This window comes from Myripristis murdjan, chromosome 1 (assembly GCF_902150065.1).
Source record: "Myripristis murdjan chromosome 1, fMyrMur1.1, whole genome shotgun sequence".
Classification (NCBI taxonomy): domain Eukaryota; kingdom Metazoa; phylum Chordata; class Actinopteri; order Holocentriformes; family Holocentridae; genus Myripristis; species Myripristis murdjan.
Window position 1 is genome coordinate 30,293,908 of NC_043980.1, and position 67,715 is coordinate 30,361,622.

Here is a 67,715-nt window from a genome sequence, read left to right on the forward strand (position 1 = left end):
GGCCCAAAAAAAAAAAAAAAAAAAAAAAAAAAAAAAAAAGCAGCTTTGTGACACGGTGAAATTTTGTGACACTTACTTTCTGAGAGGCAGGACATGATTCAGGACCATACCACTGTTTTTGCATTTTTTTTTTTCAGCTCATTTACTGCACCCTAAGCAAGCAACCATGCTCTTTGAATCCTCTGCTGTCCCAGTGCCATTTAAATGATGGATGCTTGAATTTTGCCTGTAAAAAAATCTCCTCTTCTGGGACTATTATATTCTATTATTAACACTGATAAATAAAGTTGCTGTTTGGCACCAGACTAACCTACCTTACCCATGTCCTCCGTGTTTCACTGTCTGATTAAATAGTGTGTGAATGTGATGCTGCTGTGATCTCCCCACCAGGAGGGTGGGGTTAGAGTTGTGAACCCACCAGAAATGGGTGCAAACTTTTCAAATCAATCATTAAACTAAATTTCCAGGCTAACACTAAATGAAATTTGACAAAATAAACCAGGACTGGATGCTGACTGTGATGGAGTACTGGTCTCAAATAAAGTATATTAAAGTAGTAAGGTAATAAGGCATGGTGATTTTTGTGCCATACTTAAACGAACAGAAAATATTGACTGTGTTTAAGGTAGGAAAATGCATTATACAGCTATGGTTTGGGAAAGAACTGGTAGTAATATAAATGAGGCTATTAAAGAACTGTAAAAAACACACACAAAACAACACTCTCTAAGTTACAGGAGTCCTTTATTTTAAGGGGCATACACACAGCTGAATATCTGTGCAGTAGTTTAACACAACGCTATTTGTATGTAGTGTTGACCAGGCAGGCTTACAGCTGAACCTTGGGGAACTCAATCCAGGAGTGGGACGGAAGAGCAGGAAACGTCTCCTACAACCACAGAGGAAGCTCTGCTTGCAAGATAAGCACATAATTTAGAGCAGAGTCCTTGATGGCAAACCAGTTTTCCAGGTGATTTAGAAATACGTCATGGTCGACTGCATCAAGCGCTGTGCTGAGAGGAGTAAGAAAAGTGGTGCTGAGCCGTCACCTGCATCAAGGAGAAAGCTGCCACTTTGCCAGGAGCCATCCCTGCTTTATGCAGAGCTCTGAAACCTGGCTGGTGTTTCTCACAGATATTGTTTCAAGTGATGGCAGAGATCAGATGGAAGGAAGGCTCTTTTTTGGAAGAAAAAGGACTTTTGGAGATTGCCCTGTAACTGATCTACACATTTTTAATTTACATATTTTATTAGTAGTGTTTCTAAGTTTGAAATATTGCAGAGCAGTAACCCAGCAGCAGTCAGGAAGCTGTAATGAGATAAGCAGGAGACAATAGGAGACTGTGAAGATTCTCAGTCATCCAGGTCATGGTTATTCAAAGAGAGGTGAATTGAGGGCAGCTGCGCTTGTTTGTAGATTCGTGCAGATGTCTTGCTTCAACACAACAGGGAGGAGCAGCAATCAGCCAGTGGTATCGGAGACCTGCATAACAGCCTCACACAGGTTAAATACCTGGGGCTCTCCACCAGTCAGTCAGAGCTGCTGAAGCCTCTTGGATGAGAAGTGCTGTCAAGGATTTACAGACAACCTCATTTCAACTCTCCTTGGAAAGAACCGATAAATAATGTCCCATGGGCATTATGTCAAAAAGTGCTGTCACTTTAGAGATTAGGCAACCAATAAAATTTTAGTTGTGACAGTTGTTGCGGATGAAATCTCAGAAATAAGTGCTTCATGATGGCACCTACTTTCCGGGACTCTGCCAAGACTTTTTTTTTTTTTTTTTTTTAATATCAAGACTAGAAGATTTTTACATTGTTGATCCTCCATTTACATTCAGCCTGATGTGTACTTGCTTAGCCATGGGAGGATTTTAAGAAGGGTCTTTTTTGTTTGTCACAGTGTCAAGAGGGTCTGGCCAGATTTTGTGAAATCCACTTCTCAAATCCTTAGTGTGAGTTTGAAAAACTGTGTTGCTAAGGTTTGATACAGAGACATGTTGAAGTCATTTCGAATCAAATCAGATGAACTAATGTTAAGTGACTGACATTCAGAGGGACTAAAAGGTTAAATAAATTCAGAAAATCATGGAGCAAGAGTCAGACAACAAAGATGGATATTTATATACTTAAGAATATGTATCATGTCATATACAAGAGAAGAGTTCAGAGAATTCTTTTTTAATTTTAGATTTCACTTTGCAAACTCCAGGAAGCTGGATCGTGACAGTAACCAAGAAGTTGAGATATTCAAACAATTTGAGGTTGGGAAGATCTGTTTCTGTTACCGACAGAACCAGGACAGCATTTCAGATCACAGCCTATTTACGATCGCTTAAACCACCACCACATCCAGATAACCAAGACCAGTGGAAGTGGGCGCAGTAAGGAGGGGTGGCACCAGTTAGTGGTGTGCCTCGCCCTGTCTGAAACATAGCTGTGTGATCATCAAAACCACATCTCATCAGACAATTAAGTTCTGACAGATGACAAATTAATTAGATGGGAGGATATCTTAATACATCTATTCAAGATAATGATTTACTAAATAAGCCAATTGTGATAATGACGACCATGTTATTATTTCTTGCATGTGCAGGTATTGGTAGCTTAGGGCCTTATAGTCATACTTATTGGAATATGGGAAGAAGTATGGCCTGTAATCTCTGTATTTTGTCCATTTTGTACCATTCTGCCATCCGAGGCAGGCCTGACACTTGCAGACGTCGGGAGATTAGCAAGTTGTTTGACAGGAGAAGAGGCAAAGTAGATGTTACTCGCTCGGCGTCATGAAGTAGCTGACATGCTCGAGTTCAAGGTCGGTGACATGCTCATAGCAGGAAGCTGCGAACCGGCTCTGTTTGACTGAATTCTGTCAACAGTATGCGACTGAAACTCACAGAGCCAAAGCAGAGGGGACGGCAGAGTGCCAGAGATTATTTGTTAAGTTTCTGTGAGAGTGCTAATGGGGGGGAGATTAAAATCATCCTTGGGACTTTCTAATTGTTGGAGTTTAATGTAACATTCCCTCAACAGCTACCACTGTGGTAAGTTTTTGTAAGGTACTGAACCCCCAGGAGTTTTTGTGGAGCTGCCGGATGGTTAACATCGTAACACTGGGGCAGCAGTGGACATTTTCCAAGAATGTGGGTAACTTTTCCTCCCCCTGCAACTACCTCCCTCAGCCACCGCTGTGAGTAAGAATGCACTCTTTGTCAACTTGCCCAGTGCAATTGGGTTTAAAATTACTTTACTCAGAAAATAGCATTGTACATGAAGTGTTACACTGCTTAAAAGGTCTGGACTCATGAATGAGTGCATGAAAGTGTGATCAGGGGGAATTTTTCAAAAATCAAACTAAGCTTTCATATCACTGAGATGTTTAGTTAAGTATTAGTCATGCAGGGTGGGAGTTAAAGTGGAGGCTGATGTGCGTATCTCTCTCTGGAACAGAGTGTGTGCAAGAATGTTGCTGTGTCGAGTCAAAAGGCACGTAAAGGGGCTGGGAGAGAGGGAACATTCTTCACTCTGTTGACGGTCTCTATTCTGGAGCCGTGTTAAGTTTGACACAGAGGCTGAGAGGAATGCCTAACCAATTTGCTAAAGGTCCCAGACGGGGAACGACATCAGACCTTACTGTGAAAGTTTTGCTCTCTGCTTGGGCTGCTGCAGCGCTTAGAGGCTGTTGAGGAGTCAGCAAGCGGAACAACACCAAGCATCGTGGCTTTCAGACCCAGCCAATCATTAAGAGAATGTGATTTTTCAACCATTTGCACAGCTGTGAGTTGGGTCTCCTGCACAGCTACAGCACAAATGACCCCTTACACAGTTTAAGCCATCCTGCCATCAAAATGCAAAGTTACTGGCATTAAGCGGAGACCTTACTCTGAGTCAGGCCATCCTAAAGCATTATCAAAATTTTTTCAATAAGGGTGCAGCTAAGGCTGGGCAAAACAATGGAGAGTTCATACAGGATGGCTAAAAAGTGGGAGTGTAACAGGTTGGGCGGCAACCTCACCCTATTCTTATCTTTCCACCTACACACAAATGCAGAGGCTTTGAAAGTCCAGATTGAGCCAATTGACTGATTTAAAGTGCTTACAGCAGCTTAGCAGTGTTTACCTAGTGAGGTTACAGAATGTGGTTTCTGGTGAGAGATTGTGCCTGTAAGTGCAGAAAGGGTTTGAGCCAGTGGCATTTTTATTACACCAAAGTTCATCAGTAACGATAATGATAAAATTTTAGTGCATGTAAAATATATTTTCAACTATGTCTTTCTTTGAAAGTGTTCCAGCTTTCATAACCTCAAAAGCCTGGAGTGTATTCAAAACCCAGACCTACTGCCTATTTGAAGAAGTGAATCATTCTGTTGAAATTTACATAAGCATATCCAAAACCCAGTGGGTACTGAGCTGGCCCATGAAGGAACTACTGAACAATGCAGCACAGAGGCAGAAGGCAGTGAGGCACATTTTCCCTACAAAACTGGTACCTATTGCATGACTCTGTTTTTCCAAATTATAAGTTTGTGTTCAAGCCTTGCAATGAATATGCCAACAAATGCAGACTGATTGCATCAGCTGTAAAAGAAATACATTAATAACTAATCTTGATAAATTGCACTCTGAAAACCAGTGTTGCATACTGTAGTTCATAAGGATAACACAGCATTAGAGAAAGTATAAAGTCACAAGTGAACAAATGCAATCAAAAAGGCTAGAATTTCAAAGCAGAAAACAAAATAGAAGATATATTTAAAAATTTAAGTCATGCTTACAGAGAGCTTGTATGCGTTAGGCTGATGATTTTGGTCACAAATTTTACAGGGCAACTCCCCTTTCATTTTGTGTGTTGAAGTGCAATGCTGCCATCAAGTGTTGGATTTCAACCCGTTGTAGATGCTGATTTTATCAATGACTGATTTTTACCCCTTTTCAAACTTAACTTACAATAAAATCATCTGCTGGATCCAGTGATGATTAAAACCACACAGCAGTTTGTTATTCCCCAAATTTGTTCAATACATATACAGTAGGAGCTGGCCAAAATTAATCAAACACTTGACTAAATGAGTTTTCCTCACAAGGCAGGTGGTGTGGACACTGTGTTATCATGATCCATGATTTTGTGAACCACACCTTGCTGAAATCTTTACAAGGGCTAAATATTTTCCCACACTTGTTGAAGTGAAGAGGAACATTCAACTCATCAAGACTTTTGACGTCAGTGTGACATTTGAGTGAGCTGTTCCGAGTCCTTCAAGAATTTCTAAGAGAGGGAAACTGTGGTTTGAATTGCAGTGGATGAAAAAATACACCCTTTTTTGCAAGTGAAGTGGTGCAGTTCTCACCAGTCATCATTCAAAGCGTCCTCAACACTGAGTGTGGCAGAGTGCTGAAGATGTGGGGATGCATATTTCTGACAAGCTTAAGCCAAGGTTTTTTTCTTTTGGATAAATAAAAAGCCACTCTGTATGGTAGTGTTCAGTCTATGGTGAAGCAGTTCTCTACTAGTGGGGTTTTCTAGCATGACAATATCACCACCCACAGGACAGAGGCAGTCACTACAACTGATACCTGTGAATTCTCGGCCCAATCCCCAGATGTCAAGAAGATGCACGTTTGACCTCCATCCAATTGTTAAAAAGTATTTTCTTGAGACTACTTTTCTTCATTTTTGAAAGGTGTACATCACATATTAATAATTATCTTCAGGAGAGCAAAAAGGCCAGCTTCAACATTTCACTGAACCCATTAGACAGTCTTTAATTCTCACTAAAGAGTGCCTACACTTCAGAACTGATAGGTCCATTATCACATTTTAACTATGTGATACAATTATCCATTACAATACATTTTAAGATATTTAAGGTTGTTTAAGGTTGAGTTATATAAGGAGGAAAATTATTAAAAGTATCTCGTCAAAAGCAGTTGAATCTACTTCCATTTCCTGTGTTCAGTCACGGCTGGTTTCAGTTAACATGAAGGTTCACATGTTCACCAGTAATGTGACCAAAGTAACTGTGAGCCCTCTGGGTTGAGGACTTTGAACAGCATGACCGCAAATTTCAATTCCTTCTGTTAGGCTCCACTTCTGGACTGGGACTTTCAAAATCACAATTCCACACCTCGGTTTAAAGAAAGACATCAAACCAAATAATGGAATTATCACTTTTATTTTATAGGGCAACCACAAGTACTTTAAAAGAAGGTTATACAGCACTGTACATCTGGGAGCAGTACTGACAGACATAATAGCCATGTCTTCTCCCTTTAAATACTATTCTTTTAAATTTTCTATAATCTCATAATGATACAATGATACAATAAAAGCTTGTGTAACTGGTCCTGCAGCTTTTGATATGTTGTTGAAGTTGTCGTTTTTGTTGGGACTTTGTTTACTTATGTTTGTTTTTTTCCAAAAAAGGAAAATAAAAGTTATGATCAAAAACCATATGACAGGCAGAAACTGCCAGGCTGTAATCCTGTATGACTCCCAATTCACTCACACAATAGAGAGAAAGAGAGACAGAGAGAGGGAGAGAAAGAAAGAGAAACAATTTTCATGTTCTGAAGGGTCAGCAATGCTGCAAACGGGCATCAGTTCATAGCGAGGTGAAGAGATGCACAAAATTTGTTTTGCACCCCTTGCAGCCCCTACTCTTTTACTCTGCCCGATCAATGACCCCCTGAAAGGCTCACTTCCATAGCTGCGTGCTGAGAGTCTGGCCAGATGCCGTGGCAGCCCAACCTCCCATAGCCGAGGGAGGCTGCCCAAAGGCCATCTGCCCCCCAGGACCGTTCAGAGTGATCCCTGACATCTGCTGGTTCATCTGAGGATGTGAGAGAAATAAACACGTGAGACCATGGACTACAAGAACCAATTAAAACACTGACATATCATCCCTCTAACAGCCTGCGTACCTGACTCATGTTCCACTGGGTTTGCTGTGCAGGTGGGATGGCGTACATGCCCTGAGCAGGAACCATGCCTGCAGGCATCGTGCCACCCTGTGGTCCCATCATCCTGGGGGCCATGCCCATCACGCCAGTGGCGGGGGCATTCCCCATAAAGCCGTTGGGCATAGTCATCCCAACCATCATGCCTGCATTGGGTGCCATCATAGCTGCCCCACTCTGAGCCATCATGGCACCCATGACGGTGGTGGGAGGCATGGTCGTTCCCATGCCAGGGAAGGCCTGATAGCCGGCGGTTGCTTGGACAGGGAACTGCATCTGGGAGGGGCCCATGAATATGCCAGCTGGCGGGAAGAGAAAAGCAGAACTGAGAGCGAAGCAGCTTGCATGAAACTGTGACTTTCAGTTTTTTTTTTAATGCAAAACATGGCGTGATTTTCACTGTGAATAAAAATACTTGTGTAGCATGTAATATACAGGCCTGTGTTAATGTGTGGGCACCCATTTTAGGTGATATGCATAGATGACATCAGATCAATTTTCCTTAATTAGAAAGAAATTTAAGTAGGCGGCAAATTTCTGGAACAGAACTTTGGACAGTACTGTGGAGCTGGACATGCAGAAATGGACAAACACTGATTGGCAGGGCTGATCAATACTCAAATTATTATCAATGCCACAATATGTCCAAGTACAACAAGTATTGCAGTGCCACAGAGACACCCTGACCTACAAATTGCATTTGCCAGTTGTAATAAAAAATGTTTGTTTGGTTCAGAGCCCACATCGTCATCAACATTTTAATGCAAATATTAATATTAATTGCCTCAGGTGAAAAGCTCACAGTGCTGCTGGAGGATCTTACACACAGAAGGAAGACGCCTGAATCCACAAAGTCATCAGCTGAGGCAGGTTGTGGCCTGCCCTGTAGGAGCTAGAGGGATTTATGAGGCAATCTACCATGACACTCGCTAAAAACATGCACAACCTACATCTGGGAAAAGCAAATAGCGGCACTGGCTACAAAAGAAATATCTACTGATAAAGTTATGGTGTGCTGTTCATAAGTGAGGTGTTACAAAGAGGTTGGTCACAGCTGATGTTTACAAAACATATAAGCGATATGTGAAATTATTAGTTGTATGCACTATTGTGTGTTTGTTTGACAACTATAAAGGAGGATGGTTTTAGGACACAGGCTGTATGTGCTGCTGATGCTTCTTAAGGGTGTTGTGGGTCTAGCTTGAAAAAGGCATCTGAGATTGAGGGTGTCCACACTGCGATGCCAACAATATTCCTGCACCCACACCCCTTTTTTCCAATAAAAATCGCAGTAATGTTTCACAATACATGGGAATATAATTACATGATTTGATAGCCCAAACCATATTTTACATCAGATTTTTGTTTATAGACATCTATTCATCTTATCCTGTTTCTAATTTGAAGCTTTGAAGCCTTGTGAGCATCAATTCCACAAAATTTTTATATGTAAACAACAAACAGTTGCGAAACTTGTTTGGAGTTTTAAGCATGCAGGTGCTCACCAGCGGGGGCCTGCTGGGACATACTGCTAGTTCCATAGAGGGACAGGATGGAGTCCTTGGACAGGGGCTTCTTGGCCATGTCATCGCCTTTAGTGCTGCTGCTACTGTCACTGAACAGGTCCAGCTCTGCCTGGCATGACCCTGAGGCGGCACCCCCTCCTGCTGGAGCTTGTGTTGGGGTGCTGGCAGCGTTACTGGAGCTCACCTAGACATGGGGAAAAGGGTGACAGGGAAAGGAATCTGTGTTTTCAAGATTTACTGACGGAAGAGAGGAATCAAAGCTTATCTAATACAGGTTTTAATACATCACATTCAGTACAAGCTGAAACCCGAGCAAAAGCACATGCACCAACTCATTTATTTGCAATAAACAGGAAATGTACAGTTGAAATGGCACCATGTGGCATTTTAACTGGCATGTGGTATCATTTATTTGTAAGCAAAGAAAAGAGAAACTACTGTTACATTTGTTTGTAGTTACATGTAGCACTAACCGTGTCAGCTACCTGTGTCTGTTACCTGTCCCGACTTGATAGGTCATAAATCAGCAAAGTTTCCAAGCTAAGCATTATTCCAAATCCAAGCTGGGGAACGGTTGCTGGGATTTACCTGAGAAAACTGAGCTGCAGATGTGGGGAGGGGGTTGGATACCATGGGACCGAATATATCCAGGTCATTGTTGTTCTGAGTTGTGCTAGTGCTACCATTGTTAGTTGATGCAGCTGCCGGTGCGTCTGTGAGAGAAAAGTGAAAAAACTGGTTTTGCAGGTGGCAAATAAGCTTATGCACTATGCAACCGCAGTGAGAGCATGAGTCTGAACAGAGCTCAGCAGTTCACATTGACCATTTCCTGTTTTTGCCATCATAATACTATTTGCAGCTCACTGAGAGGTTGTGCAAAATTATAAACAAAATCCCCAAACAGATAAATGTTGTTTGGTAAAGTAATATACCCATTTGTTGATGTGAGCCTGTGCACCTATTCGTGTTTACCTTTTATTCATGTAACTAAAATGTCTCCCCCGCAGCTGGTGAATTGACCACACAGCATGAAAAACTGTAAATACAATGAAAATTCGTCACCTGAACTGACTGCTCACTGAACAAAAAAACAACAACAAGGCAACAGTAAACATTTCATTCCCCTGATGACGCAATCCCCCTCTGTGGCAATCACAAACAAATAATATGCCACCATCTTCTGAACTGTGACTACTGTGTTGTCCCTCAGCCTAATAAGTGTTTAAAAATGCTGGAAATGAGATGAAATGTTTCATACTCAAGATCAATCACAGTCACCAACAAGCAATGTCAAAGGTACTACATTAGAAGACGAATGGGCACTAATCCACAGCCCCACCCCATCTATTAGCTGTGTGCTGCAAGACCTTTTACAATGGATCCTGGAACAGATTCAGGACCCAAACTAGGTCTAAAACCCAAACCCCTGCCAGTCCTTTTTTTCTTACACAGGTCACAATGGCATATTAATTACATATCAAAATAACTGCCTACTACAGTTTCTTAGTGGCATGCACATCAAATCTCAGTGTAGGTGTGATAAACCCAATGCAGCTTTACACAGCACCTCAACAGTATACAGACTCCACAGACATAATTTGGTCATTCTACAGATTATAAACATAAATGATCAGAAGTGACAACAGGCAGAAAACTACTCGCTGAAACGCTGAAACTTCACTTAGCACAATGGCAGTTTGAACAGTTTCAACTTCAGGGCTCCAACACATGATGTAAATCAAATTCAATGATTTAATCATGACAGATTACACAACTTCCAGAACCAATATTTAGAGTATTAGGGACCAGTGATATCTGCTCAAGTCTGATTTGAATGTTCCATGTCTTGAGAGCACTTTATCAGGAATTTGTAATTCAGCTTATCAAGTCATCAACAGTAACTCTGTCTGCCAGCAATGAAATTTGAGACCAACCATGACAAGGTGAAAAACAAAAACAGATCATGAGCACAGTTCGATGGCAATTCCATAGCTTCACCAAGAGAGAAAGAGGAGAGACACTCACCGAGGCCTAGGAGGTTGACAGAGGGTTCTGAAGTATTTGCAGGGCTAATTTTGGGGACAGGCCTGCTCTCTTCGCTCTTGAAAAGCAATAAGGATAGTAATAATTAACCAATAAACACTGTTTAGATTCAGAAAAGAGCTTTGGTAAACTCTGTCAGGTTCAAAAGTCCATTCTGAAGAGCACTTCTTGACAAACTTACATTCATATGCCGTCATAGCAACTCATGAAAGTATCCATGCATCTTTGTGGGTCGAAGCAACACTTACCGTGGTATAGGATGACAGCTGGCTCCCTCTGTCCGACTCCTTCTCTCTCTTACTCTCCTTTTCTTTCGGCTAGCAAAACAAGAGAAACTGAAAGTGAAAACCACGTCGGGGGTAACGTTACAGAGCAATTCACCACTGTTGTCACTTCTCTTTTTCATGTAACAGCACAATATAGAGCATTATTGTTCAGTAATCACATTACAATTACTGATTAACATGCAAGTCATTATGTAAGTTACATTCTTTAGCCTCTTAACTAGTGTATTAACAATCAAATGATTCCCCTCATCTAACCTCACCTTCAAGTCATCTAGGAAATATTAGAATTACAGCACTCATAAACAAGCCAAAAAAAGGGTCAATTTAATTCAGAAAGTAAGAATTTAGTGTTGTAGTCTTTATCTTTATTAACAAGTACATCAGTGCTTTATGTGCTCAGGCACTATGGAGCTTAAAGCTGTGAGGTGCTGAAATCTATCACCTTAAAAGAAAGTGCCTTATTTTTTGTGTGCATCTTCTAAAACTTCTTGTTCTGGTAATATGAGTTTATAGGCCTACAATATATATTTGATGGCTCAATTGATACTGCTGTTTAGGGGTGTAATGCAAACATAATGTAACAACAGGTGTAACTTCTACCTTATCTTAATGAACAAATAATGTGTAATTCATTACTTCTAGCCTTAATTATAAGGTAAGGCTAGAGCTCATACGATTTTTCCAAGTATTAACTATTTATTCTTTTATCATGTGATTAAATTCCTTTCCCTCTCTCATTTTGAAATGAAGCCATGAAGCCGACAATGCCGTGCAACAGAGGAAATGCAGGTGTTTGTGTTGGAAATGTGTAAAGCAGAGATAAAAGCTCTGTCTGACAGGATGTGTGACAAATTGGCATGCAAGTGATGCATACACTGCCTCCGTTGGTCACATTCTTGCTGTAGTATTTCTTCTTCTCGTATTTGTCCCTGATGAAGAATTCCACTGCTCTGGGATCAAAGTTAAGAGAAAACAAGCCCACAAACCGTGGCACAAATGAACGAACACACAGGCTGCTTTGTATTTGAGTGACTGCTAACAGTGAAGGATACTGGTCTGTCTGAGGCCTTCTGAAGCTTTCTGGAAGGTTGGCCTCGTAAAGCTGCCTGGCCTTGGTGTTACCCATATCCTGTATACTCTGAAACAGCAAAGAAAGACAGACAAAAGAGGTCAGATGTTCACATCTATCTCCTTACTCTCACAAAAAAACACAGCTTGTAGGGAATGATTCTGGATTTGTGAAAAAGAGGAGAGGATGTGTAAAAAAAAAAAAAAAAAGTGGACTAGCACGCCTTACCTGAATTTGTTCTGAGGTCCATTGGTCCAGGTTGACTGATTTGACACGGGATATGTGTACACCCAGATTCCTGTGGATGCCAGCACACCGGATGCAGATGAAGACTCCTAGATTCCAAGATGCCCATCTTGGACCTGAGGGAGAGAAGACAGGAAGGGGATGAAAGACAAAGAGAGAGAGAGAGAGAGAGAGAGAGAGAGAGAGAGAGAGAGAGAGATGAAGAAAGCAAGGGACCAACATGCATTAGCTTGTAGTGACTACAGTGCCTCAGTTGCCAAGAACAGCCTACATTCTTTACCAGTGAGCTTTAAAACCTGAGGGAAGTTTCCACAAGAGGGCCTGACACACACTTTGTTTAATGCCTTCACAATATGGCCCTGCCACTGAGCTCCAGATGACGGAGGGGAGGAGAGCCTGGGGAGCTTATGTAGATTTAGACAAGTTAGCCGGGTTGCTAGCTACTTAGTTTAGCTGAAGGGGAAGGAAGATGTCAGCTGACTTGCCCAGTGAGCCAGCTACCTAGCGAGTTAGCCTGTTAGCTTAGCTAGCCGACTGAGTCCACACCGGCAGCTGACGCTGGGTCACAACTGTCGGTGTTGATAGTTTCTAATGTTAAAAAGGAGCCGGGATACATGTGAATATAAGGCCCACGGCGTGTATGTCGTACCTTTCGCCTCGCAGTCGGCGCAGTATTTGTTGTCGTCCTCTCTCAGCATTTTGGACAGGATGGCCTGATGCTGCTCGTTGAGTTTTTGGGCCTTCTCTCTCTCTGAGCGGGTCGTCATGTTCGCGGCGTCGACGGGCTCTCCTAGATTAATGTACTTTTCTGTGATTAGTCGTCAATCGCACCAACTTTCTGATATAAGAGCATAATCAGAGGAACAAAACGCCTCCGAACGAAATATGACAACACCCGGAACCGGAATCCCGTCTCCGCCCACAAGAATTCTGGAGCTGACGCGACGGCTTTACCGGATTGGACGACGCGGCCGACGCGCCGGGCTGACGCACGGCCCCGCTCCGGACTCAACTTTCACCGTTTCCACTTAAAATTTGATTAACCGCATCAACTGTTTACCTCCCATTCACAATATGAGCACAATATCATCAAACCAGGCCGTCCCATGCATGGCTCTCAAGTTTAATGCAAGTCAGCAAAATATACAGGCTTATATCTGAATATCTGCAGGTTTCTAAAAGCTACATTTAACCCGTTTAAATGGCGCTATTCATGGATTTCGGATCTGAACTCACAACCAATTCAAACATCAAAATAAAGAATCATACCTGTTAAAGCCTGTGTATTAGTCATCTGAAGCTCTTGATTTATATAAGCAGCATAAAAAGGGATAAAATATACTGAGGGACCTGAAGTCCAACTTTTAAGCAAATACAATGCATGGTGTGCTTCTAACACTGTTCTGTATCACTGTATGTGGACATGGCAAAGGAACCTGTCACTGCATGGTGAATATAAATAAGACCTCTATAATCAATAATAAAGATATCTGAATACGTTTAGACTTTAAAGTCCTATTTTATTATAAAACTTTTTCAAATTTGTTACAGAGTCTTTGTTAAGGTGCCCTGTTCATACAAAATACACAACAGTCATGTTTGATACATGTTTATGTGGTCGCAAAGGGGAGAAATTTACAAAAAAAGTGAACACTACAACAATAAATGAAAGAATACATACAATAAATCACAGGACAGTGAGTCGTACACAAATATACATGGTAGGACTGGATGTTAGAAACACTGTAGTCGACTGCTGCCCTAACAAAAGGTTTCCAGGCGGATCCTGAAGTTATTCTCCGGGTGCCTCACTGCGATGTTGTAGCGGAGCAGCATCTCTATGTATGGTGGCCAAAATGTGTCGTCTATCGTCACGTAGGGGTCGTGTGGCGTCTCCAGGACCTTGTTCATCATCAGCTGGGAGAGCACAGGCGACAGGAAGAGTGTTACTAACAATATGGCATGCAGGCTTTTTATTACACAGCTCAATGATCAGAGGATACATTGTATGTATTTTATGATTTATTTTGTGACGTGACACATTGTCTCTTCACCAGATATCTGCTCCTGTTGTGAAGTTTTGACTGTCACTTACTGCTGCCTGTAATTCAATGGGCAGACACACAGCCAGATTTGTGTTGGAGATATGTTTTATGGATGTTGTTTCCATTCCTTCTTGTCCTTGATCGAGGCTAATACAGGCAATAGATTACTCAGTAGTTTAGGTTTCCATGTGGTTTGGGGTGCTGTTTGCCATTTATTGTTTTATAATGTGTGCCCTTTGATACAGAAACTGTGATAAACAGTGATAAACTTGATTTGACATAAAGGTCTTTGAAAGATACCATATTAGAATAATTCAAACTTTACTCCACATTATCCAATATGTTTAATGAAGGCACTGCTTAAATCATTTAGATTGGTTAAAAAATTTTTTCTTTTCAAAAGTCTGCAGCATCTGAACTCAGCAGGTTTGCCTCACTGCACTGGGACTGGTCCACCTCAAATTCATTCAGGACATACCTGTTAAACATTTATTTACAAAATATCACAAAGAAACTTATTCTGACCCCTTTTCTGATAACAAAAATTAATAGTAAAATCATGAGAGCTGCACAGTATGGGATCTTTACATTTTTTCTGAGCTATCAAATGAACAATGAAATTTTCCTGGTGACAAATGCAATTTCATGACTGCAGAGCTGTCTGACTGCGACTGAAAGTTTACACTTGTTTGTGAGACCTGACTGCCTGGCAGCTTGCAGTGCCACTTGGTTTAACATGTTACATTAAATAATTACCCCTACAACTTATTACGTGCTCAGTCACGAGTGTGCGGTGAAACAAAACTCACCTCAAGAATTTCGTTGAGTGAAATCAGGTCTTCATTTATGTTTTGTGGAATGCCCTGGAAGTTAAAAAAAAAAAAAAAAAAAAAGTGCTGTTAAGCCACACTAAAAGATGCCTCTGATGAATAGACTGGTCATTAAATACATGACAGGTTCTTGTACCTTCTTCTTCTTGCTGGCAGCAGCGTCTTCCCGAGGAAGTGGGAAATGACTCTCCAGTACATCTCCCAGTGACTCCATCAACCTTTCCTGGTAGTGCTTCATCTTCTGGATCTTGACTTTGGTGTCCTGCAATACACTGGACAAACACCAACAAACAAAGAAACAAACAAACAAACAAACACATTTACACTTAGAGAATTAAGTATAAAAGGCCTCCTGTAAGAATTATTATTGTACAGTCTTGTCTACAATAAGTTTCACTCATTCAGTGTTTTCTTATTTTGAAATGAAATGCATGTCTTGGGCACTTCTCCCCAACTTTTAGAAATAAGGAGAGGTGTGTTTTGCATGTAGTCTCTCCCAGTGGGCATACAAAAAGGTAATATTTCCCTTATGGCAGTACAACTTTTGCATTATGATTATTTGTGAGTATCTAGCCCTGCTTTACTGATTCATAGCAGAATGATGCTATTTGGAGAGAAAAAATGCCCTGACTTCTGCAGCTTCTCTATCTAAAGTGTCAGGCAGTCTGTCGATCTTCAGTGTCTGCAATCTACAGCACTGTTTGGACAGTGTTTCTTTTGACTTGTGTCTAAAGCAAACAAAAAAGATCCAAAAGGTCATGTATTACATAGCTTGATTTTTTACATCTTGAGTCCTTGATAACCACACACCCCTAACCTCCAGCAGCCCACTCCCTATTTCTGAAGCAACTGTTCCATTCAGATAAAAATGCAGCACAGAAATAAGAAACTCTGGTAAGAAACTCTGTGCAGCCGTGCGTATTAGCTGACCTGGGAAAACAAACCTTCCAGCAAAAATGTTAGTAAGACAGAGGGCAGATCAGAATCCTTTCAGAGTAAAAGTATGTTTTGACAAAGTTGCCTGCATTGTTCATGTAACACATAGCCTAATTACTCCACCGCCTTTGTATGCATTTTCTCTTTGCCACTGTAAGCTTGGATAGATAGTAATCCTTTTGAATTAGAAGTAGTTACGCTACCAATATTTATTTTTTTAAAATTAAACATTAAATATTATGTAAATTGCCGCTGTTATATGTCGATAAACTCAAACATCTTCTGAGAGCTGTAAACGATTTGCAGTCATTATTCTTGAGAAAAATAACCACATAGCTTCAATTTTCATCGAGCATCACTGGTTTACACCTGACTGCTCACTGTTTGTTCATTCTGAGTGTATTTTTACAAGCTCAGAGTTTCTGCAGGTTTCAACAAGTTGAATTTAAGATTTTTAAAGACCTTTTTAAGACCATTCTGAAAGCAAATAGGACCTATTTCATGTCCATACTGGCAAAAAACTACAACTTGAACATAACTGTACACTGAACTCTGTGTACACAACAGTAATATGTGTGTGTGTGTGTGTGTGTGTGTGTGTGTGTGTGTGTGTGTGTGTGTGTGTGTGTGTGTGTGTGTGTGAGCGCTGTCTCTGCTGTCTGAGAGGAGGCGCCATGTCAATCTTCACACCACACTAACTGGATGTTAATAAATTCTGCCCGGGCTGCACAGTTTGCATTAGCTGTTACTGGTTCCATGTGCGTTTTGTTTTGTAGTTTTGTTACAGTGTAACAAACACACATTTCCAAATATGATAGATCAATATAAAATTTCCCCCAAAACAGACTGTACTGGTTAACTTTTATTGCTTGTGCTGCTGACTTTTACTGGGTGTAATTAATTGTGTGTCATATTAAACTGCTAGATGCCTAAATTTCCTTCGGGCTCAAGAAAGTATCTATCTGAAGATAATGCAACTTTATAAAAGAAATGCTAACAACATAATCCAATTAATTTTTAAGTTGTTTTAAGGCCTAAAACCCACTTTTTAAATGAACAGCCATTTTTTCTATAAATAAAATTTTTTTATAAATAATTTTCAGAGAAAATATGAGCATATTTATCAATCTTTTAATCTTTGTACAACTGTAATTTTTCTTTTTTTTTTTTTAAATTTTGCCCCACTGGTGCTCTCCAGTGGAAACACAGCATCGCCACTTGAAATTCTCTGCTTTAGCACAACAGTGCCACCACGCTCACCTGTGCCCTGATAACTTCTCTTTCTCCATTTTGAGCCGTTCAACATGATCAGTGGCTGCGGTCAGCACCTGTTGCCTCTCCTCCAGCCACTTCTGTTCACTGCGAAACATAAAAAAAAAACATGCCACGTGCATCAGCACACCCCAACAGAGCAAAAAAAAAGGAACCAGACAACTATCTAAAACGTCACTTCAGTTCACTTTTATGATTCATTTATGATTCATGATTCATTTCATGATTCATTCATGTGTCACTGGACAAACAGTGAAATTAGGAAGTCTATGTAGAATGAAAGGTCACCATTTTTGAGTTTCTCTCAGTTTGTCCCTCTTGGCCTCGTAGCAGGAAACAATCATTTCAAGTTCCGTGCAGAGCTTGAGCATCTGTGGAGAACAAGGTGGGAGAGAAAATACCACAACTTGAACACATGAATTCAACTGTTTTAAAGACGGTGGTTTAAAAGGCAAATCCTCTTATCTTGTAATTTATACAGAGATATACCTCCTCTTTTCCAGCGTGAAGTAAAACCTCTGGATTTGTTGACAACACTGGGTGGAGGGGAAAAAAACATCAGTATATCAGACCATTACATTCATAGATGAACTGCGCATTTCATAACCTTGACAAAACAAAACACAACAAATTCTAAACCATATAGGTGTATTAATACATTGAGGTAAGAATTAAATTTGAGTTTTGTTTTCTTGGAAGAGGACAGACTTTTAAAGTACCCAAATTATGAAATTTATTGTTAATTGTACAGTTTTTCTGTACATAAGTATCACAAGGCATGTATCTTGTGAAATTTCCTATATTTTTTATATCATAATTGTGATTATATCACAATCTCATTTTTTCCAATATTGTGCAGCATGACTACACGACAGATGAAGTGGTTAAGAGGGGCGATGCCGTGCTACCTTGACATGAAACTGTGATTTTATAATTCACTTTTTTCATTCACAATTACTCATTTAGATTATGCCATTCCTATCACATTATTGTTTTCATTTTCCAGGCTATCATCTTATTATTTCACAATACAGTGTGTATTGTATGTGTGTATTGTTGATGGAGGCACTTACATTTCGGCTCCATTGCCAACCACTGCTTCAGTTCAGCCTCTGTCGCCATCAGTCTGTTCACTGACTGGGGAAGGAATGGTCACAAATACACCAAGACACATGAGCTATCTGGACGCTTTGTGATGCTCTTATTAATATGCTTTCATGAAAAATAATATTGGTGATAAAAAAAGCAACTTTTGATTTTTTCATTCTTATTTATCACCATTAAAGCAGAATTGATCATTTTAGATCATTATATGAGCTATAGAATGAAAAGGAAAAATAGCCAGCACATTAAACCATTAACATTCTTTATAGCATGATAAGCTATACATATACAAGTATCACAATTCTCAGACAACTGGAGAAAAAAATATCATTCCATTGCTATGTGAGTTTTACTACACACTAATCCAAATGCATCCCACTGAAGTTTTGTTCCCACAGCTGATCTGCTGGCATCTAATGCACCTCAAATCAAGGTGTAACTTAAATTTTTTTTGGTAATTTACTTTAATGTCCACATATAACTAAAAAGTCTTCTGGTGCCCTCATAAGCTGGTAAGAATCTCCAACATCTGTGATTTCCAAGTAGGCTGCCGAACAGCGGTGCACCCACACGCTGTTTGGTTGGATAATCAAACCCAGGAGACGATACGCAGCTGTGGACTTTGTGAAAAGACTGAAAGGCTGGATTTAGCTTTGTTTGGCCGACTATTTTTGTTCTCCCAATTTACTGAATGCACCACTCCTCTCAGTTTCCCCCAGAAACCAAAACAACAGCGTGTTCATCCTCACCACAAAATAGTCACTGAAGAATAGGTCGCTCGATGAGCTAAAGTCAAACATTCATGACTCCTACACTCAGACAGAAATGTTAGCAGCAGTGGAAAAATTTCAAAAGGAGGTTCATGATCGCCTCAAAAACTCGAGTTTTCAAAAATGGAGAAATTGCAGACATATTCAAAAACTATTCGAAGGAATGATATGCTTTGAAAAATAGTTCAGCTAAAATATCCAAAACATTGCTATAGTCGTTTAATCATATAGGTCCAAACTTTCATTTTTCAGATATTATAATGTTTTTAAAGGCTGCATTACTGTAAAGAAATGCAAATTTCTGAACTTTTTCGACTGTTCTAGCTATTTTATTATTTCCCTTTACCTTACTAGGTCACATTCACAGTACGAATGACTAATGTATGGCGTGTAAATATCTTGTGATAGCACCAACAGTCATCCCTACAATACTGTCACAATATCGCAGTCGAGGTACTTGGTCAAAGATATTGTGATATTTGATTTTGTCAATATTGCTCAGCCCTGTTGCACATCATGAGTTATTCCTAGACAGAAAAATATTTTGTGTAATTTTGATGTTCCTGTGTGCACTTATTCTTAAAGTTAAAGTTTGACTTTATTTATCCAGAAATTACAACATTTCCAAGGTGTGCCAGTAACACCAGGTCAACACTGTGCAGAATCAATCAAAATTTACTTGAAAAGCGCAATATTGTGTTGTGGGGGTGCAACCGCCTCACCTGTTCTTGTGGCTCCTCACAGAAATCTGGTTCACACAGTATAATTTCATTCTGAAGCTGCAACAGAGAAACATTGTTTACTGTATGCATGTCCCACACAGGTAGGTGTGGCTCAAAGGCAGTGTGAACTGCCTTTGAGCCGTGCTTTCAAAACATCAGCCTACCTTCTCCAGCTGTGCAAACTGCTCCTCACAGTCGTTCAGCAGCTCCGTCTGAGCAGCCTCCGACCAATCAGCACCGGAGGCCAGAGAGGGGAAGCCTGCCTGGTTACTGTTCACCTCAGCCTGGACACATGAGCACATAAACACATATACATCAGGGCTGGGACGATATGCCTATCTACTGATTTGATATGTATTGCAACTGTACAAGTACTCTGATCAGATATAATGATTTACTAGTTTTTTTTTTTATCCTCTGGTTTGTGGATGTGAAGTTTCATGAGGCTGTGATTACCTTAAAGGTCACAATAGGTCATTTTATACAGTGATGTCAAGTTTCAAAACGTGGTCTCACTAAAAATGAAATGGCTACTGTGGGGGCTAACATCATCACACATGATAAAAATGTGGCTCCCTGAATCCACAAGAGTCTCAGCTTTCCAGTCAAACCCAAATGCTGCAACTCCAACTCCATGTTTAGGCCCCAGTCTGCACAAGTACACCATTTTACAACAGGCCAAAATAACACATTTGTGCTGCATGCAAAAACCTGCATGGTTAGTGGTCCAAACTGCATTTGACTAAAATGTCTGCAAAGAGGAGACCCATCAGAGCCAACAGAAGCCATTTTCATTCAGATATCTGGAGGTCAGAGGTCAAGGGACCCCTTTGAAAAAGGCCATGAACTAAGTTAGCAGCGATATTCAGTCACACTGCCGACAACCTAGCATGACCTGTTTGGTACCTGGGGATTCGTTTGGTCGCCTACTTTCATATTTAATCGATTCAGTAATGAAACAATCGATTTACATTCGGATTTGGATGCGTGTGAAGGTGAGTAACACAAAGACCTTCACATACAAAGTAAAAAGGTGTTTGGTTGCATGGGTTAGCTCAACATTAGCTACATGTTCCCACAACACTACAGCCTGAGTTTGTGAGGTTTGGGGAAAAGACACAAGAGCAACGAGAGCAGTCAGGCTAGCAGGCGGCGAGGCTCTGTGGTCAGTGACCTAAAGACACGTCGACAGGGACACGAGCGCTAAACTGTTGTTCACGTGTAAGATACAAGGTGTTTTAGTTCAAATAAACGCTTACCATTTTGTTGTTTTGACAGGTTGTCCACGACTCAGCGGAACGCCGCCAGTACGGACGTTTTGTTTTCAAAATACCGCCAACATTGATGACGTATGGTCTGCGACAGGGCGAGCTCGTGCTGCGCTTTAGTGCGCAGCCGCCGCACTCGTCTACCCGTCTGTTCCATAGCTGTTCCATATATACGTATATATGTCTATGGTCTGTTCTGCGCGAGCTTCAACCTTTCAATTTAAAACTCGATTTCAACGAAACAAAGCCTAAAGAGGAATGTAAAAATAACGATATTATAAAATACTTTCATGTGATCAGCCTGTTAACGCAGATCTCACCTCCACATCCTGACAGGACAGAGAGGAGCACTGAGGCAAAATCAAACATGAAAACGTCTTGGTGAAAACGAAATAAATAAATATGTCATATTATAAATTTGTGGAAATACATTTGAAAACTGAGGAAGGCTGTGCGACATCTACCGTCACTGACGTGATAGAAAAATCATTTTAGCTCAATTTATTATTTATTTATTGATCTATTTGTCTATTTATCTATTTATATGATTGATGTTAAAATTCTAAGCGTTCTAAAATGTTAACTAATTAATAATAATTAATAATAATGTTACTAATAAGTAACACTAGTAATGTAGCATGATCCCTCTTTTCTTCTTCTTTATTGTTATTTTATTAACCTGCTATTTTATAATAATAATAGCAAAATACTAATAACAATAACAGCACCAACAATAATAATGATAATAAATTGATGATATTGTTGTCATTGTTGTTCATATATTTTTTATTCAATAAAATATTATTATTCGTTATTTGTCTAGCATTTTTTTAAACTCGTGAAAATGAAAAAAAAAAAATTAAAAAAATCAATAAGAGCAAAGGTAATTGTGAATAAAACAGGCAATTCCAATGAGATTAACATGACTAAAAATAAATGATTCAAAATATTTTCTGTGTAAATAGATTTTAAGCAGCATTGTGAAAAATGACTGAACCTTGGAGTTAACATTAAACACAAAATAGCTGTGCGTGAGAAATTATATATTCTGACCAGCATGATCTATATGATCTAGAACTGAGCAGAATAGAATAGAATAGATTACAATACTATAGAATAAAACAGAAACAGGAACAGAATAGAATAGAGTGCAATGGATTACAATACAATAGAATACATTAACAATATAATAAAATAGAACAAAACAGAAACAGTAATAGAATAGAATAGAATAGAATAGAATAGAATAGAATAGAAGAAAGCAGCATGCTGATGCACAAGGTTTGCAGCTGGCTCCCTTGTCAGGCACTGTGTCCTGGTCAAGGAAGATGACATCACGCACTGAAAACGTCTGATCTCTAATAATACTGTAATATAATTATTAGTCATCAGTCAGTGGTGAGCACTCAACGTGTTACAACAGAAATAATATCGGAAGAAGAAGAAGAAGAAGAAGAAGAAGAAGAAGAAGAAGAAGAAGAAGACCATGTTGCTGTTAGGCCATGTTGTTGAGTGTGTTTTATCGTAAACTGGCAAAGAAGAGACTTTGGCCATTCATAGAAAAATAATACAGGAAACTGTGGTGGTACTATGTTGTTTAGATATTTCCTTATACAGACAAAACTCTGGTGTAAGATGTGAAAGTTAATGTTCTTACTGCAGCAAACCACATCCACACACACACACGCACGCACACACGCACACGCACACGCACACGCACACACACACACACACACACACACACACACACACACACACACACACACACACACACACACACACACACACACACACACACACACACACACACACACACACCACACCACACCACACCACACCACACCACACACATACACACACTGCACTGGACTCGACTGAACTGCACTCCCTGAAACAGCCAGCAGGTGTCTCTGTTTGTCCTTCTTCTCAATGCCCCAAAAAGATTCATTTAAAACCTGGTGCACATCTATCTGTACTTCTGCCTGCTTTTGGTGCTTCAGAATTGCACATACAGCCTTGTGTATTTACAGTCTATCATTCAGTTTATGTGCAGTATGCTCTGCTATGACACACAGCAGCAGATGGCAGACGCCAGGCTGCTCTCAGGTCAATACAATACTAATTATGAGTTGTGAATGTTGCTACTTGGACCATTAACATGTAGTGCAAACTATTTTGAGTGTGTGTGCTTGTGCGTGTGTGTGTGTGTGTGTGTGTGTGTGTGTGTGTGTGTGTTTGGAGGGGTTGTTAATTATTATTAATACTACTGAGAAGAAGAAACAGGATGGAATCAAGAGATGCGTCGATACAAAAGGACACAGGCTTAATTTTAGTTGCGGTGATGAATGGCTGCATGTTTCATGTTGGTGGCAGCAGTTTTCCTTTTATCTAAGATTAAATCAGGTTGCAGCATGCTTAGACAAGCATCTGGATGACTGCCTGGACGGCCACATGACACAGGGAAGTTGCAGATAAGTGTTGTTGCCTGTGCTGATAACAAATTAAGTCGTTCTCCATCTCCCTCCTATTTAGTAAACCACTTGAAGTCCTATATTTCACAATCCTGCGCAGTTAGAGCACATTTGTCTTCTTTGATTTGCTGTCTCGTCCCCAACAGCATATTTACATTTTACTTGTGGCCTTTATTAAAGAACACAAATATACCTACATTTGTTTTTTTTATGTGCAGATTCTTGATTGACATGTCTTCAGTAATAACAGCCAAGACCAGGCAGGCTGGTTATGCTGATGACCAGTTTGGTGTATATTTCTGACACTGGTATGCTGGTTTTAACTGGTGTTACAGCATCAGGGCTCCCATTTGTCACCTTAACAAGCATCAGAACACAATATGACCAGCACAAAGACAGCAAAACACTGCTAAGACCTAAAAAAAGACCTGCAGTGTCCATTAAAAAAGCTTAGACCATCAAGCAACTTTAGCTGATCTCAACAGCCTTTTTTGTTTTATTTTTGGATCAAGGATGTCAAATTGTTTGATAACTTAAAGGACCTCTGCACGGCTCATGATGTTATGTACAGCCTCGCTGATGCATTTGGCCTCTCAGTGGCTTCAGATATTGTGAGATAGTGTGTTACTTTCTTTACAAGCGCCCATCTTCTCCTTCTCCTGCTTCTCTGTGGCACTTATCACCCCCCATACCCACCAGCATACCAGCTCTTTATCATTGCAGCAGTGAGGCAGAGTAACTTCCATACCAATTAGGTGGCAGTCTGTGAAATATTATCAGATTGGAAAAATATCAGGGTAAAATACATATTTCTAAAGTTATAATATAGCCTGCAATTTTCCTGTTCTCTCTCTCTCTCTCTCTCTCTCTCTCTCTCACACACACACACACACACACACACACACACACACACACACACGTGCACAGGCCACACTGACACATGAATTGGCCGCTGTCTGGCACTAAACCCCGTCAGTGACATGTTGATCTATTCGTGCATTTGCTGTCACGAAACAAGACAAGCAATCTCGGCTTAGTCCAAATAGCCAGGTTAACTCGTTCTGCGTCCTTGACTTTAATACAGTGGCCAGGCGGCGGCGGGACTGAGGAGGGAATACATTTCCTGGGTTTGGTGGAACAGTAACCTATATTTTCCCCAAGATGTCCCAAAACCGCATCATATGAATGATCAACTAGAATTTGATTAATATGCAAATTTCTAAGCAAACTGTTCCATTTGAGCCTTCAGCGTAGGCTAATTAATCAACAGTTAAAGGAAATTAATACATACATCAATTCTGTCAGAAACATTGTTAGTTCAATCGCCCGTAAAATTGAAGTTTGAAGTATTAACTGGCTCCACAGGAAGGCTATGATTAAAACTCTTCAATTCGGCTCTATTTAGGGACATAGACTGACTAAACTGCAGGCAAGTAGAAAGTAATTTACAGACCTCATTGATATGTTTTAATGTAATAATAATAATAATAATAATAATAATAATAATAATAACAATAATATAAAATCACAAATTCATTATTATATTAATATTAGCAATAGCAATGGAGCACTAAAGGCCTTGCTTTTTACAGGGACATTTCTATATTCTTGTGGGTAAATTTGCAGTTTAGCTCTGTGTATATTGTCGTTTCTGAAATCAAGCACATTGAACACACCAGACAATTTAATTTTCTTTCCTGATGCTTTGCTTAAACGCTTCCACTCGACCAGTGTCTCTTATATTAATTTTCATTCTGCACCTGAGACTGTTTTCCACGAGGTGCCATAACAACAGAAAAAGAAATAGACAGTTAGATGAAGGGAGTTGAAAAAGGGGAGGGGAAAAAGATGAAAAGAGAGAGGGGTGGCCCCATTGTTTCAGTAGGGACTCATGCATCAAACTTCAATTTTCCGGACGATTGAAGTAGTGATTTTTTCCATCTTGAGCTGAAATACTGAAATACACTTAAGACCTCCAGATTAATTACCACGAAGTGGTCCCTCAGACTGTAGTATTACTTATTGCTGGGCCCGCCTGACAACCCCTCATAAAATAAGCAAGTGAAATCCATAAACTTAGCCTGCCTTAACACTCTCTCCCATCATAAATATGGTTTATTCAGAATAGGCTTCAGACCATTGGCAGAGTAGTAAGTGATATAAGGTGCAGACAGCGAATCCTTTAATAGCAACACACACGCACACACACACACACACACACACACACACACACACACACACACACACACACGTACGTGGAAATAGGCCCCCTATACACCAAAATAATTTCAAGAAAATAATTTCAAGATTACTCTCATCTGCAGAAGTGTGGCACATGCGTCTTAAATTGACTTCACATCTTTTTAGCATCTATGTGTTTTGAATGTTGATCATTTAGAATAGAATAGAATAGAATAGAATAGAAAAGCATAGAATGCATTTTTTTTTCCTTTGGAGGTGCCTTAGAATCTAGAGTTGCTTTCAGTTGTTAACAAAAAATTGTTTAAATAAATAATGAATATTATTATTAGATTGTCAAATCCCATAATCGTGCCTAAAGGCGTTATTACTGCTTATGCCTACACTACCGCCTAAGATTTCAATAGCCTACTGCAGTGAGGTAAGCGTATATTGTGGGACAAATATTCCTGTTTATATATTTACATAAGAAAACAGGCCTGCTTATCAATTCTGTCAACAAAGAGGGTTAAACGGGAGGTAGCCTTTGAGTTCCTCTTTTCGCTTCTGGACACTCTTTCTCACATCATCATGTTTTCAGCTTCATTAAACTCCTTAAAGACAAAAGAAATAAAGAGGGAGAGGAAAAAAAGGGGAGATGAGAAGAAAACAAACAAAGGACTCCCTAACCAGACTTTGGCATAAATGTCACAGTCTAAACTCTTTATGGCTCCCTACTTAACATGAAAAACACTTTCAACAAAATGTGCGGCATTTCTTGTTTAGAAAAACGCTCTTGGACAGAAGTCAAACATATTATTCCAGAGCTAAAAAGCGGGGAAAGACAAGCGGCTCACAAAAAAGAGCCAGTTTCATTGTAATTCATTGACTTGTTCAAAATGCCAGGCAAAGAAAAGGGCTAGACATTAATAGCCGCAGATGCCCTCATGAAGCGAGAGTCTATGTATGCATTATGGCTTTTGTTCGCACTGAGTTAAACTGTTTAAAAGGAGGGTTAACTCAATCCATCAAATTGTCTGAAATTGTGAGGAAAATTCAAAAACCATATGGCCTCCAAACGTTTGCGTCCTTTTTGTGCGGTGGGACACACTTGTCTCAGTATTGCTGCCTGCGGGAGACTGGCCCTGCTCCATTGTGGCTTGTCCCATCAGGGAACGCTGCTCATTTGTCCCCACTTTTCATGCTTTACGCTCAAAATTACGGCCCAGTCCCGCAGAACAAAAAAGGTCTATAAAGGCCTGGAGAAACTGGCCCAAAACTTTGTGTTTTTGTGGCATCCTCGTCTTTTTTTCCTAGGACCAGATTTGTGTTTCTCACATAAATTTTTGCCACGAATGGAGTAACACGTCGCAGGGTCAAGAAGCCACGATACGCATTTAGAATTTGAAAGGAGTTGTGAGATTCCGGGCTACAAAATGTTCAGAGCATCCTAATAGAAAAGGACACAATGGCACAAAATACTTCAGTATAATAACTGAGAGTCGGCTTTAAATAGGCCGCTTTTGATAGGCTTATACGCCCAGAATTGGCAGAGCGACCCGGCAAAAATTATGGTTTTGTATACAATAGAAAAAAGCCTATTATTGATGTAGACGCCAGTTAATTCAAGAATTACAACATAAAAGAAATATTCAGAAAAGCCATTTTATTCCCACAGTATATACATTACAGTTTGTGCATTGGTTTTCAAATACTGTCCTGATTTTAGAAAGGCACTTACAGGTGTAAAAAACATAACAAATTTATAACTGTAAATCTATTGTATCCAAACAATAACTCTAGAAAGTAGCTTGTCAAAATCACCGCAATATTAATTTGTTTCTCGCCATCGCTTGAGCATTCCCATAAAACGCATAACTGTGAATTTCCGAGTTTGCCTTTCCGATCATGCATTGCAGCATAGGGACGCCTCATGATTTGAAGTCGGAGTTACAAATGGGTGAGGAGGAAGAGCCAGCAGTGACACAGTGACATGATGATTTTGGCTCCAACAGAACACAAGCGATATAAATTAAAAAAGACAAATAAATAGATAATGTCACAAAATCAAATCATGCATTCCCATGCACAAAAATATGGAGAATTGGTAACGTTCAATCATGGTGCGAGAATTGGCCCTGTGAAAAAGCAATGGAACAGGTGTGTGTGTGTGTGTGTGTGTGTGTGTGTGTGTGTGTGTGTGTGTGTGTGTGTGTGGCTGGCCTATACTGTAAAAAACAGTAACATAATTTCAGACCATATTGCTTTGATTGGAAGAGGAAATAGTTTGCTAATGAATACATTGTAAAATACCACTGCATATTTCTTGTTCTGTTTCATGCTTTACTATGAATAGGTCTATTTGTGCCAATATAAAGGTCATTACATTTTGGTACATGTTCTGAGATATGGTATACAATATAAGCAATACAAGTTACAAGTCCTCGGTAGGGATTTTTTGTCGTCTTTTGTTATCTTTTCGACCTCCAAGTCCCACACTGCGCCATCAGTCATCCACATCAATCTCTACGTCCTCGTCTTCCGAGCACTCTTTACTAGTTGTGTGGTCTGAGAACGGAGACAGCGGGGACATCCGCAGTTTTTGAGCGAGCTCGTGCTCCTGCTGGCCGCCCCGTGCGGGGGATTCGGCCCGCGAGTGACCGAGCGTCCCGTTGGCGCATTTCTCCAGGTCCGCGAGCTTGGCGAGTTTCTCCAAGGGGACCTGGCCGATGGCCTTGGCCGACTCCACGTCAGCCTTCATCTCCTCCAAGTCCCTCTTTAGCTTTGCCCTCCGGTTCTGAAACCACGTGATGACCTGGGCGTTTGTCAGACCCAGTTGCTGCGCGATCTGGTCCCGGTCGGCGGGAGACAAATACTTCTGGTAGAGGAAGCGCTTCTCCAGCTCGTAGATTTGGTGATTGGTGAACGCCGTTCGAGACTTCCGACGCTTCTTCGGGGTGTTTCTCTGGCCGAAAAGAGTCATCCCGTCCCTCCCTGTGGGAAAGATCGAAGCTGGGTGAACTGACAAATTATTTCAGGGTGCCATTGCGGGGTTTTCTCCGCGCCGATGGCGTTGCTGTATGCGCGTAAAAGTACCTTGCAAAATAAAAAAAATATTGCAACCCATTGCTTATAAAAAATTTACAGCGATGTCAAATCAAAATCACAGAAAAATGCTCAGTACCTGCAGGAGATATTATAGGAATATTACAGGGATAGCAAACACTAGCCTGTAAACTCAATTATTTACACCACGAGGCCCTACAGAAATATTTGTCTGTTAGAGCATGATGGCGCTTTTTCGTTGGAGAACGACTACGTCTAAAAATTTAAGCCTTCCTTCGTAAGAATATTCATTTATATGCACTTTGCAATCATCAGCACAAATAGCAGGCCTACATTTAGGCTAGTTGTAGGTATTAACTACTTCAGCTTTATTAAAAATAGGCCTGTACCATGGCGCGGTGCAACAAAAAGCTGCATGCGTATTGCTGAAGAAATCGCTGTTATTTTTGTAGAATAGGCCACAGTGCGAGAGGAAGATTATTTTTAAGTGCTCGAATAAAATCAAAATACATGAGAGGGATTACCTTCCGCAGCCTGTAAAACACTGACTTCCAGCCCCTTGAAGGTCTTGCTGGCCAGTTCCTCCAGGGCGCAGAGCGGGGAGGTCTGGGTGAGCAGAGCCCGGCTGGACAGGGGGATGCTGGACGGACGGTGCTTCTCAGACGAGGAAATCAGATGAGCCGTCCCGCAGATTGTGTAACTTCGCTTCACGGAGGGTTTGTTCAGGATGTCCTCGATGCTGAACGGGGTCAGCGGCTTGTTGGAGTTGGCAGGAGGGGGCAAGTGGTCCAGCGGACTTCGCCTCCTGGTTTCCACTGCATCACATTTGGCCACTTCTTTGGATGTCATTATTGGTTATAGCTCACTCTTATGACTTTGTTTGAGATATCAGCGGTTAAAAAAAGCAAAGAAGGCTACTGAGGAAAAAAATAGTCACATAACAGTTAGCAGGTTAAACACATTGCAGATAACAGCAGAAGGAAAAATGAAAACGAAGATAAAAAAAAATCTTATTCCAAAATGGGATGTGTTGAAAGTGTCGTTTCCCCAGATGCAGGAGCAGCAAGTCCGGAGGAGTGAGATGCCTCCCTGAAAATGACGAGGTCCAAAGAGTTGACGATTACTAACAAGTTATCATTGATTGGGAGGTAATCAATTATCTCCAGTGGCACTTTCGCCCTCTTCCCTTTCACTCTTTGACTATGTTGCAGTCCAGTGCGGGGCTTTTTGCGACTGGGGGTGTCCCATTAATTAGGACGCATGGCTGGAAGGAGGAGGAGCCCGGCGGAATTATAGTGCTTTGTGCTCTTATCATCTTTGGTCTAATTTAGTCGTGTGGTGAGATACCAGAATAGGTATATGAGGTAAATGAAGAGAAGCACACACAGGCGGAGACAGAGAGACAGAGAGAGAGAGAGAGAGAGAGAGAGAGAGAGAGAGAGAGAGAGAGAGAGAGAGAGAGAGAGAGAGAGAGAGAGAGAGATCCCAGGTCGTAGCCTATTTAAGCCTGTTTAAGCGTTTTAGAGTAGCCTACTAAACTTCAGTTTCAGGAGTTTTACTTTTTTCCCATGCAGTATCAATCGTATTAAAGAGTAACTGGATTTTCTGGATGTTCTTAAAAAAAAAAAAAAAAAGACAAGTCGATAGAGGGTCGTTTAGTGAAAGGATATTTTCCTCGACCAAAAGCGTGGATGATCCTTTGTTTTGTAAAGGTAATGTAGAGCTGGGCCATATATCAGCTCTGATGATTCCTCCTCTGGGGCGGGAGAGAGGGAGCAGCATGCATCCCTCTCAGCATCGCCAGAGCCGGGCCATAACTCAGGCGAAAGGGCTGCTTTTATATCATCAGAGAGATATTTCATCTCCTATCAAATTTCCCCGCGTCCTCAAGGGTTGACATGATGGGTTTATTTTTGTGCTGTTCTCCAAAACCGCCGACGGGCTATTTGCATACGAAAACGAATGATCACACGTTTGCTCTGTCCGGACCAGTAAGAAAAATATATTGATTTTTTTCCCATCAAAATGAACTTTTGGTGGTGACCTCGTTTGGCTGATCATGTAAAGTTTTCAGTATAACATCTATCTTGTTCATATTTCGATTTTTATTTAATCTTTAGACCAGAAAAAAAAGATTTTTACTGTGGAAAACGGAAATTGTGAGCCTATTATTCTTGTTATTCTCATTGTTGTCATTGTTGTTATTGCTGTTGCTATTAATTCTGATATTGGTATCTTATCGTGACGATATTATTTCTGTTCAAAATGTACGTCACTTGATATAGATAAATCAAAAGTGGAGGCGTCACTTCGGAGAGCGATGTGTTTCATTGATGGAGAAAAAAAATATCAACAGAATGACGATTATATGTCAGGGAAGACAGAGGGAGGGGCGGGGAGCTGATGGCTTAATGAAGATATTATTCTAACACTGAAATTATTGTGATTAAATATAAATATTGATGTTTACAGAGCGACTATGATTACAGCATAACAGTGAAGCCATACAGGCCTGCGATTTGAGATAAAAATGTTTTTTCAGACATGGACTTGTACAGTAGGTTAGTATGGGCCCTTTACAATGTAAACACTATCGAGAAGACGGGCTTGCAAGCTAAAGTGAACAGAAAAGAAAATGTGCAAACGAAAAGGAGTGGTGTTTGATTTGTCTTTTGCTTTTTACAGGAGCCGGAAGTAAAAAAAAAAAAAAAAAAAAAATCTCACTCTTTCTCTTGGTTATATTGTTAAAATAGAACAACAGCTGGAGACCAGTTTCATTTTAACGAAAAATTCCCTAGAATAAAATTATATCACCATAACCAGACAGGATATTAACGAGTCAGCTCATATAAACGAGTGGCACAACCGGGAGATCTTCCCTATTTTTGCTTCTGTCAGTTTCCAGAAAGATTTATGAAGTTGTGTCCGGCTGAACTTCATCGGGGTAAGGTGGCAAAAAGCAAGCCAAGACAGTTTTAGGCCAACACAATTTATATTTGCTGGTGGGGGGTAATATCTGATTTCAGAGCCAGGCTAACTGTTCATTTGATCTTTTATTGAACTGCAAGCAGCTTCACTTTAACAGCTTTCTCTCACAAATAAGGACATATCCTTAAAAAAAAAAAAAAAAAATAGGTATAAGGATAGGTGGATACAAAACAAAACAAAACTCAATTACACAAAATAAAACAAAACAAAACGCACACAAACACACACACACAAAAAAAACACACAAAAATAAAACAACGCAGAAATTATAATAATGTGACAGGCAAATGAAAGTAATTGGTCAGCATTATTTAAATTTAAAAATGAAGTCTGCTGAACAGTTTCAGCCAGACTGCTGTTTAGCTTATATGTCAAAAAATTTCAAAGTAAAAAAACAACAACAAAACCTGTGTAATAGTAAATTTGACAATACAAAATTGGCCCAATATCCTACTCAGAATATTTACAAAACATGACAATATGTTTCACTGTACCTGTGTTATATTATAATTACAAATTTATGCCACTTAATTGAGTAGGCCTGTGTGTACATTTAATAACACTGACAGATGCTAAACAATAGTGACATTATTCTGTAGAAAACATTATGGCTGACTTCACTATAAAAAGCATGAGAGAGACATTGAAAAGAACATTTTATGATAGGATACTGGTGATGGGCATCATTTCTGTACACGTCTCACTTGGTCCAGATGAGAAAGCGGTCCACATGCTGTAAACTGGACAGCAGGCCAGTGGAGATCTGCTGCTCAGAGGGTCAGTGCACTGTGCCTGCCTGTTTATTAAAGATAGATATTCGTAGTGGTGCGTCATCATCTCTGTTCTCCGCTTGCCAAGGTCAACGATGTGCCTGCCTCTCAGCTCTCCTTTAGCAGGAGAACTTAATCCCCCCAGCTACCAGACTGAGCAGGGACGCTCCCTGGCACAAGACACATATGCTGACCGTCTCTCCTTCAGACTGCCTGCTTTTTATGTCATCAATATCTAATGAGCCCATTTAAATGAAAGTCTGATGCATAGTAACTCATACAAGTTTCAGTTTGTGGTGCTTTGGATTTCTTTTAACTCTCCTGGACACTGATTATTTTTTATTCTGATATCTCTAACTGTATCTGTGTAATTCATTCTAATAAATCGCACATATAAAGCCCACAACATTAAAGCACTATATAGCTAAAAGCCAGATGGCTTTTTATTTGTTATAATCTAGCTGCACCCCATTAATTCACTGGTGTACAATAGTTCAGTGTGGCTGGAGTAATGTATAGGCAGCACTGGAGGGAGAGTCCAAGGCTAGTTTGGTAAAATTGTTACTTTGCTGATGTTTTACTTTAAGCACAACCACAAGCGTAAAAATAAAAATCTGCTGGAGTAAAACATAAAATTGAACTAATTTAAAATGTACAATGAATCACTTTTTAGAAAATAATTGTTACTTCTCAGGAAAAGATAATATTGTTAGGGGTGATTTTTTATTTTTTTTAAATGGGAAATTTGGAAATTATAAAATAAATGCACAAACAAAATAAAGGCATATTATCTTTCTCTGTTGACTGACTATTTACTGCAAATGGCTTCATAATTTGCCAATTCATGATCACCCATCCTCTGTTGCTTATGGAGAGCCTGAGTCCGTAATACATAATGAATTTGATTTAAAATGTAGTGAAGTTCAATTTAAAATGTAGTGATTATTTCGTCAGTACTTCAGTAAAACATACTTGAGTAAAATTAATTACAAGTACACACAGAAGCTACTTTATTACTGAATTTAAAGGAGGAAAAAAGTGCAAGTATACAAAAGAATACTCAAAAAAGTACAAGTGCACACAAAAGCTGCTTAATCACAGTAACAGGAATAATTAGTTGCTTTGTGTGAAGGTGTATCTTTACAAAGCGCTGCCACTTCTTGCTTTGTGCCTTTCTATACGTGTGCATTCAGAGTTGCAGACTTAGAGGGTGCAAGTGCTCTTTTTTCTTCCCAACCAGGTGTTGATTTAGGCCTCCCATCCTGTGGTCTGGTAGCTTAAAGTGCCATTCTGCACTATGTGTTAGTGAGCTCATACTGGAGACACAGCGCTCACTGCAGGCTTAGAGTCCGATTAGACAGCTGCGGGGGAAGCTATCCACATTGTAGCCATTTTGTGAGACCCCAAAGATGGGTGTCATGTCTCCCTCTCCCAAAGGCCTGTTATCTCAGATGACACCAGATATAGATAGAGATAGCCCGGCTTGGACCTGTCTCACTGTTTAAGACCTCTACTGTATAAATCACATGTCATTACCAGAGGTCACTCGCTCTGGAAAGCCATTGGACGGCTTCATCATGAGGGCCAATCTGGTTGGAGGAGACTGGATTTATCTGGCAGGTGGATCTCTGGAGAGGCAGCCATATTTCATGTGACTAGAGATGTAATAACAGGCCTCTGACAAATCCCTGATGGACCGGCTCTTCTGCCTCGCAGTGCAGTGCCAGTGCTGCTGGAGCACACCGTTGTAAGCAGCACCATTATCACCGCAGACTGCACTGTGCAAGAGAGTGCATGCTTTCCCTCAGTGTTGGTGTTTACGTTCCCTTCCATGAGGGTCTAGTTAAATTTGATAGATCACCGGGCTCATTTCACCAAACTAAGCAAAAAGATTACCGCCAGTCATGAGCTTTTGTTGTAAAAAATGGGCACACTTACTACTTCCAGACATTTTAAAGACAAGAAGCATGCATGAAAAGAAAACGAGAGTATCAGCCAAACACAAACGTCAATAAAATAGTGATAGCATTGTCTCCAATGCAAGGAATAGCAAAAACAGGTGCACAGTCTCCTTAGAAATACAAGAAGCACAGAAGTTGCCCCATGGGGAGAGCATAATGCAGTGTTACTCTCTCTTTAAAGAACCCCTTTTCATGGTTCTCTGGTCTTTATAATACAAAATATCTCAGTTGCATTGAAGAGATTCTTGCACTCTAAAAAGAACCACGTGTTAGTAAATGCTTGATGCCAAAGCAGCACCAACTTTTTGTTTTCTTGCGATGGCATCACACTGAAACTGAACCTGACCTCGTGATGAGAAGCATCTCCTGCGTCTTACTTTGCTGCCCTCATGCTGTTACCACGAGCCAGCCGACAGCAGACTGGCTTCACGCCCCGCTCATACCAGTGTGGTTTGGGGCCTGTACACGCTGAACATAAGCATTTCTAATTTACACAATGTACACTTTGATACAGCGCATATGCTGCCATCGGATATCAGGCCTGGTGAGTCGATGCCAACCGCACGCCGGATCTGCAGGGCTGCGCTGCGTGTTGTGCCCCACGTTGTGCCAGTTGGAGGGGTTCACACTTCCTGTCGGGGATTTACTCTGGGGTGAGCAGAGGACTGGGCAGAGACCAGACTGCACTTTGATCGACAGGCAGTGAGGCTCTATAGCTCTTCTGAATTTGTGACCATTTACTCACCTCTGAGGTGTTTTACTCAGTGGAATTCATTCCTTTACAAATTATGCTCTTTATCCGAAGGTATTCACACAAGCTATTAAACAATTACACAATAATATTTCCACATGCTTGCTTTGAGGGATTTTTTCCCATTGGTTATCGACAATCACATAGCGCTGACAAATCCCTCCACTGCGTTAGGAGCGCCATGCCAAGGCATCAGATAGTCCTTCATTTGAATGGTCTTCCTTCTTTGCCCATACTTCACCACAAAAACATATTAAGCCGTGATGTGTGTTAGTTGGCCGAGGCTAGCGTTGATAATCTTATTCACTGCCTTTGGTAATAGAAACTGCCAGAGGAGAACTGGGGAGAGTTATGACAGCAATCCTGTAGTTTTCATTTGTAGAGGCTGTTTTTTATTTGATGCAAAGATTTACAAGCGAGGATAAGGAGACCTTGAGGTGAACAACATAGGAAAATCTAATTTATTACAGGGAGAAGTGTAAATACCAGATGCATTTCTGTTGATTACTGATATGCGCAATTATAGACCAAAGTGGATGTTTGCTACTTATAACTTGATGTGTCTTGCAGGATACAGTATCCTGTTGAACATGGTCTTATTCAGTGGCCATAATCTCACACTGATGAAGACATTTGACTTGTTCAGTCTTTGATCTATCTTACAAGCTGTCAACTGAATCAATATATGTAGTGTTGTAATGTGTACACTGGCCTTTTTCACAACTTAGGAGCATATATATCTCAGACATGTATTTAAAAATAAGCTAAGACCACAGGTCCTGTCTAATTATATGGAGAGGGCCTGAGTGTGGATACAATGCCCAGAGGGGCTTCTCCAATATGGCCGCATGGGAACAAACACTGACAGGTCAGCTGTTCTCTCTGTGAGGAGTGAAATGTCTCTCTCTCTCTCTCTCTCTCTCTCTCTCTCTCTCTCTCTCTTTCTGTCTCTCTCTGTCTCTCTCTCTTTCTCTCTCTCTTTCTCTGTCTCTCTTATCTATCTATCTATCCTCACTTATTTTCTTCTCATTCTCTTTTCTCTCTATGCTTTCTATCTCTCTCTCAAGACACACACAAGCACCCCCACAAAGAGTCACACACACACACACACACACACACACACACACACACACACACACACACACACACACACAAACATTCACTTTGAGGGATGGCCTCTGTCTTTCAATTAGCCTGCAATGGCCCTCTTACAAGGCTGGCGTCTGGCGAGCTCGGCCCGCAGCAGATGCTGCTGTGGATTGGTCTGTTCATCTGCAGCCTGCAGACTGTATTGAATAGTCATTAGGGTGGAGCTGACTATTCATGACAGAAGAAGTGCCTTTGTGTGGGAGGGGATGTTACTACATCAGGTTATCTTCATTCTCTTGCTCTCAGTGGGGTTTTTACAGTGTGAGAGGGGTCTGCTCCAGGTACTCTGATTAGCAGAGCAAATAAAGTTTAGCTGTTGGCTAACTGGAAATGAATGGCGGCATCGAATACTATTGACACATTATTGCACATCTCTTCTTGTTTGCTTATGCTGCCATGGTATGGGAATGCTTGGTTATTTAGTGTGAACAAGCAAAGACAGCAAGATAGAGAGAGAGAGAAAGAGTTTGTGTGTATGTGTGTGTCTCTCTGTGTGTGTGTGTGTGTGTGACAGAGAGAGAGAGAGAAAGAGAGAGAGAGAGAGAGAAGCCCCCCTTTGGGCAGAGGGGCCACGAGCCTCTCTGTGGCATCGGTGGATGATTTGTCGACTCTCAGTGGGTCCGTTCATGAAGCACCTGGCAACCCTGCACAGAGGAATATGGTGGCTGCCATGACCATACACCAACACACACACAAACATATGCCCCCATTGTTATGACAATGAGCTCGGACAACATTCACTTTCCCCTGCTTTCAGCGCAGACTATCAATACAAACCCCATGTGGAGGGGCCCAGGTCAAGAGGGAGACACAAAGTGGCTGCTGACACACAGGGAGCACAAAAAGAGCGGCACACACACACACACACACACACACATAGAGATACAATGACACACACATGCACACACACACACACACACACACACACACACACACACACCCTGCTACCTCCCTCTGTTCCTCCACCCCCTCTGCTCCTAAACCCCCGTAGGCTGGACTGAGGAAATGTGAATTAGCTTTATCAATGCAGAGGTTAACATTGCGCAAAGACGATGTTGACCTCTCGTTGTATTCTTGGTTTGATGTCTTTCTTAGGGCCAAATGCTTATGAATAAAAATGGTGAGGGGAGAGGTTGACAAAGGGATTTGTCTGACTAATGCCAAGGGAAAGCCCCTGAGGGAAAGCCTGGTTAAGCCCAACACCGCTGAACCCCCTCCCTCACAGTATTATCAATCATGGAACGGCTCACACAGTGCTGTTATTGTTACTGCCATAATTGTGTCAGAATAGCTTTCATTTGTCTCTAATGAAAAGTGTCCACATTCATCATGCTAATGCTGTGACAGCATAAATATTGTACGTGACAATCTGTATGGGTTATTAAACATGTAGCATTTAAAACGTACGAGAAAGATACTCATCGCCATGTTACGTCTACGTGATGATAAAGAATTGTATTTACTGTGATGCGTGGATATAAATTCTTCTAAACACCGTGATGTGCGTAAAAGAAGTTTCCTATATTCAGCACTTGCCTTGATGGATTTTAACAGAATCAGCACTAATTTTTACAGCCAATTTGAAAAGGATCTGATGGCATTCACCATGAAAGTGCTAAAGGTAATAAGCATTGGTAATAACATAAATAATAAAAAAAACCTGGGGCAAGAAGGGTTCAGGCAGGCTCTCAACCTTTAACCTTGATTTAATTGAAAAGATGTCAGTGTTATCCTGCACAATGGGGCCCTTTTATTCATTATTTCAACAACAATTCAACACCGTTTGGCATTAAAAGCAAGTGTGATTGCACACTAGTGAGCACCGGTCTCACAATTTGATTTCATTTTGTGTTGTATATGTGTGTGTGCTCTGCATTATATGTGTGTTTGTGTGTCTACATACAGTCTCCCATTTCTATCTTTGAGTCTTTTTGTGTGCAAACAACTTAAAGACCCCCCCCCCTCCCAACCACACACACACACACACACACACACACACACACACACATTATATGCTCCACAGGGTTTGGGTTTGTCTTCACGAGTTTATTAAAAGCTTCTTGTTTCATATCACGTTCCCTCAGTACAGAACCACACACTCAATATATCACATTGTTATTGTTGGTAATTAAGTTCAAAACTTGGTGTTATATCGTGCCTGTTGTGCATAAGCAAAGTGGACCATTTTAATTGCAAAGGAAATATTTGAGTGCACTTCATCTAGCATGAAAGATTGTATTATTACTCTTAATACTGAAGGAGGAGAGCGCAGAGAAAATGGCACGAGCATTCATTATTATAACAGTCCCCTTTAAAAATGAATGATAATGAGACACAACAGCTATTTACTTTGTTTTAATGCTGTGGCAAGTAGCTAGCAAGGACCCCCCTCCTTCCTCCGAATACCCCTTTGCCCAGAGCTTTTTAAATCTTAGGACTTGTTACACAGCAAAATACAACACAGCATTAAAAATTTAAGAGATACGAGTCAAGCCCAGACAAATTCACCCCGCGCTCATTATCCTGCTAATCAGTGGGACACAGCATCTGCTATCCACTGCTGCTGCCTGCCGCACTCGTTTTTATTACTGAGGAAAAATACCACAACATCCTCATCATCCATCATCATTTTCATCCCCATGCTCTTCCTTTTCTTTTTTCCCCCCATCTGCCTTTGTCTTCCTCTCCTCTATCTAACATGCAGTTTTTTCTGTTCTTTTCTTTTTTCTTTTTCTTTTTTCTTTTCTTTTTTCTTTTTTTTACAGGCAAGCCCAATCACCTCCTTCTCTCTTTCTCCCTAACAGATGAGTATGGCCTTAAGGAGGAGGGCTGCCATTCATCCAGATCTGTGCCTGTTCCTGCCGTTTAAGCCCGAGCAGGCTCAACTAATGCCCCCGCCTCACTTCTCTGCTGCGCTGCTGCTTTATAGGCTTTGTTCCAGGCAGCTCCTTTATTTCTCTCTCCATCCATCTTTTTGATATTTTTCACCTCCTAATTCTCTCTCTCTACCTCTCTCTCTCTCTCTCTTTCTCTCTCTGTCTACCTCTCTCTCTCTCTCTCTCTCTTCCCCCCTTTGTTCTCCGGCTTTATTTTGCTCCTCTCATTAACTACTTCTTCTTTTCTTGTGCTTTCATTTACCCTTTTTACCTCTCATTCCCCTCCTTTGCAATTGCTTTCGCATTTCCTGCACTCTCTCTCTCTCTCTCTCCATCTCCCTCTCCTTCTCTCTCTCCTTCTCCTTTTCCTCTCTCTGTAAGAGGGGCCTTAGACGAGAAGTCAGTGGCGTTGAGCCGAGGAGGACACACTCCACTTAGATAAATATCCCCATCGCTCTGAGCAGAGCCAGGGAGATTTATTCGTCCGCCAAGCTGGCAGAAAATTGACTTGTTTCATGGGGGCAGGCTAGTGACGCATCGCCATGAGACGAGAGGAGAGGAGAGGAGACGGGGGGAGGGAGGGAGCGAGAGCGAGAGATAAAGAATGATAGAGAGAGGTCGAGAGAGAGAGAAAGAGAGATGAGAGCAAGAGAAAGAAATGCGCGGTGGGGAGAAAAAAGGCAAGAAAGAGTGAAACGATTTAGGGAAGGAGAGGGGAGGGAGAAAAAACGATAAAGAGAGATGAGAGAGGGAGGGAGAGAGAGTGATGTCCCTCCCCTTGTACTAGAGGATAAAGCCAGTGGGGTGGTGAAACAGTGATGAAGGAAATGGTACAGCTGACATTTATATAAGAGGATATTGATGAAGCAGAGAAGATAGCAGACTCACTCCACTCCTTCCCCTCTTCCTCTTTTCCCTTCTCTCTTTTGTTTACTTCTCTCTCTCTCTCTCTCTCACACACACACACACACACACACGCTCTCCCTCATCCTCTGTCTCTATCTCTCTATACCTTCTCTCTCCTCAGACTGACAAAGAGGCGTTATTGGCTACTATATCCTCCTCGTGAGAGAAGGGCCACAACCTCAGGTGACTTAAGACTACGGCCACCGATGCATCACGGCAATATTGTCTATTTTCTCGGGCTGGCTTACAGCACGTTCAACAAACCGGAGGTTGCATCCCTTAATAGAAAAACTGTAGTGTTCCTGTGTTTCATATTGCGTCCATGCTAACACAGCAAATAGAGTGGAGAGGAATGCCGCGGCTCCCCTTGGTTTTCTCTGAAGAGGTGTAGTGAATGGAAGTGTGTGTGTGTGTGTGGGTGGATGGGTGTATTTGTGTGTGCACGCTTGTGTGTGTGTGTGTGTGTGTGTTCTGGGAGCGATGGGGCGTGCAGGATTTCTGCTTGTATCAGCACCTGGGCTGCACCGAGAGAGAGAGGTATACAGGGGAGAAAGATGGGGGAACTGGGAGTGTGTGTGTGTGTGTGCGTGTGTGTGTGTGAGACAGAGAGAGAGAGAGAGAGAGAGAGAGAGAGAGAGAGGGTGGGGTGGGCATAGCTAACAGGGAGTAGAGCATAATTTAGTCGCACCAAAGCTCAAGGCTCATGTCAACCTTGGATAGGGACCCAGGATGATAATTTGAATGGGGAATTAAGTCACCAATCAATGGTTATACTTATGCTGAATCAGTGGTTTATTAAGGGAAGAGAGCTCAATCATCTGATTGTGTGGGTGTGCATGTGTGTTCATGAATGCATATGTGCATATAAAACTGTGCATGTGCAGCTCTGCAGGTGTGCATATACCTTTGTGTGTGGCCATCTGTGGAGGTTTTATTGCATAAATTTATTTGACAGCTGAGAGCTCCCGTGCAGTGTCTTCACGTCAGTCTTCTCCCATCAGCTTCCGTCTGTATCCGCTTGTGGTGAATGTGCACGGCTGACCTGAGACACTACAGCAACATCCAGCAACAACCTCTCCAAATCCTCTCTGATCTAACACAAACTCACAAGTGACACACACTACTTTCAAATGACCTCAGGTTTCCTTGAGGCTTAGTCAGGTGTGTGTGTATGCTTGTACGTATATGGTCTGTGCACATGGAAGTACTTGTGTGTGCGTGTGTGTGTGTGTGTGTGTGTGTGTGTGTGTGTGTGTGTGCCTCCAATGTCCTGGCAACTGTGAGTGGCAGCCGTGCTGGAGAGGCACTCTGACCTTCTCTCTCTGGACTGTAACTCAATCAGAGCTCAAGGCGTGACACCGTAACCCCGCATGGCAGGAACTGGCCTGCCTGCACCGCACTGCTAATGCCTCCCCTAACGGGCGTGACCGCACCGCTCTCATATCCCTCCGGAAACCAAAGCTGCTCCGCTGACAGTTCCCTCTGAAGCAAGATAAGAGTGCTTTTTTGTGACGCTTCACAAAATGTGTCCGTGCAACTTCCAGGATGACAAGTTCACAGGTTAGAGGTTCTTGGGTTACAGGTTCATTAAGGGAATTAATGAAGCTCCTTGCGGCAGCTGGAATAAGGGAGTATCTGTTTTCAGGCATGTGTACCGTAAAGTCACGCTGAAAACACAGTGGAATGGCCTGAGATGCACGATGGACGTCTCAGAGAACACGAGCTTGAGTGTTGGTTTTTCTCAGCCTATAAGGTGGCACAAGGTTAGGTCAGTAACACTTGTCGATGTTTAGATAAGGAAAGCTAGCTAATTGGGTTATGACTAGCTCATCATTGACTCTTAATGGTGGAGGCTGGCTGTGTTTCATCAGCTGCTGGGAGGGAGCACAAAGCTTGTATTGCTGTGCTTACAAGCACCTGCACACTCAAAGGGTGGGTGGTTTGTGTATATGTGTGTGTGTGTGTGTGTGTGTGTGCATGGTAAGAAGCCACACTTTTTTATTCAACATATATTTAGCATTTTCTAGGTCCGAAAATAAATTACATAAAAAAAAAAAAACAGAGCAGCCAAAGAGCATCATTAACAAGCGGCAATCAGAAAACAAAATGAAATAGATAAATAAATGCTTGAATAAATAGAATAATTGGTGGTGTGACTCTGGTCTCAAAGAGATTCAACTCACAGAAATTCAAGTTTAAGACTTTTTTTTGGGACCGTTTCAATTCGATTTGAGTTTGTAAAATTCTATTTTAACTTTAAAAAAGCTGCAATTCATAGTATTTTGTTAGATCATTATAGCATTATTTATTTATTTATTTATTTTTATTATGAGTTATTCTATTGAAAGGATCTATTCAGGGTAATTCACTTCATCTTTTCATTCAGCAGGTTGGTGCAGCTGAATCGGCAGAATTTATAATCGATGCATCGATGCCATGAATGAACCGTTACACTCCTCATACTTACCCTCATGGGTGACACACACACACCCCACCTATTCCTGCACTACATTTGTATTGAGCTGCTGCCATGTGTGCCCCTCCGGCGTCAAACAACCACTCCCGTTTGCCATAAGTTACACGCAAAAATAGATAAACTAGCATTTCTCTGTATATGTGTGTGTGTATGTGTGTGTGCGTGCGGTGGAACAGGTGCAGCATTTCAAACGACAGCAGCCCTTTCTCTTTGCTTCTCCCTCTGTGTAAGAAATCGTGAGGGGGGACAAGGTCACTCCAATGAGATGAACGTTCGCTTGACCCCGCTCGTAAACTCAGGCCTGCTCCAGATCAAAAGTGTCAGAAATTCACGTTTGGGAGTGATGGAGAAGTCTAATGTGCTGAGTGTTGGTATGTGTGATCGGCCACTGGGAGCTATTTCAGTCTGCTGTCAAGTTTTGGTGGATGCTGTGAAATGATCACACATGCAAAGTAGTGAATCAAATTACAAGCACTGGAGCAGAGAAAGACACAGCACAACACTGGAAACAGAGAAATGTGAAGTTCCAAGCCCATAGATAGATAAATAAATAGATAGATCTAGATGGAGATAGAGATATAGACAGAGATAGAGATGCATGCGCACACACACACGCCTCCACACTGATATGTTTTCTTACACTCCTGTTTATGATCATGGCCGGCTTTGGGGCGAAAGGCTCAGTAGCAGGTCAGGAGTCAAGGCGGTGGGATTTCATGGCTAACACAGAGAGTGGGCCACTTGCGAGAGAGCCTGACCTTGCAGAGGCACAAAAACAAAGAGAAGCCCAAATGGAGACAGAGGACAAATAGAGTGGAATAACAGAGGACAACATCACAGACACAAGAGCAATAACATGTTCTGCTCTCCTCTGGCATGTTTGCCAATGAAGAATAACCACAGCGCAAATGCAGTGATTGTCAATCTGGATTTAGGTGACATGCTGTATTTGAACTAAAAAAAAAAAAAAAAAAAAAATCTGCAGTTTTTTTTCAGTTTGGTGTAAAAACCGAGAAAACAGAGCAGAAATGAATTGCAGCAGCACCGAGCTAAAAACCCCAGGATGTTAATATTATTTACTGTGCCTATATTCTTATCCCCGTCCTTCCCAGATTTGCATGTGTTTGAGCTCTCCATTTGTCTTTGCTGGTAAACACAATTTAATATTAGAATAAATTACAAGTGGAAGACTGATGCCTGAGATAGATATTTCTTGCGGGAAGTTCAGACTCCGCCAACATTAATGTCCCTTGCCACCGCTGGAAACATAAATCTCTTTTTTTTCTCTTTTTGCCTTGAATCATATAGGGATATTGAATTACTCCCCTGCTCCGTGCACATAGAGGCATTGTGCATTACATTGACTGATAAGCTGTCACCAGCAGTTTAACTTAGAGACATTCAAAGACTAATACACCAGTTGAGGATAAACTAACCCAGTCCCCTTAGAGTAAGCTATGGCGCTGTCACCATGAAAAATACGACGGGGGCATTTCATATAGCATGCAGCATCTGGCATCTGAAAATAGAAGGAAAATACCTCTGAACAATGCTTGGTTTACGGCTGTTTTCATGCTGTGTGACAGTTTTACCCTTGGACATAAGGGGAAGCTTGGAAAGGGTAGCGCAACTACTGTAAAAAGGCTGATATTCTTCCACTAGAATCACTGTAATCTCTCACTTCTGTCAAATAATGAAGATTGGGATGTGGAAAAGAGTCATATATCTATTATGGCCATATAATGCCACTGAAAAGTTGAGGTATATTATTTGACTGCACATAAAAAGCAACTTTAGACGTAACTGCACTTGTTTTCATTCAAAATCTGGCACGTTGTCCTCACTTGTGTGCAAGCTGACAGAACGCCCCTGGCCTCAATCAGTAGATAACAATAAATACTATTGCTTTATTACTGTATTATTACTGCTGCACACGCCATATGACAGCACCAGTGGTTACATTCAAGGCTAATGTGCCGCCATCAACCACAGTGCAAATATTCATAACTCCTATGATGGATCAGTCTTATTTTTTTATTTATTTTACCTCTTTACCATATTTATGAGAGCAGCTAAAGGGCCTTTTCATGCTACAATCTGGGAACAACCATTAATGCTTGGAGTTGGACCAATGGGGAAGAGCCGTCTCTCACTCCTCATAGTTGGCATGAGCACGGACCAATCCATCATGGCAGGTTTAGCGGCAGTGAGGCTATAGTGGTACGGCACAGCGCTTCAGGGTGGTCTGTCCAACGCAACATCTGCATTAAAGACTTCAGAAGAGCAGATGTTTGCAATGGCTGCTATGTCGCTGTGTCCTGGCTGTGTTGCTTTCTGGCGTCAGGATGAGTAGAGAATGCAGACAATAAAGCATTAATATACCAGAGCTTAGTTTATGGATGGTAACACAGGAGAAGAGAGGGAGAGGAAGGGGTGGGGGGATGGAGTATGGGGATTGCAATATCTTTTTTTTTTTTTTTTTTTCTTGAGCATCTACCAGTTTATGGTGTTGAAAATCAATAGCAGAGGCCGGTTATAAGGCTCGTGCGAGTGAATTTCAAGGTTTCTGGCCTCAATTTCAGGAATGTACACGGATCTTGCGATGACAGGTGCAAACATTTGGAGCCAGTCACGTGGAAATAAGAGTACTGCAGACCCCAGAGTGGAAGTGTGTGTGCGCGTTCACAAACCACTGTGTCAGGGTGAAAATCTTGTGTCACCAAAAATTTTCGAGAATGAAGAAAAACTGCTTGACATCCAGCGAGTTGTGAAAGAGTGTCATAATAAAGCACTGGGGGTTGTAGAGTTTGCTCAGCCCATATAAGGAGCATGTAATCATTCAGCCAAAGTAAAACCATCAAATGACCAGCACTGGAGTTACAAGGTTTTGGCATGACAACAGTGAAATGTGATGTCGTCAGCTTATCTTTGCATATTGCTCCAAAGGATTAATTCAATATCTTTAAAACCAAAGCTAAGCTTGATAAATAGCCGCTTAAAGGTAAGGCCATAAAAATGTGATATAGCAAAGGACTGCCACTGACTGAGAGGCTGAGGGAGGGCATAAACAAGACGGATGCCCATCCCCTTTAATATAACATAAAGAGTGAGCGGGAGAAAATAAAACACCCTATTGTAATGAAATGCATTTACTGCAGCACAAGCTTGAAATCAGGCAGAAGTGAACACAAATGTCAAAAGAGCTCTCCTGTTGAGCGGAGCGGCAGAGTTAAGAGACCTGATATCTAATCCATTTCCAGTGAAACCGGCAGTGAAGGGGACATCAAAGAGAGTTAAAGGGGATTCAGTGAGAGCCGTTGGAGTGGCACAGCGGTGAAATATGGCGCATTTGGTTTCTTCTCTCCCCCGGCACTGGGCCTTTGGAATAATTAGAGCCTAATTCTGTCTAATTAACGGACTCAATTACTCCTGAAGAAAGCTCATCAAAAAGATGGCGGGAAAGCAGAGAAGAGAATGGTAGCGTTTTTTCTTTAATTAATGAACTGAGTTGAATAACGGCCATGGAATTAAACATTTCCCCCAATGTGTATGAATTGCAAATTGGAATATCGTTTTTTTTTTTTTTTTTTTTTTTTTTTTTTCCTGAGACGGGAGCCCAGGGGCTAACGCTGTCAAGCAGCTCTGTAAAAAGTCAAAGCGCCGATGCAGCACTAACAAATTACTTAAGATTACCATCTTTAGCACATGCGGAGGTCCTAACGAATAGCGATGAATTAATATGCCGTCTGTGTTCCAACACTCCCATTGGCTATGAGTTTCACTGATCCTAAAAGAGCCAATAAACCAAGTACCAGTGTGAACTTTATTGAACACTTTTCTTCCTGTACAATTGGTTGTCTGTCTATTGCATATTTCACATCCTTGCCACTTTGAGATAAGTCTTGTTAAATTACTCAGCTGAGATAGAGCTGTGCGTACATGAGTGTTTTCAGGGGTTGGAAACTTTTTTATGTGCTATCAGGGCCGTGTGTGTGTGTGTATGTGTGTGTGTGTATGTATGTGTGCGTGCGTGCTCTCAATGTGCTGTGCTGTGCTCAACAGCTTTGAAGGCCCAAGGGTCGACTACGCTAACTCACTGCCTCAGCACTCCTCAGCTCAACTCCTCAACACATTCGCTGAGGCACCGGGAAACAAACTTAAAGGCCCAATATTATAACCCATATGTAAAAAAAAAAATAAAAAAAAAATGAAAACCTGACTACAGAAACCCAACACACAGGAGAGGACACAATTTTAATTCTTAATCAACACACACACACATTAACAGTCTTAACAAATGAGCAGTCCCGCTATAAGGACCAAACACAGAACTACGCCGTGTGTGAGTTTCAACTGTATTTTGAACATTTATTTATTAATTACTTTTGCAGTGTTCTTATGTAAACATTTATATTTTGCACGATAATATGATGCATATATTGTGAGTCATTTACATGGATGTCCCACTCCAGGCTTAAAGTTGCCTGTTTGAGCTTCTAGAAACAAGAGGCGAGTCTCTGAAGCTGGACAATCGGCACCACAGTAAGTGTTGATGCTAATTTTTCAACGCGTTGGATTGGCCAGAACAGTCACATTGAGAACAGCAAGGCATTATTATTATTTCAGTGCATTATTTGCCCAAAACATCGTCACCCTTTAGGCCTGCCTGTGGTGTTTCTGTAGTTGATAACGATGTAAAGGAAATTTAAAAAACATGTAATGGTGCGGAATTCAAACACCAAAAATTTGAGTCTTTACTACATTTTAACATCCTCATTTCATTTGGTTTTAAATGCCTCAGGGCCAAAGCGGTCATCAGGGATCAGAGAGGGTGATTCATGTCACAACTGATCTTATGCTCTTTTTATACTATTGACACTGATGTTTTTAAAGTTGACGTGTAGCATAGGAAGCCCCTCCCATCACTGGTAGGTATAAAATATCTTTTCATTAGATTTACCGTGCTGTTTTTTCATTGTGTATAGCATAGCGTATAGGAGATTGAAAATTATTCTTTTCGTATTAGTATTGGTTTCTTAAAAAACATTACACCCTAGGACTTTAATTAAGAAGACATTCAATAACATCAAATTCTATTATTTTGCAGGCTTATTTAAAATTTGCAATACATTTACATTATGATGTAGATTTGATGTTATATATACATATATATATATATATATATACACACACACACACACACACACACACACATATATATATACACATATATATATATGTGTGTACACACACACACACACACGCACACATATATATATATATATATATATATATAACATTATAATTATGTGACATATATATGTGTGTACACACATATACATACATATATATATATATATATATATATGTGTGTGTGTGTGTGTGTGTGTGTGTATGCCGTGTGTCTCTGAGGGCCTATGTGCCCACAGTAGGCCCGCCTGCAAATTCACATGCATTCATGTGAATTTGCATAAGTGCACACTCTCCTATAAATATGCATGCGTGTACTTTTGTGCATGCTAGTGTGTGTATGTATGTGTGTGTGATGAACTTTAAATATTACATAACATGAAATGTTTAGTAATATCTTTGTTTTTGGCTTGTTTTCCTGAGGCTAGTGAGGCTAAAGGCTAAATATGAATTTGATATTTTGGTAAATGGAATTTTGTGCCTTCACCATAATTTCTTGAAATTTCTGCGCACACGGATAGAATAGAACAAATTTCACTAAAGAAAAGAAAGAAATATGCACAAAACATTTTTATGGCTATAATATGATAATATAAGATCCCCCTTCTGCTTCTTGCTTTAAAAGAGAAGACACACAAGGAGAGTGTTGGCTGGGATCCATACAAGAAAGGAAGAACGAAAGAAAGAAAGAAAGGAAGAAAGAAAGAAAGAAAGAAAGAAAGGAAGGAAGGAAGGAAGAAAGAAAGAAAGAAAGAAAGAAAGAAAGAAAGAAAGAAAGAAAGAAAGTCATAAAGGAAGAACGAAAGAAAAAGAAAAAAGTCAGAGAGAAAGAAAAATCAGAGTTAAACTTACCAGGGGCACTGCGTTTTCAGGAGGTTTATTCATTTGGTGGTAGATGTGCCATGACACGCCTTGTTTACATTTGGAATTGGGAAAGGGGACTTTCAGATCATCCAATTAAAGTTGTACCCCTCCAGAGACCCCATGCCCTTCCCTCGTTCAGCTTATTGGGCAGCACCCACTGAGAAAAAGCATTTGACTGCATTAACAGTAAATGAGGCCAACTTCATTTTGTTCATTAAAGCACCATTTTGGAGATGATAAAATCGATAATGGGCAGCAGCGTGTATTTTCCAAATTTGTGTTTTTAATTTAACATTTTTCATATTTTGGGAGGTTGGTGGTGGTAATTGAACACATTTATAAACACAAAAACAGATATTGTTACGATTCAACTAGCAATATAAAAAAGACATATGATCGCCCGTTATTTCAGCGCTGTCTCCAATGATCATCGTTTAAGAGCACCTACTGTGTTTTTAATATCCTGTAAATCTAATTAAGAAGCGATACTGTGGTTTTGGGCTTGTGTGCAAATAAGTGCCAGCCTACACCAACATTGTGCATGTTGGAATTGAAATCTGAGACGAGCTAAAACAAACAAATCTGAGCTCTCGTTTAATGCCCTTTAGGCCAAGACTTTAAAATCAATAACCAAGCTCTTAATTAGTTTAGTTATCACTTTCTATTCATATTGTTTGAATTGTGGTGCTGACTCTGTCTCTCGCCTCTTCACATCGCTCATCTTAAATAGTCACTGTACTGTGGTTTCGAGACAGCAGTAAGCACAGAGGAAGACTGCTATGCTGCGTGGAGTATTCCTCAACCTAAACACACTGGAAATGCGGAGAGAAACAATACAGATGGCTTGGGCATCCCATCTGTTAAAGAAATGGTGCAATCTCAATCCTGAGGGTTGTTTCACTTTTAGACTGAATAGCATGTGGCAGGGCATAAACAGTATCCTAGCTTATAAAAGGCTTCACTGGTTTTACCATTTGTAATTAGCAAAAAATAGACACCAGTAATTCGCCCTCTCGTAATAGCGTACCAGAAGTCATTAGTTCATCACATTAGTTTGTAAAGTTCAAGGATAATTCTGGACGATGGAGGGAGAGCCATACATAGCACCGACTGATAATGAGGTTCCAACTCGGCTTGAATGGGAAGAGGAGTCATTGTTGATGGAGATGAAATGCCGCCACACAGAAACCTGGTTTCATCTCACAGCTAAAATTTAGATGGGAGGAAAACAAAACACAAAGTTTTCCGGCTTACTTTTTGGAGCCGAGCGAGGGTGCACGAGCAAAAAAATGCGCACACACAGACACCAAAGACAAACAGACACACACACTCACACACACACACACACACACACACACACACACACATACACGGGGGCAGGTTCCACTGGGGGGCATCCATCTTATGGTAAGCACAGCTGAACCATTAACCTCATTAGTATAATGGTCACACATGAGTGGAATGCAGCGCCATGCTTCATGATGGCAAATTGATGCTGATACACTCCTAATGTTGCTTTGATAAATATAGGCAGGAGCAGGGAACTCAACACAAAACTGGTATATATCATTGTTAATGAAAAGAAGCAACTGCAGCCATTAAGTTCTCCTGGCTGCTGATGGAGGTGTGTTTCCTCACGAAGCCCGGCTCCCGACTCAGAGGCGAAAGCACCAAGAGGTGACAGAGAGAATGAATGGAGCATCTCAACCTGGAGAGGAGATCAATAGGAGCATCAAGGACATTTATTTTCCTGGACTGAAGTTTTCCCTGCCTTTGTGACTCAAATATGCACACAGCAGATAACACACATACACACACGCGTTCAGAGTGACTTGTATCATATAACACAAGAATGCAAATTTCACACATGAAACCCATACATGGACTAAAACACACATACACACACAACTAAATTAAAAAGTGAAACGCATAACTCATGCAACCAAATGTAAAATAAATACAAATCACAGCGCACGCAGAGGCATGTACACACACACACACACACACACACACACATGCATGCACCTACACATGCACACACTCACACACGGGGTGACCTGTAAAGCCTTTAAACCCATTGAGATTCCACGCTGCATTCGTAGCCTTTTGAAGCCAACCTTTGCTGGAGCATATTGAGTCAGGATAAGAGACTTAGAGAGACAGTCTGTCCACGGTGCCGTGCACAGGCCGTCTGCCATGACGAGGAGCGCGTGGCTCAGGCTGCGTCCCCGTGTCCTGCAGGCGCCCTGTTACAAATGTCACTGCGGGGAACGAAATGGCCGCCCCGGGGCATCACGGCCCCCTTTTTTCCACGGAGATGGAACACAAATTGCATCCTGGCAGCACTCCGTCACAACAGCTCTCCAAATGTTAGATTTCAGTATCATTTCCTCGGCACAGTGGCCTCAGAGAAAATAAATAAAGAATATGTTTATAAATATAAATACATTCAGAGGCGGCAAGACGTGTCCGATAGGGCAGTAAATGATAACACAGCGGGGAGCCATGTGGAATGTGTGTTTATCCCTTTGGAAGGCAATGACCTCTATCCCTCCTGACATTTTCCCCACCGCCCATCTCCAGTCAACACCAATGGGGGTAGACTGTGCATGTGTGTGTGTGCGTGTGTGTGTGTGTCTCACCACTTTACAAGAAGCTAACACAACATGCCCCCAAGATGTACCCTTTTCAGCCCAAGCCATAAAACCAGCAGCTTCAGCGGGCTCTGGAATCATTCAGGATGAAACATCGGCAGTTCAGTATTAAGTGTTTTTGATAAATCACTTTTATGAGAAATGCTTGGAAACAAACCGGGGATAAACTGCAGTGGGCAACGGTGAGTGAATTGAAGGAGAAAAATGTCTCCACCGCATTTGGATAGACATGTTCATTAGTCTTGCTTACTAACATATGGCACGGTTAAGAAACAGAAAGGCTCCTCCAATGAGAAGTGTGGCTTAAAGATGCCACAGCTTTTGTTCCGATAAACAAGACAAAACAATAAGAGGAGAGGAGGCGGCGATAATAAGAGAGAGAGAGAGGGGGAGAGAGAGAGAGGGAGAGAGGAAAAAAGAAAGATAGGTACAGGAAGTTGTTGTGCCACTCCTGTTTGGCCTTTTGCCAGGGCTCCAGTTTGGGTTGGATCCCTGAAGCATCAGCATCACACGTTCAAGCTGTTCCAACAGCCTGAGCGCTAACGGGCTAATGGGCTAATGGCTAATGGAAAGACTGCATCATGGACACGGGCCCCATCTCCCCAAACCTGCACTACGGAGCAGACACAACAACAACATGGCAACGAAAAAGTGCACTATCATTAAATGAATCTGTGGGAATACCAGAATTAGCCGCGCAAACCTCATAAGGCGTCTCTGTTTTGCTCACATCTGCTTGGCTGCTTTTAATTACGCTGGAAAAATATCTATCAAAACAAGACCTCAGTGTAGTTCAGTCAATTAATTTAGTTGTTCAGAGTCCCCTAATTTCCTTTTTGCACCGGATGTAAGAACAAAGCAGTCACAAAAGTACAGTAACTAGATCAATGAAGAAGCTGGTGTGAAGTGACTCGAGATACTGTAAAGTGCATGTATGATCTGGAAGCTAACTGTAAATTAGCTTTAATGAGAAACTAATGCTACTCAACTGGCAACGCTGTTTGATGACTTTATAATGATGCTGTCAATTTAGAACGCATTTATTATTTTCAGTTTGATATTGACAAGGCTTTTATCAGTTTATTTTGATTAACTAACCAGCCATACTTGCCAGTTATGTAGTTTGGAATGTGCTTTTTATGATTTATTTAAACATTCCTCACAAATAAATGATGGCAACCACTCCAACAATGATAATGGTAGAGATCTGTAAACAATTCAATAATCCTAAGTTGGTGAGTTTTATTGGAAATTGTTACAGAACAGATACCAGTTAAAACATATGCGTGCATCCTTTTTTGTATTTTTATAGTCAATACAACCAAAGTAATATAGCAAATCACCTAAAACTCACTTCTTCTTCTTCTTCTTCTTCTTCTTCTTCTTCTTCTTCTTCTTCTTCTTCTTCTTCTTCTCATTTTATGACTGTTGACTTCTTTTCATTTGGACAGTGTGCTTGTGTCCACTATTTTCTATTATAAGTCAAATTGTTGGACTGGCATACCTTCACTAAAATTCACAAAGTGACATGCAGCAGCTTTTAATACTCATGATTATAAGTTGATTCATTCTTGGTTTTGGTTGTAAAAAAATAAATCTGTGCAGCCGTCTCCATTGGCACATGCATTGACTCAACTTCCACTCATTCATTCATTCAATCATTTTATCATTCATTCAGTGACTCCATCAGTTGATTGCAACCTGACCATTCACTCTCACTACAGTGGACAGTGTGAGGGGCCTGGTTAAGGTGTCAGTGGTGTAAACTACTGCTACCTAGTGGTGTGTAAACCCATTGCACAGGCAGCACTGGGCTCTCACACACACACGACCCCAGTCACCAAGAGTCACTTGTATTAACATGCACAGAAAGAACACAAGCAATAGTATTACAAGATGTTGATGGAGTCCAGTGAGGATTATGGAGTACATTTTCCCTCATAGTCCGTGAAGATTCATAGTGTCTACACTTTATATAGATCACTTTATATAGATACAGATGAAACTTTATGATCTACATTTTCCCTCGTTGTTTACATCTTCTTTTATTTTTAATCTTTGAAAGTTTTCCCATTTTCCTCAACTAATTCCGCAATGAACGACTCACGGTTGGTTGCTGTTCAGGACAGCCATATGGATGCATCAAATCCTTCCCACTGGATCCCTAGTGTTACTTCTGTTATCACACTACTGCATTAATATTAGATGGGAATTTTTTTTATGTTAATCAATGCCATCTCTCTGCTATCACTTGATTGCTTGGACAAGCATCGTGCTGCATTATAAAACTAAACTCACAAACTTCTTCAAAATCTACTCTAGCTTACTATAATTTGCTGTTAATCCTTCTGAAGTGCTGTAGGCCTCATTTAGTGAAACATCTGGGATAGGAGGTGCCAACTTGATCCCCAATGATATAACTGCACTCACCCAATGTTTTTTCTTTTTTTTCTAACACCAATGCCAAATGTTTTCTTGGCAGTTACCACATCATCCTGCATTAAAAAAAAAAAAAAAAAAAAAAATCTCAAAGAGCTCTTCTGATACAAACTCACCCTCCCCACACACACACACTTGAATTCACAGCAGCACCACCTCTGGTGCCCCTCACCTCCTCCCCACTGCTACCCCCCTGGTGACATCTCTATTGTCCCCCTCCTTTTCTGTCCCCCTGCTCCCTAGCTGAAGTGTGGCGAGGATGAGTGATGAGACAGTGTTTGGGTTAACGACAGGGACGGGGTGTTAAACCTGAAGTGTTTAATTAACCCCACAATGGGCCTGCCTGTCAGCCCGCGCCCATTCCCTCTTGATGGAGCCTTGAGCTCAAGCACCGATTTGCACACGTGCATGCACATACGCACTCACGGGCGCACACACACACACACACACACACACACACACACACACACACACACTAGCATGCACAAAAGTACACGCATGCATACTCATAGGAGAGTGTGCACTTATGCAAATTCACATGAATGCATGTGGGCACATAGGCCCTTAGAGACACACGTAAAGGCAGGTGCATGCACAGCACACGCACACACACACACACACACACACACACACACATACATGGACACACACACACACACATACACACACACACACACACACACACACACACACACCAGCCCAGGAGGGGCGAGGAAGAGGGGAGGGGAGGAAAGTGATAATGCTCCGCCACAAACGCAAGATTGCTTTTTTTCTCCCTCTCCTTCTCTAAAGTCCATTTTCTGGGTCACTGCATTGCATTCATTACTGTCTTTGAAGACATTGGGGCTGGGAAGGAATAATGCTTCCCTTTCACTTGCATTGAGAGAGAGGAGAGTTGTGACTACCGGAGTTAGAGCCAGAGGCCTGGGAGGGAGGGATAGAGGGTGGGGACGCTTTAATATGTGACATCTTTATCTAGTTTTAATTTCAGTCATAAATATTGAATGCTTTATTTGCTCATCTGCAGCTGCCTCCACTCAGTCAGTGTTTGCGTCTTGTTTTTTTTTTTTCTCCTTTTTTTCTGCCCTGCCAGCACTCACGATGTTTCTTATGTTCTAGCTCGGGGCCAAAGCAATAGTATTAGGTAACGATTTTTCCATTTTCAAATGAACTCCACAATGGACTTTAGCCGATTGAAACACTAAAATCCAGCCCGTGGACCCTCCCAGATTGAATGAATATGATAAAGCATGCTTTAAAATACTTTATGGCTCCTTTTCCTGAATCTACATCAAGCATTATGTGAAAGGAAAGAGAGAGAAGCACAAGAAAAGACCATTGGCTGCTCTCTGAGACAGTGACACTGACATAGCGAGCATTATGGGAGTCATCTGCCATCCCCTGGGTGAATCAATAGGTGCCATATGACAGAGGCTCACCCATCAACTGGCGTGGTGACTGGGACTGCTGCTGGAAATTTGCTTAAAGCCTACACCAATTAACTTCAACATGACAGATTCAGGCAGCCAATGAGTGAGGGCTTTGCATTCTGCCGCCTGCCTGACTCTGCGGGTGCAGAAGGGAAACCTCAGCTGTAAGAGAGATGGTGTTTGTGTGTGTGCATGCATGTGTGTGTCTTTGTACACATGCATCAACCTGTATACATTTGTGTGTGCATGTCTGCATGTGTTAAAGTGAGATGTCTTTGTGTGTGTGTGTGTGTGTGTTTGGGGAGGGGGGTGGTAAATCTGCAGTGATTCAGGCCCTTCTCTCGCTCCTTAATGATGATGTCAATCTGTGAAAATGCACGCACACATTGGAGCTGTCAGGGCCTCATCAATCAGAGAGGGGTTTGTCAAAGGAGCCCAGGCCCAGATTAACGAGGCGGGGACAATGACGGCAAGCCATTTGCATAGAAAATTACCCTCATCTTTAGGAAAGTGATAGCGCCAAGGAACAGAGGCTGACAATGGGGATGTTAGCGCCATTGTAGCTGGGCTGGATCCTATTGCAGCGGTTGCTGAATTGATTTTTTTTTAAATAAAGCTCTTTGGAGCACTGTTTTTTTTTTCAACCCCCTATAGAAAGTAAATTAAAAGAATGGTGTTTATTTGATCATTAATTTACCTTTGAGAACAAGTCAAAACAAAATTTCCCATAACTGAATTTATTGGGTTATACTGAGGTAAAGACGCTGAAGTACATTTGAGCCTTTTCGTTGCTGACTCCACACTTCCCCTCAGAACACAGTGGTACAATGCACCAGTGCGGTTCCCCCCTGTGTGCTCCATGTCCATTTGCGTTCCTGCCCAAATGAGACAGTGATGAATCAAGTGGGTTTTTAGCTCCGTTTTTATGAACTCCTCCAAGAATACACACCGACTCCATCTTTAGCTGCAGCTACAGCGAGCGCTCCTCCCTCTCTCGCTGCCACTCCTATTGTGAGGCAGAGGAGACAATGGTTAAAGCTACATATTAACACAGTCTGTTGTTCTGAGCCATTCGCCTCTACTGCCATCTGGCTGAATAGTCTCCTCTGTGTGATGAACAGGACAGTAAGGGTCAGGTCACCTGCAGGGACAAGCCAGAGCACATTGAGTCAGTGTGTATGTGTGTGTGCATTTACATTTGCACCTGTGCAAGAAAAGAGAGTGAGTGCATGCGTTATGTGTCATTGTGTTTGTCCTTTCACCGAGAAGAGCGAGAAAGCGTGTGTGTGTGAGTGTGTGTTTGTGTGTGTGTGTGTGTGTGGTGGCAGGGGGCCTTCCAAACTGAGAGAGAGCAGGACAGTTAAGGTGTCACCGCCATGATGGAGAGGGTCCTCCTTCACGGGAGGCCAGCAGCTGCCAGGTTTTCAGCAGCTTGTGTTGAGGACTCCACATAAGCTACTGGTCAGAGGTTTGGGAGAGGTGAAGAAAGGGCAGTGAGAAGAAGATTTACTGGATGTCAGAGGTGGGAGGTCAAAGTGTGGAAGGTCAGAAGGCATTCTCTTTCACTTCCCTTCTCTCTCTCGCGTGCGCCCTACCACATAAACGCATAGAGAACGCTCCTGTAATGTTCATGTTGAGTAATGCTGTAATGCAGCTGGCTCAATTGTTTGTTTGACCACCATGGGAATTTCCAGTCTGAATGTACTGTTTTCTGTAACCTTAAGAACAAGCACTTTGAGGAGCAGCGCATATAGAACGCCTTTACAGTGTGAACTATAAAAGACCACCCACGACTTAACTAGCCACACCGCATACGACCCTCCACCATTGTTTCTTTTATATATTTCTTTTAAAGTAACTGACAAAATGAGCACCCCGAATGCCTTCCACTGTATCATGAAGCTGCCCTTTAAATCTAGCTGGGAACAATGTCACAACTGTATTTAAGGCCAGTAAATAAATAGATAGCATCATTAATCACCTCTAGATCAGAGTAGACTCTTTAAAACCCTGACAGTAGACTTGGCATGCGCCCTTATTACACTGTCATGGACCAATAACCACCCACGCCAGCACCGCTCCACCAATCAAACATGTGGCATCTGCGGGTCGTTAGGGAGGGTGGCGAATCAGATCCCTTGCTCATGCAGAGGGGAGTCGGCTCTGTGCCCGGACCCTCCTAATCTCACCAATGGGAATGCGGCACTCCTTGTAATCCAATTATAGGAGCGTAAGCGGTTTGTTAGACACTGTGCGTTAATGTAAGCACTATCCAATATACTCTGGGCCGGTAACAGCATGACTGGGGATACACTTTGGTCCATGGAACATAGGAGTAGTATACAGCTGGAGGGGCTGCTGTGGTAATATCAGGATCAGCAGATTTGCCTGGTATTTGCTTTGGCCTTTTGGAGTCTCATTTGTACCATCTCAAACCAGGCTTGTGAATACAGCAGTGGGAGACGGGCTGGAATAAGCCTATAAGATTCAGAATTATGATGTTGCTGACTTTCAGTCTGAGTGTGTTCACTAAGACAAAGGGTAATGCTTTTGAACGATGAAGGTCATCAACAAAGCATTGAATTCGCACACTACTGTGTATGTATATATGTTACAATTATGTCTCAGTATTGCCTGGAATGAGGATGCATGTGGATCCCAGAAAACTCTTTATAATGGAGCCTTCATAATGTACAACTTCCACTCTTATATACCCCCATTCATCTCAGAAATGCATCATCATTGCCTTTTAAAAAGAGCATTTAATAACTACATATTAATACTATCTGCAGTCACTGCAAATATAAACCCAAGTCATTTTGTGTTCTCACACCGGCACCTCCCATCTCCTAAGATCCAGCTGCTGTGCGTGAACACCCTGCATCTGACATGGAGGGACTTAATCATATGCTCTTCTTTCTCTTTCCCAGATGCACTGAATTGAAAATAATTAGATGCTACATCACCTCAGTGAGGGGCTGCATGGCAAATCTTATTAAGAAAAACCAGTGTGTTTCTCCAACGCGCACTGATTCCTTTACATCTCGCCGTGTACGGGAGCAAACCCCGCCGAGGTGTATTCTCCAGCCCCTGTAACTAATGACGCCGTTGCCCAGATCTGACAGTGAGCTGTGTCTGTATATTGTGCTTAATATCATAATAATAATGAGAGCAAATTAGAACAATCAATTTCCATGGCTGGTTGTTGATTGGAGGAGAAGGTGGAAGTGACAGGGGGTGATCCATCATCCTTGGCCAGTCACATTAAGGAGAGCACTGTGGAGCAGGTGGGCCGGGCTGGAGGCCAACCGCAGCCAATGGGAACGAACAGGAGGGGAGGAGGGAGATCCATTACACCCAGTGTTCTAAAATCAACAATGTAGTCGTGGACTAGGTGAACACAGAGGGGGGAATGGAGGAGAGAGAAAAGACACAGCGAAGGAGGAGAGCATGATGAGATGTCTGTGAGATTTTTGGCTCACTCGAGCGGGCTCACGAGTTTGTGTGTGTGTGTGTGTGTGTAAGTGTGTAGTTTGTCTCTGTCCTTGTGTGTTCATATATATGAATTCGGACCAGTCGCTTTGCCTGTGCATCCCTCTGTACGCGTACACCTGCTGGCATCAATGATATTTCATTGTTAATACACTAAAATATCATCCCTGGTTAGTAGCAGCATTTGTTTCTTTTCTTTTTTTTTTTTTGTATTTGTTCAGCCCATTTAAACACAGTCACACAGTCATCACAAAGTTAAGCACTTGTCCCACAAGGGGTCACTAAAATCTCACTTCTTGCACCAACAACCAACTCTCCACAGCTCTTTTCATTAAATGCACATAAGCACAATGACTCGGTTGTGCACAGAATCATGTGCTGTTTTCACACCATAGGCACACAGAAATACAAATTGCCCTCAGATGGTGGCTGTGTGGAGAAACATTGACACAAGACATGGGAAATAATTGGCATAATGGCCTGATGCAGACATGCAAGCTTGACCGTTGACAGTCACTCCATCATGGTTCTTAAATGTATAAATTGTGCTGAATGACCTTACAGACACACACACACACACACCTCATTTCCCTAACTCACTTTCATCACACACACACAGCCACAGCCATCACTCAACAGTTAATGTCCCAAACCCCTGTTGGAATTACTCCTCCACACAGCCAAACTCTTCAGTTTACACAAAAAAGAGTAAAAAACTGAAAAACGACATTAACTACATTTCCACCTTTTATCAGTCAGTGCTGGAGTCTTTCTCTCTAATCATATTTCTGCTAAACGATGGCATGGGGCGAGTATATTAGATTTCATCAGCAGCCATCAATCACGGCCGCACTTAACACGATCAGCTCCCCAGTTTGTTCTGAGTGAACAATGGGGGACAGGCACGTCCCGCCTGCAACAGAGTAAATGAGGAATTTAAATACTGCACAAGAGACTACGGCAGCTAGGAGGGGGCTGACTGATTAAAGGCCACAATATCTACTTTTCTAGGCAGATGATCTGTCAACGGGATGCAAGGGGAAGTTTATTGAAATAATGGGCTGCTAATGTGGAGTTATTCTGCGCATGCACACATGCAAATGCTTGTGAGAATACTCAATGGCACGAAATGTCTGTGCAACGTACATGTGGGTGTACACACATAAAACACACACACACACACACACACACACACACACACAGAGCATTTCCCAGCACACCATCCCCTACTGTCTGGTATTGATGGGTAATTTATCAAATGACGCCTCATTCACTTTTGAGAGGAAATAAAATCACATAGAGTCAGGCCCTGGTTATGATAATGAAATGTCCCTCTTGTAAATTATGTAAGTGACATTTGTCAGTTTCGATTTTTTACTATTTTGTATTTGTCATAATCTAGGTAAAGTCTAATTCTTTCTTTTTTTTTTAGTTTTTAAAGTTCATAATGGGAATGAATGAATAGCCTCGCTAGACTTAAAAGCAGATAAATAATTTAATTCAAATAACTGAAAGTTCACAGGTAACTTTTGTCAACAGACAAAAAAAAAAAAAAGAAAAGAAAAGAAAAAGAAAAAAACATGGGATAAGTATGAAATTTGATGATTAAATCTTTAGGTTTTTATCATTGGCTTGAATCACCAGTAAATTATATGTTTATTTCACATTTTTGTAAGCTGACTCTAATTGGTAGTCCTGACTTGAATCAAGCTTTAATTTTGCGTAGTGCACCTTTAAGTTTGTAGATGTGCTGGGAGGCTCCCATCTATGAATGTGAAGCAGGTCATTGCTGGGAAAGAAAAAAAAAGTGCATGTACTTGTGATAGACTGGCGACCTGTCCAGGAGGTTTTCCTACCCACCTGCTCCCAGTGCATGCTGGGATCGGCTCCAGCCCCTGGGACCCTGAACAGGAAAAATCAATAAATCAGAAAATGAACAAGGCAGTGGATGCATAATAATGTATGCAAAGGAAAAGGAAAGGAAAACAAAATAAATAGCTATATTAGGTTGAACAGCTACTATAAACAAACAGTGTAAACTCTCTAATTGAGTTATTTAAATTGGTAGCCATTTTAACTGTGGAAGTTTAGTCAATTACTAACTCGAGCCCTGATCTCACAAGGTCGCTGAGCTCCGAGAAACTCTGACATTCATTAGGATCATTCATTCTATTATAGAAAACATCCTATAGCAATAATCCAAGCTAAGTGGTGATCATGTGCTGAAATTAAATCCTCACCCTGGAATCCATTTGGAGCTGTCAGTGTGTTTGTGATTTTTTTTTTTTTTCCAGCTAATCTAGCCTTGACTGACTGCATTTGCTGAAGGGCTCATGATCTGTAAAAAGAGTGTGACTGTTTCCTCATTGATTATTAGCAGCTGTTGTCACTTAGTCTCACACATGATGAAGCCAAAAACTCTTTCCTAATGATGAGAGCATCTTGAGAAAGCAAACAGGGCCACAAACGCTGCGACTCATCTGTCAGTTCTCTTTCCTGTTGGATCTGTGACTCTTTGCATTTGAGAACACATTGCTCATTTGAGTCTTTTTGCTGTTGTTGTGGTCTTTGTTTAATTTTGACATATTCTCAAAACATTTTTGCATTCATTCATTCATTCATTCATTCAGTCATGCATTTAGATGTATATTTATTGATGTGCACTGGTGGACAGTGTGAAACTGCTGATCACTGTTAAGTGCCTTGCTCAAGGGCACATTAGCCATGTTGAGCGAGGGGAGAGTGCTGTTCATTCACTCCTCCCACCCACATTTTTATGACCCGTCATCCTTCCAGTCACAAGCCTGCTTTCTAGCTTCTCCCACAAGCACATGCTGCAAAACCCTTTCCAACAATATGTACAATACATGAGAAAGGCGGAAGAGCAAACCTGTTATCACAGATGTTATATACTGTTAAGCAGCTCATGAGAGCAACACCCCTCCTCCCAGGGAAGCATCTGACCAGCACCAGCAGCGGTAGATAAAGTAACTGGTGACTTTCTGAATTAAAAGAGAGAATCAGCAGACTGTCTTAGAAACAATCCAGAGGTACTGGAAACACCGCTGGCAGCTATTCTTCTCTGTGGTTGTCATATTATGTGGCCTGTTGGGTGAAACTTGAATGACACAATGAAAAAATACCTCACAGACCAAAGTATACAAGGCTGTTAAGGCAGAAAAGAGAGAGAGAGCACTCTTTTCTGCCTTAAAATCCAGCTCTTTCACAAACTAGTTTACAGTGTGGTACGCAAGCAAACTTACTGATAAAAACTGGCTATCATTATGTTGCATGTTGCATGGGAGTGTCCCATAGTGATCGCACTATGAATTGTGTCCCTGTGTTAGAAGCCTAATTGATTTTTTACCTAAAAGCAGCATGATGCCACAGACATTTCACAGTGATAGAAGTCATATGACACAAGCCATCTGACCTGCGTGAGAGCCAACTTGGACTGTGAGGTTACAGTTAAGAGCACGTGCCCGACAGGCCTCGCTGAAGCTCATTGGCTTTGTGCTGGAGGAGACTGTGTGTAGGAATACAGAGGGAATACAGAGGAGAGGCTACATGGAGGTAGCATCAGGCTTGAGAGACAGAAATAGATGCTCTCCACTACTGGAGAACTACAGTGGAGAAATGGATATAAAGATTAATCTTTTTTCACTTTCATTAATCTCATGTTTTTTAGACCAGGCATACTCATGTAGTTCAGGTCAGGGGCCAGGGGCTGCTGTATGAAGTGAGCTATTAGTGACTTCTTTCTTTTCAAAAGGTATACAACATCCCATTCGTTTGTCCTTCTGTAACTATCATGCTAAAACAAATATGACATAAGGCAGTGGCCATATTTGCAGTAACTTCTTTGCCCTTTAACCCTCTGAAATGATGATATATTTAAAATGACATTACAGAAAAGACTAGAAGATTGTCTAACAATTCATAAAAAAAGAAAATTAGCCCAAAAATGGGGGGAAAAAAATACCAGAAAAACATATTTGCAATGGTTGTGATTGTATATTGTAAATTAAATTACACAAAAGTTACCATCAGCTACAATAAAAAATCATTCCCCCAAAAAAACAAAAATAAAAAAGACAGATCAAAGAACTGAAGGGAATTTTGTTCAGATGGTGAAATAAAAGGGTTCAAATGAAACCCTGGGATTGCAGTTATTCTGCACAACTCCTGTGGGATTTTATTGGCTTTTGTGGGGGCCACCATCAATGTCATGGCAGGCCACATGTGACCCGTGGGCCAGACTTTGAACATCTGTGATTTCGACCCTCCACTGATTCACACATGCTGGAGTAGTTTTGGATTCCTCTGTGCTGTGTTCAGTCTGATAATGCTGCAGAAAACACAAGATCAAACCCTTACAGGACAAATGTCATGTGGAAGCTCCCTGTCTTTGCCTCTGGCTTGATGGTTTGATGGCATTTCACTGCAACGTTGTTTTGATAGGCTAAACTACTTTGAAGCCCGTGTTATTTTGAGGCTTTGAAAATGTCCATTTCTGTGTCAGGGACATATGCAGATGCACAGCCTAACAAGAGTTCACAGGAAGAAACTCAAAACTCTGTGGTTACCATGAAATTACCGTGGTGCTGCAGTGATGCATGGGAGTCATATGCGTAGCAGGGGACGCTGTGACCAAAGCCCGTTCAAAGACGACAAAATGCAAGCCAGTCATGTGTAAGGAAATTATGCATAACATACCAGTTTCTTACGCTGCTCCATGTGAGCCATCCATGCTGTGAGTGAACAAGACAAAACTTGTCCACTGGGCGAGTGTGGATCCTCATCAGTGACTCAAACAGAGTCCCAAAACACAGTCTGATTCTCATCTAAGTCATAACCATTCAGAAATTACATAACACACCAATAATTGAGTTTAGTTTTCATGTATTCTGTGAAGACACTGCTTAAGCATGCACACTCTGGAAGTGTATGAATATTTGGCACAGGGACTCTATGAAAAACTTGCAATTAGGTTCAAGTGCTCTAATCATGATAATCATGATGATGACTTTCAGATACGGATTATATCCAATCAGTCTTGCCAAAAGAGTTTGTTGTTCACAACAGAGACCTTTTAAAGTCTCCCAACCCAAGGTATTACAGAAGAGATTTTCAAAAATTATACTTTGAATCTCTTTGCAAATCACAAGGTTAAATAAAGGTTAAATAAAATGGTAAACAATTTCAAGGTAGCCCACATACCTCTGAAAAAGGGTAATAGTAAAATTTACTCCTGGTTGTAACTCTGCAAGTATAGGACAGCACAAGTGTATTGCAAAAATGAAATTCAATATACATTCAACATTCAACATATAGGAAGATGAAAAAAAAACAACCTTAATAACCTGAGGGAAATAATAATAATAATTGTATTAATCTTATAGTTATCTTCAGGTCATCATTTTTAAATCTATAAGGACATTAGCTGTGACAGCATCCCCACTTTATTTCACTACTTTTTAAAATTTTAATCATAACCCTGAATTTCAGTTTTCTGTGTATTTTCACATGGTGGGGTCTGTCAGATCTGAGATCATTATGGACAAAAACACCTCATGCTCATTAAGGGCCTTGTAGCAGTCGACTGCTGATAGTTACGTCTGCCTGTTAAATGTCAGAGCCAGGGGAGAGGTTCCTTGGTGAGTTAAAGGTCAGGTAAGTTGAACTTGTGGGTAAATTAAATCTTCATGCGTAGGTTGGGAATTATTCATAATATCATTAATAGAGCATCAAGCCTTTCCATAGCCACATGTTTGGACAATGTGGAGTTCATTTCGTCCTGTTTTGAAAGGAAAGTGTATAATAATAATATAATAATATAATCACAGTGTCATTTCTAGAGCACTTCTAGGACTAAGCAAATGTTGTCAAGGGGCAAAGGGGCCTTTTTGTGGAACAAGGTTTTTCCTATGTGTCATATTTACAGCTTACAAAGCTGCAAATATGTATGTATTCAACAAAAAACATCTAAGGACAAATGAAAGATATTAACATATCATTTCGTGGAGGCATGAGAGCGTTGTATTGCAATGTCACACCCTAAGATGAACCGTCGTCAGACTGAAAGCTGGCAGTTCCTCTCAGGTGCGGTCCCTGGATAAAGGATAATACAATCCATATCCCATCATGCTGGTCATGTACAAAAAACGCAAACCCAGCTGCCCGTTGTTTTGCTTCCATGACTCCAGAAAGAGATCTGAGTGACTTTGAAAAGAGTTACAGTATTTGTTGAGGGACATTGGGCAGAAGCTTCAGGGACAAGCGATTACTAATTCTTACTCATTCTTCAATAGCTACTGTGTCAAAGTGTGTTTGAATAAAGAATGTAAAGGAATACTCCAACTTCTAAATACGTACTTACCTACTTAACCAGACTGAAACAAGATGTTCAATACAGATGTTCCCAAAATGACTCATTTATTTGTCTATAAGTCCAAGACATGGATTTGAAATACACATGCAAGATTTGTAAATGAGACAGCCTCAGAGTTGCTCTAAGGTTTATTTTTTTTCTCTTTGACAGAGCTAGGCTGAAGACTCTCATATACTTCAAGTCTTTATGCTAAGCTAACACAAAATGCTACCCGTCACAACTGAGCCACTGGAAGCACAGGTGAAAATGGTATTGAACATCTTCTCTCAGGTGGTAAAAGGGTATTTTTGCCCAAAACACTGGAGTATTCCTTTTACCCTCAATTCTTCCAACGAAGCTGCTCAGTTAATAGAAGAAACAATTGTATGAAAGAAACAGGATCATGGAGTACTGCACTGTGTGTGTGTGTGGGTGTATGTGTGTGTGTGTGTGTGTGTGTGTGTGCGCGCGCACATGTGTATGCCTCTGTGCATGCATGTGTATATGTTTTAGCACTGTTTCTTATGCAGTTCTTCTACCGTTAGATGTGCCTATGTGATAGGGCAGGGGTTTCTATTTGGTTGTGTGTGCATCGCTGATTCAGTTTCTGCACCTATGCACTCATGTTTATGACAATATTTGTCTATGTTGTCTTTCAATGTAAAGCACATTGAGCTTTACCTTGAGCTAATGAAACGTGTTATACTGATAAAGCTGCCACAGCCATGAGATGCTCTTGCGATGCCAGCAGTGCAAAGAGCGCTGGCAGCGGTTTAAGAAGCAGTGGAGGAAGCCTTTTGGTCATGAGTCATCCTTCACCATGTTCTCCACAAGCACAGAAGCGCATGTGTAGCACATGCTAAATAAAAAGTCCTCGGGCCTAGATGCTAAGAAAGATAAAGAGTAATTTTCTGGGCATGATTTAGATGCACTGAAAGCCTTAGGGGGCAAGATAAATTCCAGCATTTACAAAGTCTTTATGAGTGATCATCACATTCTCTTCATGAAGGAACATCATGATCCTGGTTTGCAGAGGCCTCTTCAGCATTTACCAGCATGGCATTTAATGTGTTGGTGCCAAACTTTTATTACTTGCGACATATATGCCATTGAAAAAGTGGCACCTTACAGTTTGGTGCCAAAATGTAGGGCTAAAATGCCATGCCACTGCATGTTAAAACCTGTTCTCGGACTCTTCCAGGAGAGCAGTGCCATCTGCATGGCAGTGGTGGTCACTGTATTGTTGCATGAACATGAGGGCATGGAGATTATGTAAACTATACACCATGGCTCAGCCAACACATATCAACCTGATTAGCAGTGAGAGGAAATCATGGAGCTATGCCTGAGAATGAGGCTGGCAAGTGTTCATCACCCCCATCATCAAAACACAAATGGACTGCATTTATATATATTACATCTATTCTATTCAAAACACAAGATTACATTTATTTCTAGTTTTTATGGTATATGCAGTGGTGGAAAGAGTTCTACAAATTGCTACTCACTTAAGTAGAATTTTGTTTCTTTGCTGATATTTTACTGCATTGGATGTTCTGCTGTAAATATCTCCTGCTGTAAAAGTAAAAAACAACTCATTTCAAATGTACTGGGAGTAAAATTAACTGAGTGATTTTTTCAAAACAGTAACTGCATCAGGTGGGATCTTTGCATGCAGGTATAAAAAGATGAGAGAATGCAGTTCAAACCACATTCTGTTAAAGGTGCATTACACAAAACTGAAGCGCCATGCCAACTCACCGACATTATTTCCCTTTCTTCCACAATTCTTCCACATTTTTTGCCAGTTTAGTCTAAATGGTCCTTGCTTCCGTCAACCACCTGCAGTTTTTCATTGTGGTGCTTTTATTGTAAAATTTCGAACTGACAAACAGTAGAGCCAACAAAGTAGAAGCAGGTTCCTCCTCTCATCTGTGCTGACTGAGCTTTTATTGTGAAGAGTTCCATCACTGGTCATTTTTATTCTGTAATACATGTGTTTTTGAATGTAGTGAAGTGCAACACTCAAGAACAAATACACTGAAGTAAAGTTTAATTACTGACTCTAAAAAAAAAAATTACAAAAAAATTAGAGGTACTCAAAAAGCTACCCCATCACCCATGTTACTTTCACCACCATTTGGCTTGTTTTCGTCCTTTTGTGTTATTGATACAGTGTCATTTTAATTATTGCTTGTTTTACTGTTGTGGACCTAAAGATTTGCAACCATTTTGTGAAATCGAATAGGGATCTGAGTAAAGAATGAAGAATAAAGCATAAAGTCAGACACCGTGTTGGCATTTCACAAAGCAAGATAGCAGATCATTTTGAATAAACCCAGTTGAATTCAATTATAACTCAATTTTAAATTAAAACTCTTCTTAAGTGTCCTTTAAATACTCTTTATGGTTAGAGGTCAGCATGCATGAATGAATCACAGCCTGTTCCTGAAGCTGACGTCTAAGTGAAGTTGCACACATTCAAATCAGTGTATGAATCTTCCTCCACAGTTATCTGGCTAATTGTCCGGTGTCACCGTGTAGAGTCGCTCCTGTGGCCCCATCAGCCTCATGTGACGGCCGCTGTCCCGGGACAGCTGTCTGGGA

At 41.2% G+C, this 67,715-nt stretch overlaps 3 protein-coding genes across 3 annotated transcripts; all 3 read right to left on the minus strand.

Moving 5' to 3' along the window:
• Positions 1-6,156: 6,156 nt before the first annotated feature.
• LOC115364139 (stromal membrane-associated protein 1-like) lies at positions 6,157-13,060 on the minus strand. Its single transcript, XM_030058587.1, has 10 exons — positions 12,780-13,060; positions 12,113-12,246; positions 11,868-11,953; positions 11,690-11,765; positions 10,777-10,845; positions 10,511-10,586; positions 9,074-9,198; positions 8,465-8,669; positions 6,924-7,261; positions 6,157-6,832 (listed from the first exon to the last, which is right to left on the minus strand). Exons 1-10 carry the CDS (start codon positions 12,895-12,897, stop codon positions 6,698-6,700), a joined length of 1,362 nt encoding a protein of 453 aa, XP_029914447.1. The 5' UTR covers positions 12,898-13,060; the 3' UTR covers positions 6,157-6,697.
• Positions 13,061-13,633: 573 nt separating this feature from the next.
• Positions 13,634-21,191, minus strand: cenpk (centromere protein K). The gene is made up of 10 exons (XM_030057156.1): positions 21,069-21,191; positions 19,974-20,093; positions 19,810-19,866; positions 18,287-18,350; positions 17,703-17,749; positions 17,502-17,584; positions 17,202-17,300; positions 15,142-15,277; positions 14,985-15,038; positions 13,634-14,047 (listed from the first exon to the last, which is right to left on the minus strand). The coding sequence occupies exons 1-10, from the start codon at positions 21,069-21,071 to the stop codon at positions 13,892-13,894; spliced, it is 819 nt and encodes a 272-aa protein (XP_029913016.1). The 5' UTR covers positions 21,072-21,191; the 3' UTR covers positions 13,634-13,891.
• A 7,041-nt stretch (positions 21,192-28,232) lies between these two features.
• lbx1b (ladybird homeobox 1b) lies at positions 28,233-29,641 on the minus strand. Its single transcript, XM_030057166.1, has 2 exons — positions 29,317-29,641; positions 28,233-28,720 (listed from the first exon to the last, which is right to left on the minus strand). Exons 1-2 carry the CDS (start codon positions 29,639-29,641, stop codon positions 28,233-28,235), a joined length of 813 nt encoding a protein of 270 aa, XP_029913026.1.
• Positions 29,642-67,715: the final 38,074 nt, after the last annotated feature.

What these genes read in the sequence shown, in the direction of transcription:
- LOC115364139 (XM_030058587.1), bottom strand. Translation starts at nt 12,897, where the DNA reads ATGACGACCCGCTCAGAGAGAGAGAAGGCCCAAAAACTCAACGAGCAG. An exon ending in GGACCTCAGAACAAATTCAG is followed by an intron (nt 11,954 to 12,112) that starts GTAAGGCGTGCT and finishes TTGCTGTTTCAG; the next exon opens with AGTATACAGGATATGGGTAA. An exon ending in AGCTGTCATCCTATACCACG is followed by an intron (nt 10,587 to 10,776) that starts GTAAGTGTTGCT and finishes TTGCTTTTCAAG; the next exon opens with AGCGAAGAGAGCAGGCCTGT.
- cenpk (XM_030057156.1), bottom strand. An exon ending in AGTTTGCACAGCTGGAGAAG is followed by an intron (nt 19,867 to 19,973) that starts GTAGGCTGATGT and finishes TCTCTGTTGCAG; the next exon opens with CTTCAGAATGAAATTATACT. An exon ending in GTGAGGAGCCACAAGAACAG is followed by an intron (nt 18,351 to 19,809) that starts GTGAGGCGGTTG and finishes TTCCTTCCCCAG; the next exon opens with TCAGTGAACAGACTGATGGC.
- lbx1b (XM_030057166.1), bottom strand. Translation starts at nt 29,641, where the DNA reads ATGACATCCAAAGAAGTGGCCAAATGTGATGCAGTGGAAACCAGGAGG. An exon ending in TGTTTTACAGGCTGCGGAAG is followed by an intron (nt 28,721 to 29,316) that starts GTAATCCCTCTC and finishes TCTTTCCCACAG; the next exon opens with GGAGGGACGGGATGACTCTT.